The 64,359-nt window shown below is 29.7% G+C and overlaps 2 protein-coding genes across 4 annotated transcripts; one reads left to right on the top strand and one right to left on the bottom strand.

The window, feature by feature from the left end:
• Positions 1–9,996: 9,996 nt before the first annotated feature.
• On the bottom strand, positions 9,997–42,695 carry LOC122270816 (putative defense protein 3). 2 transcript variants are annotated; one of them, XM_087161427.1, is made up of 5 exons: positions 42,542–42,659; positions 25,779–26,093; positions 14,806–15,005; positions 12,376–12,592; positions 9,997–10,209 (listed from the first exon to the last, which is right to left on the bottom strand). In XM_087161427.1, exons 3-5 carry the CDS (start codon positions 14,996–14,998, stop codon positions 10,098–10,100), a joined length of 522 nt encoding a protein of 173 aa, XP_087017553.1. In that variant the 5' UTR covers positions 14,999–15,005; positions 25,779–26,093; positions 42,542–42,659; the 3' UTR covers positions 9,997–10,097. The 2 variants fall into 2 exon arrangements, with proteins under 2 accessions (XP_087017553.1, XP_087017552.1); XM_087161426.1 differs by lacking the exon at positions 25,779–26,093 and having other exon boundaries at positions 42,542–42,695.
• On the top strand, positions 31,512–63,245 carry LOC122272998 (ERI1 exoribonuclease 3-like). Of its 2 annotated transcripts, none has more exons than XM_087161425.1 (7): positions 31,512–32,060; positions 46,989–47,105; positions 49,423–49,482; positions 53,388–53,479; positions 54,282–54,354; positions 58,807–58,906; positions 63,102–63,245. In XM_087161425.1, the coding sequence occupies exons 1-7, from the start codon at positions 32,034–32,036 to the stop codon at positions 63,185–63,187; spliced, it is 555 nt and encodes a 184-aa protein (XP_087017551.1). In that variant the 5' UTR covers positions 31,512–32,033; the 3' UTR covers positions 63,188–63,245. The 2 variants fall into 2 exon arrangements, with proteins under 2 accessions (XP_087017551.1, XP_087017550.1); XM_087161424.1 differs by lacking the exon at positions 31,512–32,060 and adding an exon at positions 45,355–45,839.
• Positions 63,246–64,359: the final 1,114 nt, after the last annotated feature.

The raw sequence follows: 64,359 nt of genomic DNA, 5'->3' as shown, positions 1-64,359 counted from the left end.
ACATTCGCTTTACTGAGAGGGTATTTATAAGTTAAATACATTTAAACATGAAAAACTTCTAATGCATGTTTCAAGATAAACTTTTCTTACTAAACAACATTTATTTATTTTTCCAAAATAGCGAAGAACTACTTTTCAAAGGCGGAGTGTTACACTTCCTACCCTTCCCTGCAGTGCCACAAGTCTAACTCAAGTTATAACCTGAAAAATAGTTCTACATTTGTCATTCACCACATGTGAAAGAACTCCAGGAAAAGAAAGTGGGGAAGAACATAAAGGGTTTGTCTTTTGTTGACATTTTCCTTCCCTAATCATCTTCTCTTATCTTCCCCTTCAAGACATAAAGACTATGCTAAGTATGGAAGTTAGACCCCCGCTGTTCGAATCATAGAGTTTTGAAAGAAGAAAACTCATCAATCTTTATTCTGACAGAGGGAAGATTATTTCAAGTGTTTTCTACAAAGACATATTTTTACCATTCAAAGAGGAGGAAGCATGGCAAATTATTTCAGGAAAAATTGCTTTGACAGACTCTTAAAAAGAAAACATAAACATTATTGATCTATTTATTTTTTCTACATTTTTGTTATAAAATCATTAATTAGCTGTCGAAACTTAACTTAAATGGCTTTGAATTATGTGACAAAACTTGGCACTTTTTACGTTTGGAGAACATGTTTTTGATTTGGTGACATGTATTATTTATTTGAAAGTACAATCGACGCCTGGAAAAAACAATCCATGTCACGGAAGGGGCTGTCCGTAAACGATGTCACGCTTTAGAGGGTGGGGTTACAATTGTTATACAGAATTCGGTTAATATTAAAGCATTTAAAATCAGCAGAATAAATATTTTTATATAGTAGTATATATAATTACGAGTTTAGACAATTTTGAATGCCTATTTATGACTTTTTAAAGATTTCGATTAGAATATTTATATAGAAATCTTTAGTTTGTATTTTTCTTCTATGCTCAAAACTGACCTCTAAAACACTTTGAAAAATGTTTTTTTACTAAATTTTCTGAATTCAACTTTTATTCCGAATTTGAAAGTTTTCCGCGTGCAGTTTTTTGTTGCACTTCTTTTTCTTTTATAAACTAATTTGATTTCTATTTTTAAAGAAAATTTCAAAAGTGAGGGAATTTTAATATTTTACGTAAGCATCGCTCAAACCCTTCCTTCTCTTTGTCAGCAAGAATAAGCTTTTTATAAACCCCTCCTTCTGTTAAATGCTTACGCAATATTTGAAACGCAGGAAATTTTAATGGTACGTAATATTTCAATTCACAATTTTTTTAAAAATATATTTTTTATTTTGCATAAATACTTTTTAAAAGTTTATTTCAATTTCGAGATTTCTCTAGTAATAATTTAGTTAACTATGAAAGTCTTTTTAAAACAAATCCTCTTAGTTAACCCTTGGACGCTGATGGGACAGTTGTGTCCCTTTTATATATATATTTTTTCTGACCCTCTAACAACAAGTAAAAATACATTTTGATATTTTTTAATTTTTAAAAAACAGTTCAATAGTTACTAAAAGAAATTCTGTTAGATTATCGGAATTATATTGGAACTAAAATATAAAATCCAAAAATAAAGTAGTTTGAAAAATTTTTTCGCATTCATTTTTATTAATTTATTGAGAATTGAATTCGTAAATTAAAAAATTTTAATGATGAATAACTGTTTAACTTATACCTAAATAACTGCAAATAAGTGCAAATTTGAAAAATTATCGTTTGGAACAATGGAACAATTAAGGCAGGAAAAAGACACCAGTGTTTCATGCTTTATTTTCATAATTGCAAATTATTACAATGTTAAATATAATATTTCTCCCTTATTTTGACCAAAACTAATACAAAATAATTAAAAAAGTATGAAAAATATGTTTAATAAAAATTTAGTTTCAAAGGAATAACCAGTGGCGTCTGGAGCTCTCTTTTTTCTAAATTTTGCAAACTAGTACTTCATTAAATGTTAAAAAATTGCAAGCATTTTTTAAAATCTGAATTATTGTATTGTGCTTTCACATTCTTAAGATGCCTTCTCTGTTTTTTAACTCAGTAAACCAATGCATAAAACAATAAAATGAAATAACTTATACGCGGAAGCAGGTATATTTACAAAATGGAAACAATTCATTTAAAGGGTTTTTATTTTATTGTTATTATTATTTCTTCACATTCCACAACAGTAAAAGAAGAAGAAAAAATTTCCATCCTAATTTCTTACTGACCTCGTCGTACCTTTGAAATAAATTCTTTTTGTCTGAAAAGAATCAGAATAATGTTCTATAAACTGGAAAGTAACCTTGAAGTTCTTTCAGAGTGGTATACAGCTTACTTTGCTTTGTTCCGAAGTAGTTACCCGTGCAAAATTGTTTCTTTGTTACTTGTCACGTCTTGAAATGACTCTCAGGGCGGCAAAATTCTAGATTTTTACGATTTTTTTCGGACAAAATCAGGATAGATAGTTGCACAATTTATGGCCAAAAACTGAGAAAACTTCCAAGGACGTTAGAAAGTAATAATATGCGTATATTGTGGAATGGAATATGATCTAGTTCAGCGAAGCGGGTCACAAGAACTGTAGAGCCCTCTAGGTCTTTTTGTTTTATCTTCTAAAAGATAGGCGTTAAAAATTTATAATTTTGATTGGTTTCGTCGCCTCAGATAAGTTGAGCTATCTGTGACTGGTATTATTTAGAATGAATGTGGAATTTGAATCATTTTGGGATGACTGTGTACTAATTCATTTTATGTTATTAGTGAGGCAGATCCCTAAGGAGCATTTGTGGTAAGGAATTGGACCTCCTCGCCCAATCCATCTTCCTGGAAAATGGTCATTCAAAGAACTACGAACGATGATACCCCAATGAGGTGGCGCACCATCTTGTTGCAAGAAGACATGTGGCTGAAACTCTTCTAGTTGTTGAAATACGAAGTTTTCATTCGTAGTTCTTTGAATGACCATTTTTCAGGAAGATGGATTGGGCGAGGAGGTCCAATTCCTTGGCCACCCAGATCACCTGATATAACGTCGCTGGACTTTTTTCTTTGGGGATTTATAAAGGACAATGTTTACAGGAGGATCGTGTCGAACATTGATGACCTAAAAGCCAGAATTACAACCGCAATAGCCTCTGTGGATGCCGACATGCTTGCCGCTACCTGGCGTGAAATTGACTATCGTCTTGATATTCTCCGTGCGACGAGTGGAGGGGGGCTCACGTGGAAGTTCATTGACAAGGGTCATGAAACTTTTTGAGTCTATCTAACCATTTATGTCATTAATTTTAATCTACCTTTATTATTTTATGAGTTATTAAACATCAAAATGGGCCCGGGACTTTATAAACACCCTGTATTTATGTTTATTTTTATTTTATTTTCACAAATAAATTGTTGATTAATAATCACTCTAATCGACAGTATCTATTGACGGGCGTTATTCTTGATTTCCTCGAGATTTTATTTTATCACTAAATTATATCATAATATGTATAACGCAACATATAACATTGTAACATGTTAAATGGTAACATAAATATCTTTCAATCAGCATTTTTAGAACAACAATTAAGTATACATGTTTTGTTTTTGCGTAATTAAAAAAGTGGATTACTAGTTATTATTCCGTAGATCATTTACGCCAACGCAGCGACTTATTCAATTCAGTATCTTACAAATTAATTTTTACATAATAATTAATCACAAGGAAATGAAAATTCAATTATTCTACTTTGCAATATTTAAATTTAAACCACTTTAGGTGTGGCGAAAATGGTTGGCAGTAGAGCAGAATTGTAAGTATAAAAAAAATGTTTCGTCTTCATCCAAATACAAATTAGACCAAAACAAAAATAAATTTGAAATAATCTTTAAAAAAAAAAAAAAACTATAGTATTGAATAATCTTTGCGGAAGTATGAACAGCATAAATTTTGTACCTCATTTTTTCTTAAGGTATAGTTTTGTAAAATAATACTCTATCAGCAAAAGCTTGCTGAAAACAATATCAACGAGAAAATAAAAATCTAAAAGTTAACCTAGAATTCAATTTAGCGCGGCATTTTTTTTTTTTTTTTTACTTCAATATACCGTATTTTTCGGCGGAAGCGCCGTGGCGCTTTCGAAAAAAAAGTTGTTTTTTTCCTACATGCGGCGCTTCCGATGCAGCGGCGCTTCCGACGAAATATTTTTTAGTAGCAAAAAATTTTTTCAAGGAAAGTTATTTAAGATGAAATAATTTTCTGAGAGAAAGACTATTAAAAAAAAATTAATAAAAAAATTAATAACGAAGTCGACGAAATATTCGCCCGTATCGCGATCTGCTGCAGAACATCGGCAATAGTAATTTGAGCGAACAGAAAAGGAAGTAATAGGACCCTAAATCCGACACTCACGGGACTGACGAAATGCCGATTTTTGGATCTCTTTCGGAAATTCCAATTTGGCCCCCTAATATTACTATAATTCAATTCCATTGTTAATTTCAGAAAAACCGATAAATTTAGTCAAGTTTCGATCGTAGATTATGATGGGGTGAATTTAAAACTGGCCCATCTTAAGAAATTTTACTAATCAAAATAATAATCTATATAATATAATCAAGAAGAAATATTTCGAATCCTATGAAGAAGAAATAATCGTTTCTTCTTTGGAGCGAGATCATAGTTCTCGTTTTTTCTTTTAGATAACATTTTGTTTTAACAAAAGACGCTTACCTCGCAAGAAAAAAAAAAAAAAGCTAACAAGGAACTACAAAAAAAGAAAAAAAATGTAACAATTAATGCTAAGAAACTAACAATGAATAACAACAAAAAACAAGCGAAAAACTAATAGCGTTAAAAAAAAAAGAAACAAGCAAACAACTATTAACAAGAAAAAAAACAAGCTAACTATTTACAAAAAAAAAATAAAAAACAAATTAGCAGTTAATAGCTAATAAAAAGCGGCAAAATAAAAAATTTATAAATCAAATAAAAAAAACAGCAAAAGGGATAGAATTCATTTTGTTGTCTACATGGTAGTTTCAATGTCAACTGGGTGTGGCCAATTTATGGTCAAACAGAGGAGGGAGATTTGGGGGCGAATCAAGAGCTGTCAAGATTGATTGATCAGTTTTTTCCAACTTGCATTTCTTTATTTTGTTCATTGGAAATGCAGATGTTTTTACTTCTCAATTTATTTTAAACTGCTTAAGAAACAGATGTTTCCTTTGACACAGATTTTTTTTTTTTCAAGCTTCTTTTTTATTTTTAAAAGATAAAATAAAGTAAGTTACTTCAACAGAATAAAATTCCAAATAAAAAGAATATAGCTGATTTTTTTTTATCTTATCAATATAAATTTCTTTAAAAAAAAAGAAAAAAAAATCGATCAGATTAAGTGCTGAATTTTGGAATGCTGGATTAGGGGTCCCATACCCTTTTCTTTTCCCCAACCCCTTTAAAATATAATTGATTGGTTTCTCGTAATCAGCTCCAGTAGAAATGACACGTGGAGGAGGTGGGGTACACCCCTCTTTTAAACATTTTCTTCTCTTTCTAGTTGAGTCACATTGGGTTATTTCCATTGAAGGAGAGGGCATTCTACCCACTAAAATTCCACCCCCTAAGATTGTGAAAGTGAAACTTATTTCCTCTTCTCTCATTCCTTCAGAATTTTTTTGGGGCTTGTTTAGTTATTTATTATTCTTGTTATTTCGTTATTATTAGCTGTTTCGTTATTATGTATTAGTTTTTCCTCAAATTGTTAACGGTAATAAATTTTAAAATCTTTTTATTTTAAAATTTTTCACATAATAAATTTTTATTTTACTTTTCTTATTACATTGTTTTACTGATTTCTGTAATCAGTTCAGCATAGCTACTGCACATATAAAAATTTTTTTTGCTGTTCTTCTGTTTTTTGGCGCGGTGCCAACTGGTAAGAACAGCTTTATTTTATATCGTTTTTTTTTTTTGCTGAAAAAGAAATTTTTTATTTTAATTTAGAAATTAAAACTTTACTTTATGAAATGCATACAAAAATTACATTTTTTATTATACAGATATTCTAAATGGTAATTTAAAGGTCTCTTCTAAAAGGATGCTGATATGCCCGGTTTAGCGCCATTGCGGCGCTTGCGCCGGAGCGGCGCTTACAATAAATTTTTTTTTAAAAATTTCAATTTTATCGATGTGCGGCGCTTGCGACGAAGCGGCGCTTTCGCCGAAAAATACGGTAATAGATAGGAAATATTTTAATATTGAATGCTTTTTCTCCACAAGAGTTAGTAAATGAGACCGTGAAACCTGATTTGAATACCAGATGTATAAATCAAGATTTATTTTAAATTTATAGAACCAGATTACGAAAGTGGAAAAACTACCTACGCAATTATTAAGGTGAATTAAGAGTTGTGACAAAATTACCATATGAATTTTCAAATTCAATAGATTTCTTTTTTCGAAAATTTTCATTTATTTTTCTAGTATAATTTTGTTAAGACACAATTTAAATTCAAATAGTTTCGAGTTTCTTTGTTTCTCAATTTGAAGTAAATATAATTTTAGGCAAGCGAATTTTATAAATGTGTGTAAAATGTTTTCGATTCAAACAATCAAAGAGACATAGTGAATTAGTTCTTTTATTTTGAGGGTCAATAATTCAAATCTATCAGGAGGTAGCATACATGTATAGTAATTTCACATTCTCTTAAATTAATCATATGTTTTAGGCATAGACACCATCCAGATATTTATGTTATTGTTATTATTTAATTAATTTTTTATGGCCGTAGATTATTCTTAATATGAATTTTTTTAAGAAATATAATTTAAACCAAGAGGAAAAAAAGTTTGCAAAAAGTGGCCATTAAATGAAAAGAACTTATCGATACCGGTCACTGAGTGATTAGGCTTGAGGAAAAAGTTATGAGAGTCTACCGGCCACTAACTACTATCTGAAAAATCAAATTTTCAAGTCTATTCTACTACTAATCACGGTAAAACGGTAAACAAATAATCTGTTTCTCTTTTAAAGTAATCAGTAATCCCGCCATGAATTGTTTGCTCTCTGATTTATTATTATTATTATTTGAAGTTTTATTTCTTACAAACTAAATTCCTCTTTTGTCTGGTCGAACTAAATTTCCCTTTTTTGTATATTTCAAATTTTAAATTACAAACGTTGGTGAAGCAGAATTAATTCACCATGAAGGGTTTCTCCAGCGGTATAGTGTTCTTTCAATCCTCTGTCGCAGAATCTTTATGAAACATTTTTTATACTTTTTTCAATATTTTGTAATAATTTAGGTCAAAATTAGTGAAAAATATTATATTTAGCATTTTAATAACTATTTATGAAATATGGAACTCTGGTGCTTTTTCTACGTTAAAAGTAAAATATTCCAAGCAATAGTTTTCTAAAATTTGCACACATTTGCAGTTATTTAGATTTAAGAGAAACATTTATTCATAAGTAAAATTTCTTTAATTTACAAAATTAATTATTTATGAATTATTGAATATAAATGAGAAAAAAAAATCAAACTACTTTTTTTGAATTTTATATTTTAGTTATACTTAGCACAAATACAATTCCAATAATTTAGCAGATCTTTTTTCAGTAACTATCAGACTGTTTTTTATAATTAAAAAAATACCTAAATATAATTTTGCTTGTAATTAGAGCACCAGAAAAAAATGCATAAAAAGGACACCTTTGTCCCATCTGCTTCAGAGGGTTAAGAGGTACACACTTAGGGCAATATAACTTATAGCAACCTAATACACCTTTTTATTGGTTTAAAAGTTATTAAGGGTGATTCTTTAATTTATTTCTTTTGCATTATCATATAAGCTGGAGACAATAGGAAAACATATATATTCAATACCAATAACTCTAAAATTAATTGTGGGCTTTAAACTTTAATCTCTCACATCCTTAAAGCGCTTGTGTATTAAATCTCAAAATGCTATTCAAAGAACGAGGAAATAAAGAATAGAATAGCTCAATAAAATACTTCACACTGACATTCAATAGCCCGGTGCAATTATGATGTTTTAAAGCCGAAGTTACCGGGCGATAAAGAAAATTACATTTCTAACTGTAAATAGCATAAAATGGGCGATTTTTTTTATTTGTGTGGAAAATGAAAGAGCAGGAAATATCTAAGATACCGAACAGGAAACCTCATCATTGTCGTGTTGTGTTATTTTTGTGCAAATCCCATTTGGATACATGGATTCGTCATCTTTCCGTTCTTCGCTCTACTGTGTGGAAGAACAAAAAAATTTTTAAGATGGCATCTATATTTAACTTTTCAGTTTTTTCAATTGTGATACAGTTATTTTTTTATTACTTATTCTTAAATGTGAGTGCATTTTTGCTTGAATGTTTTTACGCCTTTTTTTGTGTAATAATGTTAGATTTAACCCTTTAATGGGCCATTTATTTCTAGTAAAGGTAAATTAAAGTATTTTTGGAATTGAAATTGTTTAAGAATTGTAAGGAAAAAAAAACTCATTTAGTTTAGAAAAATGTTGTTTGTTTGGTGGTAAATATATTTAACACGACCTATTAGATACTTATAGACTTTTTTTTTTTTTTTTAATTATAAAATAAATTTTACAAATGCTACAAACTTCAAAAAGAATTATGTATTTTGTAACTTTTATACGTTTTTTTAAACTAACAAATGGTCACCAATTTTATTCAAACGCACTTCAAGAAAGCTGTAGTTATTAACAAATGGAAACCTAAATTAAAAGTGGTGATAAGTATACTTCCCACGGCCATCGAAAGGGTTAAGTGGGGGCACTATTCTGCAACTGGTTCTAATAAACTCGTGTATTCTGCGTAATTCAAGGGCTCGAAGATCTGATGATGATGATTGATTCCAAGTCACATTTTAACACTAAATTGTGGTTTAAATGATTAACAATATTAGTTATTATTATTATTATTATTTTAGTATTTTATGCATATTTTTGTTTTCTGCAAATCCACTGGGTACTCAAATTGTAATAAACTACAAGCTTAAAAAACTCATAAAAAGTTTTTAAGAAAAAAACTAATATTCGATGCTTATGTGAAACGATTCATTGATAATGTTCATACTAATTTTTAGTACTTTGAAACGGTATCAAATTCTCTAGCCATAGTCATAAAAAAGGTATCTAGGTAGCAAAACGGCCAGAAGTTTAGTTCTGAACATTAGTTTGCTTATTAGGCCTAATTCAAATAATTAGGCTTAATATACCTCTAATGTCATGCATTATTATATATGATTTTTATTCTATTTATGTGGTGTTATTTTATATTCCACCACCTTTTCACCATTTGTTAATCCACTGATTTTTCTCACTTTGCATACCTATTTTTTAATATATTTTGCACAATAACGAATATTTAATTAACAATGCTAATTTTAAAATAGATAGGTCTCGAGACTACCGTGACAGTTGATTTTGTTTAGAGTCATTAAAAATTTTGGAACTCTTGCTTACAGCCGTTTTGCTGCTTACTTTTTTACCTTGCTTATACCATAAGCATAAGCAAGGTACCTTAGTACCTTGCTTATACCATTAGCATTTTAAAAAAGGGAACTAATTTTTAATTACAACAACTTTGGACTCACCATTTTAACTAAGACAATTTGTTGGTGAAATTTATTTTGGGTCTTAAAATTTATAATTATATGTCAATATAAGTTATAATTTCCCCGTGATGGAGTCCATTACGCGAAATTCTAAAAAAAAAAAAAAAAACCTAAATCATCAAAAATCATAAACACGTTCATAAGCCAAATGACCTCTCCGCAAATTGAGGAACTAGTACAATATTTTAAGGTGCAGTATCCTTATTTATAATGCTCCAACTCTTATATGTATATTAATACAAGCGAAATGTTGAAAGGTTTGGTTTAGCTTTGAAGCTGAATGTAGGAGATATATTGCATCAGAAAAGTAATAGTTTTTATTTACTGAAACCAAAACTGTTTGGAAAATAAAGCATATTTATTTTTATTTACGAGAAAGTCGTATAAACCTTTATTGATAAGTACTAAATAAAAGCTTTATTTTCTGTTTTTATGTATGTTCACGAACTGTCAACTTTGTCAACTGAAGTTTGATCAGCAGAAAACGGGAGTGGTTCAACTTTGGCCAACATTCTCACCCAAAACATGTTGAATTCCTTGACAACAGTGGTTCTGAAATGGAATTAAATTATTTTTGAGTAACATAAATCTTGTAAAATACTTTTACTCATTATTTTTTTTTTTAAAATTTGCTTATTTTATATTCAGAACTTAATTATCTAGTTACCCCTCAAATAGCAGATGTTCAATCCGGAGGTTGAACTAAGCTACTTGACTAGCATAATTCAATCAATTGCCATAATCTTGACGTTGTGAATGGTAAGCCTAATCCCATTGGACGATTCTTAAATCTATTCCAGAAGAAACGTTTTCGTATTTGTTGCTACTAGTGTGGGGATAGTAGTTATCGACAATGTCAACCTTCATCTATGAAAAGATCCATACCTGCCAACTTTTACGCATTTGGCATAAAATTTTATTTCTATATTTAAAGTGGTAGTAAAATATATGCTTTCTATATATTCTTTGCTGTTATAAACTTAATTTATAACATTTTTAATCCACCACTATTCTTAGAAAAATTATGCATATATATTAATATGCAATACTACTGAAGAAATCCGCATAAGCTTGTTCAAATTACAGCGATTGTTACTGCATAAAATTGCATTTTAAATTTAAATTTACTACCACTGGGGAAAATCATCCTTGAAAGTATTAAAAGTTGGCAGGTATGGGTATGGGTACCCCACCATAGAATCAAGTTAACATGTCTTATATACTAGTGAATAGGGATTGTATTTTTGTAGTGTTAGATACACTGCAGTACTCCCCCACTAGAATTATATCTGTGATAGAATTCGATGAACGAATACCCCTAGTTGATTCATTGCAGTTTTGTGAGAAGCCGGGAGAGCTGTATTAAGATCACCGTACTTTTTGAGTGCTAATCGTGAGAGCTGTATTAAGTTCACGGTCATGGTCGCTCCTGTCCTGCCTTTAGCAGTCGAGTGTATACGTTGTACGTTATGTAAGATCGAAACTGAGTAGTAACAGCGCGAGGAGGTGGATAATGTTGCAGTCACAGGTAGCAAGTCAACTGTTCAATGTGGACCATCCATCGAAGTAGGCGTGTTCAAATCGTTGTGGGCGTTTCTGCCAAGGTAGGCGTGTTCGTATCAGAATGGGAGTTTCTTTCCCAAGGTGGACGTGTTCACATCACTTTCGGGTCACCAATGTGGGGGTGAGTTGGTATCGAAAATGCCAACCTTCATCTGTGAAAAGGTACCCCGACATAGAGTCGGATTAACATGTCTTACATACTAGTGAATAGCGATTGTATTTTTGTAGTGGTACATACACTGCACTAGGAACTGATTGATTAATTTTCAATTGCCAGGTAAGTGAAGTGACGTAAGTTAAAATGTCTCAATATTTAACTTAATCTGTTGTTAACAAAATTAACCGAGTTTTAATAAAATTATAGGGTAAAAGTTGATTTGTAAAACGCAAGAGAAATAACAAAGAGAGTGAGGATTTTTCAACTTTTTCAATACTATCTTAATAAATATTCATCCACCATTACTTACACCGCCACTGCCCGAATTGCGCCATCTTTTGATAATCAGTCATTTGTAGCAATATGCGAATCGCAAATATACAAATGACGAGTTTTCTTCGTGTGAAACGGAGAAAATATTAAAAACTACTTTGCTCTGATGATTAATTTCTAGAATTATTTTGGGGGTGTCCATACTGACGTGAATTAAATGTACTTTACTTTCAACCGTACATCAATTAGATACATACATGTGAAGTCCCGTGTATATGAAACGTGAAGTCCTATTAGGTAAATTGTGGCATTTGTTGATTCAGAAGCCAATCGGGTTCAACATACACGCGTAATGTCATTTACAGTTATCCATTTAAATCAGATTTGAACCACATGGTTGGGCATAACCAGAATCACTTCTAGTGTTTCAAGTACCTAATTAATTGTTGTAAACCACAAAATTGAAAAGGAAAACGAATTTAGCGCACAAGAAAGTGCATACAAATTATTGTCTGCTGAAAGTCAACTGATCTAGTTTCACCCGTAGGGTTGGTGCTAGGCGTCTCTACCTGAACTTGCATTGAAGTTGGGAAAGTTGTTATTTTAGTGCTCTTTTAATCTAACACAAAGAGATACTTAAAATTTCCTATTTTTTTCCATCAAAATATAGCATTTTAATTCTTCTGCATTTATGCGTAACTTTTAGTGAAACGATTATGCCTTACCTGAAATTTACTTTACCAGATTTGTCATCTGGTGCAATCCAGATAAGAGTAGCTGATTTTTTGTCGCTTGGATCAGAATGAGTCATACTGGAACATTTCTCGATGTCATGTAGACCATTTCCTTCCATGAATTTTCCGATTGTGTCGCCAGTATCAGGATCAAAAGCTTGTACCATTAAACCTTTAAACGGTGTATCATCCGGAGAATTTACATATACTACAAAAAAAAAAAAAAAAAAATATTATTTGGAATACATACCCTACCAGCAAAATAACTTGGGCTCTTATTGTACCAATATTTACGAATCCTGGCTCAGTAAGCAAAGTGCCGTTATTTTCTGATATTGGCCCTATATAGAATAGTTTGATTCACCCGTACATTTTATATTCATAATTCAGCCAATAGAGGGCCTTTATAAATTGTATATAGGCCAATATTGGCCCTATATAGGACCAATACTTAAGAAAAATCTAGACATCTCAATATTGGTTTCTCGGTACATGTTCATATAGGACCAATATTGAGCCAAACTGGGGCTAATATCGGACCAATATTGAAGAAAAATCTAGACATCTCAATATTGGTTCCTCGGTTCATGTTCACGTGGGACCAATATTCAGCCAAACTGGGGCTAATATAAGACCAATATTGAAGAAAAATCTAGAGATCTCAATATTGGTTCCTCGGTACATGTTCACGTAGGACTAATATTGAGCCCAACTGAGGCCGATGTAAAATGGTTGCTAGGGTAGTTAAAAACAATATTGGTCGACTGCATTCTATTCAACACATGAAAGAAACTGAATGATGAGAATAAAGTAGGACAAAACTAAGGTGGTCAGATTTTTAAACCACGATTTAGAACTAATTAGAGGAGCATCATCGAAATATTTTGGGATTTAAGGACACCCATATATTTATAGAAAACATTAATTTGTATGTACAACAAAGTTTTTTTTAAAAATTTATGACTAATATCAAATGCAGAACAAAACATCAAACTAACTTCATTATTAATTAGCAGTTTGGACAGTTCTGTCATATAATACACGTTTAATAACTGTGTGTGTCAAACTATTAGTTTATTTTTTTATGAAATTATATTCAGACGAGTATGGAGTTTCCATATGTTAGTTTTAGCGTAGAACTTTTTTATTTTTCGCTTGTACTCGTTGTCAGACAAAATTATATCTTGTTTAAAAAAACAAGCGCATTTCAAATTTTTTTAGATATTCGAGTACATATATTAAGATTTGATAACGTTTTGTGTCCTCAAAGAGTTTGAAAGTTTTTGAGGACAACTAATGGAAATACGAGTTCCGTTCTCAAGATTTGAGGACATCTGGTCACCTTGGACAAAACCTAAAATTCGATTAAAAAAATAAGTTGTAAGTTAATTTTTTCCTTCTCTCTCAGAAAATTTGGCTTCCAGTAAAATATCACTTACATGCATTTTTTCTTATAAATGAATGAAAATAAAGATAAGAATAAGGTATGAATAAACCTAAAATTTGATTATTAAAACAACTTGTTAAATGATTTCATTCACACACTCTCAAAAAAAATGTTTTTCAACGTTGCAAAATAATACCAATACCTTAAATCTTAACACCGTTCATGTTTTTAACTTCAATAAGATTTATTACTGTAAAAAATAATAACTAGTCGTTGAGTCAATTTTACTCAACACGTGAAGAAAAATTAAAGATACGAATAAAATGTAAATTAACTTAGAATTTAATAAACAAAATAGCTTGATTGATTTTGTTTATACACTCAGAAAATTTGATTCTTAGTTTAATCATAATATCTTGCACAATTTCCGCAGCCTTGTTTAGATGTTAAAATAAATTAAGTTTCCGTTCTAGTCAAATCATATGACGATAGTATTGCGCGGCCGGGATAGTCTGGTCGGTAGGGCGCTGGGCCCATGTCCGAGAGTTCGTGGGTTCGAACCCCGCCTGCCAAAGACTCCCCGTGTAGTAAAGAGACTGATGCACGTTAAATCTGTCGAGTCGCAAAAGTCCTCCATGTTCCCAAAACAAATCAATACCTCTGGGGATACTGGACTGGAGATCGATCGTTCTCTGATTCAGGTCAAAATTACGATCTGTGGATGAATGAATGGTCCGCCCTATAAACGGGTGCAACGTATGGTGTGGCAGAAATCGAACTCTTGGTCATAGATGGCGCCACTGGAAAACAAGAAAAATCGCACCCCTTCTGCCTAAACAGGCATACGTCAACAACATAGTATTGCGCAATAATAATGTGAATCTTCTTGGCACCTTTTTAGGTTGCAGGAGATGTGCACGGTATTGCAGTTCAATGTGATCTAAACTTTATAACGTTCCAAAATACATTTTTATTTTATTTTATTTACTTAAAATTGATTTTGAATTTAATCTAAAACTCAGAAAAACGTTAACCTGCAATGTGGTCTCCAGGATTATAGCTGTCTGTCTCTTGAATAATCTGGTAAGGTGATGTATCATTTGGTTGTGGTTTGTTACTTCCATGTCCCGGTACCATGTTGTCACAAGCTGATGGTGGGGCCCCGCTTGGATACCCGTACACCAGCGGTAAACAGAAGAGGACTGTTAAAATCAACTTTCTTAGCATGATGAATCTGAAAAATAAATTTCAGAATTTTACATGTTAGCGCTAAATTGAAGAAATCAGTTATTCTGCAGATAATCAAGGTAATGTGCAGAAAGCAGTTATTCTGCAGATTATCAAGGTAATGTGCAGAAATCAGTTGTTCTGCAGATTATCAAGGTAATGTGCAGAAATAAGTTATTCCGCAGATTATCAAGGTAATGAGCAGGAATCAGTTATTCTGCAGATTATGAAGGTAATGTGCAGAAATCAGTTATTCCGCAGATTATCAAGGGAATGTACAGAAATCAGTTATTCCGCAGATTATCAAGGTAATGTGCAGAAATCAGTTATTCTGCAGATTATCAAGGTAATGTGTAGTTTAATTAGAGTGATCCATTAAGGAATAAATAAAGGAAAACGTTATTAACGTAGATTTTTTTCCTCTTTTTATTGCTGAATTCATTATAAGAGAGATAGGAATAAATAGTAAATAAAAATATAACAAAAACTCTTTACTTATAGTATTAAAAAGACAAATAAAAGATATAAAGTTGATTTGAAAATTTTGTTTCTATATAAATGCACAATATGAAAAAAATTCAAAACACGATCACGCAATCCAATCTTAATTCAATAATTTTGAAGCGTAAGAACTCAACTATAAAAAAATAAATCACAAAAAATTATTATTCATTTATTCGTGTTACAAATGTAATCGTAATGAAGAAAATAAAAAAGCAGAGACACTACATAATATACCATAGAATGTCATCTATTCACATCTATTGAATCAACTCACTGTTTCTGTTAAGTATTGCTAGAGGGCACTGTAGGCAGTTGGGCTAGGAGAAACTCCAAGAAACGCATCACAATGACGTCAGAGAAGATCGTCCATCATTATTATAGTTCATATTAAAAATCTTCTTAATAGTAAAACATAATTAATCTAGTGCTGCCATTTAAGAATGTTATCAGGTGATAATCGTGATACTGGTTTCGTTAACAGCAATGTCCAAAATTTCACATTTTCATAAGGATAACATTTTAAGGTGTACATTAAAAGCTTTTGCTATAGTTTATGTTGATTCCTGTCACTATACTAAATTATAAATTTAGTCTAAAATTTTTACTGTGAATCAAATTTAAATTGACAATACTTAACCAGTGCCGTTCCTGGGGTGGCGAACGCTTGCGTGCAAGAATAATTTTGTGCCCCCCTATATACTATGCTTAAATTTTGATGAAAAGGCCAATTTTCATAATCATTTTTAGTTTGAGGTTTAAACTGAATAGTTTCCTTATAGACTAAAGTCACTTTAGTGTAAGTGTTTGATTATGAAAATGGGCGTAATAAAATAAAACAAGGAAAAAATATGAAAAAAAAACTTATTTTCGACATCAAATAAAATAGACTATTAACGTACAATATAAGTCATAAATAAAACACGCCCATTCGGAAATTAACAAAAAATCTAATATAACTCAATTCACTCAACTGAGTGAATTGAGTTAAAACTCTCAAACGGCGCTCAACGCAAACAAATCCGTTAACTTGAAAATGTGCAAGATCTCTCTATTACCTAAGTACCTAATTATCAAATAACAAGGTAGTTTTAGAACACAACACGTCTTGCTTTTGCAGATGCAAGCTCATTGATCATTTCATTGTGATCGATGGCTTCACATATTAGTTTACTGTTTCTTCCTGTAATCAAAGTTTACAGCTTTGCTATAATTTGATTTTTAATAATTTGCTATAATTTGATTTTTTTCGAATAGTTGAATTTGGCGCCCCTTAAATTGGGCGCCTGCGTGCGGGGCATTCGCTGCATACCCGCCAGGAACGGCACTGTACTTAACAGAACATAGCTTCAACTTTAGCTCTATGTTATGCTTTAACTTTTTTAAAACTGCTCAATACACTAGTTGCACTTATGTCAATGCAACTCATTGACATAATGTTGAGATTTTTTTTTTCTCTCAGGAAATTTTTTTGCATGGATTTATTGTGAGGGTTTTTTATGAAGCACTAGTTGAACTAAAATGCCCAACACGTTTTCTACAGCCTGTTATCAAGTTGAGTGATATTTTCTTTTATAGTTTACTGGATATTTAATTTTTTTTGACGCTGTTAGTTCTGTGTTTGAATACATTATCATCCATGAACATCAGTTTTACTTTAAAGCAAACCCTTCTCAGAATATACTTGAAAACTTTCTAGAGTTTCTTGTATAAATTATTCAATCATTCTAGAAAGGATGCTCTTTTCGATCTATGTCTAAAGTGTATTGAACTCTTCTTATAATAATGGGTCATGGTTGCTTGAATCATTAATAATATACTAATTACAGTTTGGTTAAAACAGTTACTACGCAAAGTAAAACTACTGAATTTAATTCTGATAAAATTTAGTCTCAGATCAAGTAAAATTGACATTCAGTTCCATATTCTTTCTCATTTCATTTGCATTAGATTTAAGATTCAATTTAAAGCTTCAAAACTCTCATTTTACAACGTGTGTATTGTACGTACAGTCCGCAAAAAAAAAAAGATATCACCCTGAATAACTTTTGTTCTAATGATCGGATTTTCACGATCTAAGCGTCGATCTTAATGGTTCCCGGGGGTGACCTCAAATATGCTAATTAATTAGTGCTAACTATTAATTAAGTTACGAAATCAGACACAAAAACGTACTTTCTCTGAATAAACATGTATTTTTTTTACATATTTGGATTTCTAAGCTTCAAAATATAGGGGGTAGCCGCAATCTGGGAAATATGGTCCCCATAGTTTGGTTAGGAGAGCGATCCAAAGTTCGTACCCGTTAATGTTAATTTCACTTTTTACGTTTTTAGTCATATTTTCAAAACTAATGAAGCAATTTGAAGAAAATTGCGCCCACTCATAAAACTCATTTACCCAAAGATAATTTCATGAAAAAAATAATTTTTAGTAATTATTAATTATTTTTTATTATTTAATTAAATTGAGGATGAAAAAATTTTGAATTATAAGGTATGAATTTTTTTATACCATAATAATCTACATATTTTTCAATACAAAAATCTAAAGTTTCAACTGTTTTTATTTATTAGAAGCTGAAAAAAATTAAAATTAATTATTTTTGAAAAAATAATTTGGCGACAATAAAAAAATGATTAAATGGGGCGATTAATATTAAAATGTGATAAACTTGCGAGGAACTTGACTTCTCGCGCGTAGTGTAAAATTTCATTCATATTTTTTTAGCTAATAATCGTTTGCTAATCCTTTTATTTTTATTTCTTTCAAACTATAAAATACGATGTTTCTTTTTAGTCATTTAATAATTTATTTGTAATTTAGTAAAGAAATTATAAATAAAGCATTTTGAATAAAAAACACTTTATTCAACGAATGTCTAGTTTTATAAAGGCGTGCTTCTGATAGAATATGATTATGCACCAGATTGTGCTTACTTAATGTGATTATTTTTTAATTTTTGATTTTCTTTTTCAATAACTGATACAATTTCAATAATATACACACGTATGCATAGATTTGGAATAATATATTTATCAATTTCTTGAATATATATTTTATAATTATTAATACGAATGCGTAGTCAACATTTTTAATCATCTTAAAACTTCGCCCGGTGGCTGAGCGGTAGCGCTTCGCGCTGTCGTTCCTCGGGCCGGGCAAGGCTGACTCAGTCTTTCATCCCTTCAGTGGGTCGATAAATAAGTACCAAGCATGATTGGGAACTAAACACTGGGGGTTCCGCGTTCGGCTGACCACCTGAACGGAACATCTGCTCCTGCACCCCAGAGCCCTAGGTCCAGAAAACTGAGATGGGCACAGTAGGCCTTGGCCCTCCATGGGCTGTCGTGCAGCTGAGTTTAGAGTAGAGTTTTTTAAAACTTCTTTACATCTTATATATCGCCTTAATCTTAAAATAAATTTGTAAATTACCTGTCAGTGCGTGTTTCGCAGAATTATTTTTCTAACTTTTTTATTGAATTTTAATGCAATTTTTTTAAAATTCTATTATGTATATTTTTGTCCAATAATATATTAATCAATCGTTTAAGTACTTTAATTTATGTTTTTCTTTAAAATAAAATTACTTTTTAAATTATTGCTAAGTTCTTATTGAAAGAAAACTTAGAATTATTGCCAGCTATCTGAGAATTAAATCTTGTTAAGAAATTAAAAATATTCTACTGATCACACACAATATCATTCGAAGCAGAACAGCTGACTATTTACTAAAAATACTATTGTTTACGAAAAATGAAGATAAATTATTAATTTTATTTTTTTTATTGCTTCTTATTTATTCGAGTAATGAAAAGTAAATGCGTATGTGCGCACAGGGGAAAAATTTAACAGATTGTTTTGTTTTTTAAATGAACAAAAAAACTATGGGCATGCAATTTTAATTCAACATTCAAAGGAAATCTTGTGCGCTAACCCTTTTGTCTTAAAAAGTTGAAAATATTTGCTTTAAAAGTTGTTTGTATGATTTCTCAACTTTTGCACAGTTCAAAAAAATATTGCTATATCAGGAAAATGTTTGATATGCCTTGTTTTGTTAAAGAACTACTAAAATAAAAAATTGTAAAAAGATTAGAAAAACGTGCTATTTTTAGAATCATCATCTCAAAAATTGTTCTTTTACTCCATTTGACTTTCTTCTTCTTAAATAACTTATAATCATAGTTTTAACACACGTTTTGAAGAAATTATGTAAACAAATTCCTAATATTTCGTAATAAAAAAACAAGAATATTAATGATTTATTTATACAGTGAAACCTGCCAAGTTGACCACACTTGTAAGTTTTACATCTGAATAAGTTGACCTCAATTATCAAGAACGGAAATTTTCCTACATAATAAAGAAGCAAAACCTTTGTAACTTGACCACCTGTCTATCTTGTATGTTGACCACTGAAATAAGTTAATTTTGTCTAGGAGTATTATGAAATTCTATTCTAAAACCCTCATAAGTTGACCAAAAAAAAAAATTCAGAAAAGTTTCTGTCATTTTGCAATGTATGTTAATATTTCACTTGTTTGGTGAAATAGTGTAAAAAGCTAATCTAAACCCTTTTGTGAGTTGACCATCTGGGGAAACTGTAGGGACTCAGCTTTTGACCATTCATTGAAAACAGGTGTGTTAGTTGAAAAGTTGCTCTTCCAGTTGCAATAGTGAGCAAATAGGCTTATATGTGTAGTAATAACAGAATAAATTTTGAAGTGTTAAAATAATTTTGTTTTGTTAAAGTTTTCAATGTTTTCGTGTTCTGATATTTTAAGAAATTATTTTTATTAAACACTTCACATGCATAACTAACAAAATAATTTTTTTTAAAAAGTTAGTTAAATATTAAAATTATTTCTGTGTAACAAATTGAAGTTCGTTTAGGTTTAAACACATTTCTTGAGATATTCATTTGGCCATTTGCTAAATCAAATTTTTAAGTCAAGTAAAAAAAAAAATTAAATGTATAGCAACATGTAGGAAACGAAAAAGTAAACAATGTCCCACCCCTTCTATAAGTTGACCACTTGTCTACGTTGGCCACTAAAACAATGCACATGAAGTGATCAACTTACACAAGTTTTACTGTAATTGTTTCATTGAACCAGAGTAGTTAATTGTTTTCGTAATAATCGGCCTTACAACTATTTAACTTAGATTCTTTGGACTAGGCGTCACTTCATGCATGTCTTTCGAGATTGAAATTTCAAAGATAAAATGTAAAAATTACAAGAATGCGTAAGCTGGTTTCAATTAACAAAAAAAAAAGGGACAAAATCGTTGGCAAAACAAGTTATCTCATGAAAAGAGTGTCAGAGTTGAAAAAGTATTGTAAAAACTGTAACAATTGTTACTCTTGTTTAATTAAGGGTATTATAAACCTAATTTTCTTTTAATCATGTTTTTAAAGAACTAACGAAAGGAGTGTGTAAATAACATCAACTCGTAATTTTCTTCGTGTTTTTTTCGTTTTTATTTATTATAATATTGATATATATATATATATATATATACACTGGTTATCATAAATTAAGGAAAATTCACAAAAATCGCGATAACTCAAGAAATTACGCATGGAATTTTATGAAACTTACCCACAATATACAACACATAGTAAGGTATTAAACAACATAAAAAGAAATTATCAGACATTAATAGTAGTATAGAAATTAGCACATGTATAAAATAAACAAATTGGAAGTATCGGTTTGCAATAGAAAAAGTACCTTTAATATGGAATATGATTGCCTCTAGAAGCAATACAGCACAAACAGCGATGTGTGATGCTTTCAATTATGCGGTCTATCAGTTCAATAGGAAGTGAGAGCCATTGCTCTTGTAAAGCAGTTGCAAGCGTGGCAAGGGTCTGAGGGGGCGGATTGATGGCAGATACACGCCTCCCTAGAGCATCCCAAACGTGCTCGATAGGATTCAAGTCCGGGGATCGAGCTGGCCACTCCATGCCAGTAATTGTTTCCTGTTGAAGATAATCATCAACAATGCGAGCTCTGTGTGGTCTTGCATTATCGTCCTGTAACAGGAAGCAATCACCAATTGCCCCGGCATATGGGCGCACATAAGCATCAAGGATGTTGTCTCGATAAACCTGAGCATTCACGGTTCCCCTTGGAAAGACATGGAGGTATGTGCGCCCTCCTAAGGATATGCCTCCCCAAACACAGACACTGCCTCTTCCGTATGCATCTCTTTCACGGATGTTTGATGGATGATAACGGGTCCCAGGTTCTCTCCATATCAAATAACGTCTACTGTCACTTTCTAGACTAAACCTGGACTCATCCGTAAAGAGAACAGGCCTCCATTGATCTGACGTCCAGTGGACATGTTGTCGGGCCCACTGCAAACGGTCTCTCCTATGGCGTGATGTGAGCGGCACGCAAATGGCTGGTCGTCTCGCATACAGACCACCTTCGTGGAGCCTTCTGCGCACAGTTGACGTTGACACCAACCTTCCGGTGGCTGCAGCAAGAGAGGATCTAAGATGTGTCGGAGTAGCGGTTCTATTCCTGCGTGCACTTAATGTCAAATATCGGTCATCGGCACTGGTCGTAACAGTTGGCCGTCCTTGACTGAACCTCCTAGATGCCGAATCTGTGGTTTGAAATTGCCTCCAAAGTCTATGAACCACAGATGGACTCACATTTAGCCATCTGGCCACTTCTGATTGACTCTGCCCTGCCTCTAGTCTCCCGATGGCTCTCCATCGTAGTTCTTCAGGCAAATGATGCCTAGAGGTCATTATTACGAATTGGCTATCTCAGATTTTCAATGTCGCAATCACAGTAAAATTTGTGTGCTTTCTCTCAAACTTGGACTTTTATGCTCCAGGCAGATGACGTAAGCCGAGTGCAGCGCCACTAATTTGCATATTGCAATTTTACTCAGCTACTCTTAGTGGACAACATATGCAAATTTTGCACGGTTTGGCTTACTTTTGAAAGAGTTATCGCTATTTTTGTGATTTTTCCTTAATTTATGATAACCAGTGTATATATATATATATATATATATATATATATATATATATATATATATATATATATATATATATATATATATATATATATATATATATATATATATATATATATATATATATCTCAAAATGCTTTTAAAATGCCATATAAGCTTTATTAAGTTTTACAATTTTATCGAAAATAAATACCGTGATTTCTATAAAATTTTGCGATTATGCATCAGAATAGCTATCTTTTTTCAGGTCCACCTTTGCTTGATCACTTTTTTTTCCTTTCCTAAGAAACTCGAAGTGAGGGGCAAAAGCATTTAACCCTACAACTCTTCATAAATTTATGATAACTTATGAAAATTGGTTTTAATTCAAAACTGTCCTACAAATTACATTAAAACAGCTTTAAAAAAATAAATAATGTCAGATAAAAAGTCAAAGATTCTATAATCTTGGAGAATCAAAAATAATTTATTAATTTATTTAAATTTCCTTTTTAAAGGAGATTTAAAAAAAAAAAAAAAAAGCCCAGAAAGCAACGCGAAAAATTCTTTTGGTTGCTTAGCAACGAGAAGCACTATCTTTTCCCATCTTGTCATTCATTCAGTTTCTTTATGGTTGTTATAAATTATTTCCCCTTCTATGGCGAGGTAATTTGGCATATTTTTAAACCATCGCCAGATATATAAATCCTTATTGCGACCTAATTTACAACCCATTTTTTTCGAAATTTTGTCTACCCCCCCCCCCTATTTTAAGGGTCAGGATTCCAAATATGTAAAAAAAAAATGCATGTTTATTCAGAGAAAGTACGTTTTTGTGTCTGATTTCGTAACTTAATTAATAGTTAGCACTAATTAATTAGCATATTTGAGGTCACCCCCAGGAACCATTAAGATTGACACTTAAATCGTGGAAATCCGATCATTAGAACAAAAGTTATTCAGGGTGATATCTTTTTTTTTTTGCCGACTGTACACGAAATCAAGGATTTTGATGTTATTTGAGCAACTAAACATAGGACGCCTCTGGATAGTTTTAGGTTATAAAACTACTGAATCTCATTCTGATGAATTTTTCTTATTATCATTGTGACTGATAACATACGTTTTAATTAGTCATATTCCGTCTCAGATCAAACAAAATTGACATTCAGTTCCATATTCATTCTCAATATACTTTGCATTAGACTTAAAATTCGATTAAAAGCTCTTATTTTACAATGTGAGTTTTGTTCCAACTTGATATCAAGGATTTTGATACCATTTGAGCAACTAAACATAGGACGTCAATGGAAAGTTTTAGGTTGTAAAACTACTAAATTTCATTCGGAGGAATTTTTCTTATTATTATTAAGACTGATAGGATACATTTTAACTAGTCATATCATATTCCGTCTCAGATCAAGTAAAATTGATATTCATTCTTGATATATTTCCATTGGACTTAAGATCCAATCAAAAGCTCTTATTTGACAATGTGAGTATTGTTCCTACATGATATCAAGGATTTTGGTAGAATTTGAGCAACTAAACACAGGATGTCTATTTAAAGTTTTGAGTTGTAAAACTACTAAAATTCATTCTGATGAATTTTTTTGAATTATTTTTAAGACTAATAGCATACATTTTAATTAGTCATATTCCAGTCTTTTTAACGTTTCAGGTAAATTAGGATCAAGTAAAACTGACATTCTGTTATATATTATTTCTCAATTTATTTCCATTACACTTAAGATTTAATTTAAAAGCTTCCCAATTATCCTTTTACAGTGTGGGTATTGTACTTACACGATATCAAGGATTTCAATGTCATTTGAGCAACTAACTGTTTCAGGAAAGTCTTAGATTGCATTCTGTATTGTTATTTACGATCACTCTTTATGGTTTTTATAATTCTAAGGAACTTTTGCTAAAATTTAAGAAAAAAATTAAATTTTTTTTCCTTAAAATTCAATTAAAATTTCATTTAAAATTTTCCAAAAATTAATTTATTAATTCTCCCGAAACCTCTCATGGCAAATTCTCTCTCACTTACATAGATAATTTAAGATTTAAAATATAGAAGAAGTGGGTTTAGGTAAACCTGGTGTAAACTTTTCTTCAAACATCTTTTCTTCAAAATATCAAATTGCAAACAAATTATAGCAGTATTACTCAGGGTTACGCAGTGTGAAATAATTCTGCAATAATTTGTATAATTTTGCATTCCGATATTTTGCATTTTGGCATTCTCAAAATATTTTTTTTTAACAGTTGAAACTTCATGGTTTACTGTAAGTTTACTGATTCTAGGTTACTAGGTTCTGAACAAAATGTGCCAGAACAACTTTCTCCTTTGAAATAGTCTTCTTAAAACACGCGATTTTTTTTTCTCAATAAAAATCGGGCAGTTTCCATTTTTTCTTTAAATATACATGTGAATGTTCAATTTATAAATTAAGCATAAATACTGTATAATTGTATAAATTACGGTTTAAAACATTTTTTCCCTTGAAATAATATCTCCTTAAAACATGCGATATTTTTTTTTAAAGGGACATTTCCCATTTTTTTAAAATTTTTTATGTGTATGTTTCTTTTATTACTTTGGCATGAATATTATTTAATGTAAAAAATTATGGTTTAAATGTTAAAAATTATGGTTTATTAAATATTTGCTATATTTTTTTTTTTAGTCAAGATGTAGTTTTCTGGGACTTAGAGGTAAAATGAATTAAGTTATTTTTAAGTTGAAGTGGTTTCGGCTTTTTTAAACACAAAATAGTTAGCAGCAGAGAATTCACCTTAATTTCTGTTTTTAATGATAAATATAAGTTCCCTTTAATTACGTAAACTTGCCTTTTATTTTCTTTCGCAATTTAAGTGGTTTCGGCTTTAGACATCGAATTTAATGCGAAATAATTATAGCTACAGAGAATTCGCTTTAATTTCTGCTCTGAATGATAAATAGAAATTTCCTTCAATTAACATAACTGACCTGAAAACGAAAATAAAAGGCAAACGTTGGCTCTAATTTTGTGGAGTTTTATATAAGAGGATAATTTTAGTTATAATTGTAACTGTCACTATTAAGCCGGTTTATTATAACTATCACTTTCCAGTTGGCTTTCTTTGGCAACTATTTAATAATGCTCTTATCGGGTGACAATTTAAGGCATTCGTTAAAATTATTCTTTTAAATATCAAAGGTGAAAATGTTCAATTGATTTTCTGGATTTTCTAGTATTATAGTTAAGAACTTTTAAAATTATCGATTCAGAAATATTTTCATTGTACTCACGTGCAATTTTCCTTGTCTGAGATTTTTTCAGAAGTGGAAGGCGAACAATATGCACTTTCGAGTTGTTTACCAAAGATTTAGCTCGTGGTCCCAATATCTCTTTTTTACGGATCCGGTTTTCTATTTAATACATCTTCCACAGTCATTTAGATCCAATAACTTTCGCGGAAATATTCCCATTGACCAACTTTTACCCCGCAAGTTCTATCTTTTTATTACTTCAGTTTCACTTAATTCAGGTTCTTGCGGTATTGCTAAAACTAAATTGCAGACGATAAAAGAAGTATCATTAGAACAAACATCGGCGATTTTTTGCTGAAAAGAGTAAATAAATAAACAAATAAATAAATAACTTCGTTGAAACATCTCATAAAAAGCAAACTGTTCTTATAATTTATACGTAAAAAGTAATGATTCAAGTTAGGTGTCCCTGAAAGAGGAGTTTAATAGCGGAGAGGTCAAATATAAATTCATATAAATCAATATAAAAATGACACTCAAACACACACACATTAGAAATATATATATAATAATCAAAATCTTAATCGACATTTTAAATTCGTTTTTAAGTAAATTCAAATGGTAATCTAGATAAATTCAATTTATGTAGTTTAAATTTCTTTGTAAATTAAATTTATGGTAAAAATATTATTTCCGGAAGTATTCTTCCTCTGCGGTATTTTAATGCCCTAAAATTTCATTTCTAAATTTGTTTGAAAATCAAATAATATTCATCATAATCCCATCATATTCATCACATTCGTTGAGCCAGATATTTACCTATCAAAAATTTCATATAATAAATTTCATATATTTCGTACCTATCAAAATTGCTCCACAAAATAATAGCTTCGTCTAAATTTCCTTTAATTTAAAAAAAAAAAACTTTTATTTATATTTTCTCCTTAAAAACTATAAATTATACTGTTTTGTACTCTATCTTATTCTATGTGTCTACATTAATCTGTAATAATAAAATGAAATTGTCTGTCTGTGCGTCTCTCTTATAATGAAGAACCGTTTGTTCTATCCTCATGAAATTTGGATAAGGAACAAATTTATCACTCGATCCTAAAATTCATTCAAAATTTTCAATTAGTTCCTTCGTCATAGTCGTATGAAAAATGGAATTTTATCATTGCTTTAGAACTTGATAATACTAATAAAATGAAGTTGTCCGTCTGTGCGTCTCTTATAATGAAAGAACCGTTTGTTCTATCCTCATGAAATTTGGATAAGGAACAAATTTATCACTCGATCCTAAAATTCATTCAAAATTTTCAATTAGTTCCTTCGTCAGAGTAGTATGAAAAATGGAATTTTATCATTGCTTTAGTACTTGATAATACTAATAAAATGAAGTTGTCTGTCTGTGCGTCTCTTATAATGAAAGAACCGTTTGTTCTATCCTCATGAAATTTGGATAAGGAACAAATTTATCACTCGATCCTAAAATTCATTCAAGTTTTGCAATTAGTTCCTTCGTCAGAGTCGTATGAAAAATGGAATTTTATTATTGCTTTAGAACTTGATAATACTAATAAAATGAAGTTGTCTGTCTGTGCGTCTCTTATAATGAAAGAACCGCTTGTTATATCCTCATGAAATTTGGATAAGGAACAAATTTATCACTCGATCCTAAAATTCATTCAAAATTTTCAATTTGTTCCTTCGTCAGAGTCGTATGAAAAATGGAATTTTATCATTGCTTTAGAACTTGATAATACTAATAAAATGAAGTTGTCTGTCTGTGCGTCTCTTATAATGAAAGAACCGTTTGTTCTATCCTCATGAAATTTGGATAAGGAACAAATTTATCACTCGATCCTAAAATTCATTCAAAATTTTCAATTAGTTCCTTCGTCAGAGTCGTATGAAAAATGGAATTTTATCATTGCTTTAGAACTTGATAATACTAATAAAATGGCGTTGTCTGTCTGTGCGTCTCTTATAATGAAAGAACCGTTTGTTCTATCCTCATGAAATTTGGATAAGGAACAAATTTATCACTCGATCCTAAAATTCATTCAATTTCATTGAATTTTCAATTAGTTCGTTCGTCAGAGTCGTATGAAAAATGGAATTCTATCATTGCTTTAGAACTTGCCATTGCTGAAAGAATGAAAGAACCGTTTGTTCTATCCTCATGAAATTTGGATAAGGAACAAATTTATCACTCGATCCTAAAATTCATTCTAAATTTTCAATTAGTTCGTTCGTCAGAGCCGTATGAAAATTGGAATTTTATCATTGCCTTAGAACTTGCCATTAATAATAAAATGAAATTGCTGCAGACGATTTTTTTTTCTGTTTCAAATATTTTGATGATTACATTACAGTGGGTGTTGCTAGCTTATAGCTCTCTTTAAAAAAAGGAGTTATTTGCAAGTTCTTTCATATTTACTTATTTTTTAGATGCCAAGTCAGATAAACTCTACGATCAGCATAAACAAGATAGTACAGTGGATTACATCACCAAATTAATATTTTTAAAGTTATTTGAAACCACTTGTTTATCTTGTTCATAGTTATGCTTTTATTGTTTATAAAACTAAATAATTTAAAATCAACTATATATGAAATAAAAAAAATAAGTTCTGCTTTGAAAAGCAAAATTAATGGAGAAATAGTACTAATTCTTATAGGAGAAACATAAAAAAATCACCATACTATTATTGAAGAATGCGTGATTATATTTGTCGTTAGGTAATAGTTAAATTAAAAAATAAGGTTTATTCCAAAAAGCAAAATTAAGGAAGAGAAAGTACTCTTTTTTTTAGGGGAACCTTAAAAAATCACCACACTATAGTTGACTCTAATGAGGCTTTATTAATTCTGGTAATATGTACAAATTGAAATAAAAAATAAGCTGTGTACTTAAAAAAAAAAAATACCGGAGAAATAAAACAAAATCGTTTAAAAAAACGCAAAAAATCTCCTAACTATAATAAATGCCAATGATGTTTAACCAATTTCGGTAATAAGAATAAATTGAAATAAAAAAAAAATAAGCTGTGTATTATCAAGCAAAATTAATTGAGAAATGACACCAATTTGTTTAGGATTAAAAAAATCGACATATTTTTATTGATGCCAATAGTGCTTTATTAATTTTGGTAACAGGCACTACTGGTATTACGGTAGTTAGTGCAGTTTTAATAGGTGCCAAATCTACAAATATAAATATAATGTCATATATTAGTATATTCGATACTTATTAAATTTGCATCAATAACAGAAAGCTTTAAAAATACTGTGATTTTCTTAACGGTCCCTTTGAAAGGTGATCTAATCACGTGATTCCGGTAAACTTTGATTATAATAAGCTGGCCTCGAGCAACATAATCGTGCCAAATGATTCTGAATACAGTTAATCTTTATTTAGATAGGTTGAACTACTAAAACATGTTTTGCTTATTCTAATAACGTAAAGCCGTCGAGAAGGACAAAATATAATAATAAATTTTAAAAAATGTAATTATTTTGGCTCCATTAATTGTGATGTTATACGTCTTTAAGTGCTGTGCAGGATTTCTCAAAATTGCTTACTTTTTTTCGTTATATTGCTAACCTTTTTTTTTTACCCCTAACGAAGAACAGGGATTAAGTTAATTACGTATAATAACAAAAATAATAAAAGAGTAAAGAAAGGTCATAAAGTTTCTGCCACGAAATTATAGTCATAGAATTTCATTTAATCTACTTTTAAAAAAGATTTAAAAAGTTTAAATGACTCATGTTAATGCTATTCTAATTCTGATGTCACGCAAAAATTTGAATCGACATATTTTTTTTAAATAACTTTGTTGTGGAAATTCTTTAAAAAATTCGATGAACTAAACTGCCCAAAGCATTATCTACGAACAGGAGCTAATATAGAAGATATATCGCTTAAATAAATATGTCTATGGCTTAAAGATGGATTAAGCTATAGGATTAAGTGGTCCATCCCTATAGTTTGAGGCTGATGAGCATTTAAGGGGAGTTGGTAGGGCATATATCAATAATGCTAAAACTTACTTTTTTCGATGTACCTTTTCTAAGAAACTACTTATGATATCGCTTCGATATTTTTTGGGCAAATTTGAGATTATATCAGTTGTATGCCGTGATAATGCTTTAGCGTTAACTGGGATACTTTTTGAGCTAAGAAAGATTTTTGCTGCTCGAAAATGATGAAACTCTTTAGTTCATGATTTATTTAAATATTTCTGCCGAAGGTATGCAGTAACAGTTATCACAGTGTAAATATGTAAATATTTTTTAAAAAAAAACTGAAGCAATGTCTTGTTTAGGTGCTGAGAAGAGGTACATCAAAAAAAGGTCAGTTTTACATTCGACTCCATTGGTGCTGATAATTTTATTTTTTGTTACATTGTTTTCCGTGAATAACAATTATTATTATTATTAATAATATTTCTTTTTGACAAAATCTGTAAAAAAGGTATCTGATAGATATGTGGTGATTAGATTAAATAATATTAAATAAATTGATTCAATAAAATTAATGATCACAGCAGTTTAATAATAATTAAAAAAAGAAGAAATTATATTAAGTTACAACGTAAAAGTCAGACAGGATTAACGACAGCAGCATTTTTAAAAGAGGTGAATGCTCACCGGTCAGCAAGCCCGAATGAACGCTTATATTGAGCTGTTGCCAGATTCTTGAAACTAAAGTTTGAACACAAGAGATGTTGCCATCTTATAAAAAGGTCATTTCCTTGAGGGAAATGTTTTGCACTGCCACCTGGCGAGCAGAGTTCATCGCCATCTGGTGAGAAGGTGGTTCACCACAGATAACTTTATATAAAATTTATAAAGCATACAAAATATATTTTTATTTGCTCTTAAGGGTCAATTTAATACTCCCAATGTTCAATTGCCGTATGACCCACAGCAAATTTGCTTATACGATATAAAGAATTACGATGCATTTTGAACAAATAAACATTGACCCCCATACCGCCATTGAAAAGTTTTAGTTAGCATCTATTGTAAAAGCGTTATTTATGCCTCGTTCTTATTTATTGGTTCTTTAATTATTTGTGAGTATTATACAACAATTTGTTTTAATTTCAGATATCAATATAAATGCACTATAATTAACAATTGAGATTACTCATCGCTTTTTGCTTTAAAAAATTAATCAAAGTTTAGTTCTTTAATTTATATAATTGAACTGAAAACACACACACACAAAAAAAAAAATATTAAAACTATGCATAATTTCTTCGAGAGCTATAATATTGGATTAAAAGTTATAGTGAATAAATTATAGCTTTCGAGCATCCTGCTTTATCGGACAAATTTTTATTTTTATATTTTTTTTTTCTTTATTTATTGCAATCGCTCTATAATTATTGGAAATGTAAGGTGAAGAAAATGGCGTCATTCATTGTCGAACAATAGGTCATGAAATAATCGAAATATATTTCTAAGCCGGTTGATGTATATTTGAAATTATTTTTGTTAAAATCTTTGGTGTTTGAAGTAGGTCAGAAATTAAAATTTTTATAATGATAAATTTCAATATTTTTTGAAAAGTTGTTTTTATGTTAGTCGTATGTTAGATACCCGTTTTGCCTGGATGTCAGACGTTCACCTTCTGCTACATTAATATGGTATTGATGGAAACCAAGAAAGAAAGTTCTAGAATTTTCGAAATTAAATTTTCTTTTTGTGTATTTCTCGCGTGTTGCCGTTGAAGTCCGTGGCTCTAAATGCCTGCAGCGGCTGCTGCTTTTGAGCCAATTTCAAGCTAAACGCCGAAATGTGGCAAACTTACGTCGCCAGTTGGCGATAAGGACAATCACGATTGCAGACCTAACTGCACCTGTTTTTCTTCTCAGTTCGGTCTGTGACGACGCCTGTGTATGTTACTGGGACAACCTGTCCGCCACGATGTTTAATCTAGAATTAACTAACTTGTAACCTTAATTGTTATCCTTTTATTAAATTTATTATTATTTAATTATGGCTGGCATTCTGTTAACTAATCGTGCTAATTGTTTCTATTCTTCAATCAACTTAATTATTCATTATATGTTTTTATTTTAGGAGTCGCGTTAACTTCCACGTGTCTCCTCACTGGTGACCCGGCTTTGAATCTATGCAATCTTTCTAAATTTATGCGAAGACCAGCTTTTATTTTTAATAACTTTTGCTCCTTTAGAACTAAATTTAAAATTTAGCGTTATTTTTTGAATTTTTTTTTTTTATTATTTACAAACTTGTGATCGCACGGAAATATGGATGGATGGACACATGGATATTTTAAGGGTATGTTATCGAATTTCTGCTGTCTTTTTGTGATTGGTCCTTTCAAAATTACTGTTGCTTTAATATGTTTAAATTAATGTATTAATTTAACTTACTGCTAGTATCTTTGATTTAAACTTACTGTCAGTATTGATCTACGGCGTGTACGGAGTCTGCTATCTTACTGCATTATCTTTCGAAATGTTTGAAAATCACTTTCATTTGCAATAATTATTTAAACCTTTTTACCATTTTTAGTAAATGTATTTGCATTATTTTCGAGTTTAATTTGATCTTTGCGCTTATCACTGCATCATACAAGTTGTTTAATTTTATTTGCTGCTAGGACTGGGCTATAAATCGATATATCGCGACATATCGATTTAACGCCTATATCGGCAAACCGATACAGCAACTTTCATTCCAAGCGATGGATCAGAAATCTGATTTAAGCCGTCGAGTGAAGAAGACGATATAACGATATAGCGATACACGCAAGGACTTTCTCTTACGTTCCGATGCCAACTCGCGCAGTGGAAGACGATATTGTTTCGTTTTGTTGAGACGGCCTTGACTGATGAGCGGTAGAATCAGAATCACTTTTGAGACCTTATATCGTTATATCACATATTCGTTTTCGCACCTTCGCGATTTGAAATCGTTTCTTGTAGATTATTTTCAATGGGATTAACTTCGTGATCGCCGTCGTAACCTTGTTCTGAACGCAATCTATTATTGAAAAGAATTTTTAAAGAAAAATTTCTTCATTAATTAGGTAAGTTTCTTATTTATTTTCTGACAAAACTTTTTTTATATTTTTAAATGTGAAAATTATCGGAAATCTAATTTAAGGCATCCATAAGGAATTAAATTACAAAGTAAATAAATTTGTTAGGTTATTTTTTTACTTTCTTTTAATTTATTAAAAACCTTTCGGATAAAACTTCTAATAATTTAATGGGCTTCTATTACTGATTTTAAATTTATAAATCTTGAGTTGTTTTTATTTTTAGAAATAAAGTTAAAACAAAACTTATTTTTTGGACATAAGTCAATAAACTTTATTTGTTCAAAAGAATTTGAAAAGTTTGCGAATTTTATTCATTTCTTTTTTTTTTTTTTATCAATTACTACTTCGTTTTATTAGAGAGTAAAATCATTATTTTTTTTAATTTTCTTTTTATATTATTAGTTAATTAGCTAAATATATTACCGAATATCACAATTCTTTTGTTTTTATTTTTAAGAATTTAATTAAGAAACTTTGCCTTACTTTGTTTTTCGTTCATAATTCGGTCATTATTTAATTTAATTTAATTATTTATATGAAATAATAATAAAAATAGTGTTTAAGAAGCATTTTTTTCCTAAAATTTATTTAGCTCTTTGTTTTAAGCATACAAATAATTTTTTAACGAACTTATTTTTCAAATTTTGTTTCTATGCTGTTAGGTAAATATATTGATAAATTTCACTTTTATTTATTTATTTATTTTTAAACTAAGAAATCTTTTGTTATTTGCGTGATCATTTTTAGAAAACATAACAAAACTTGTGTTTACTTCTTCATTCAGAATTTGAACATTACGATCGAACTTAATAATTCTGTAATTATTTACGCATAATAGTACAAGCAAATATTGATTTGTTAAAAAAAGTTTCTTTTTTTAAAAAAAAAACTATTTTTAACACTTTGTTTTAAGTGTATAATGAATTTCTTAACAAACTTTTTTTTTAATTTTTTAAATTTTCTTTCAATAATTTCAGCTAGATATCTTTATAAAATTCCCTTTTTATTTTTAAACTGAGAAATCTTTCAGAGAACGAATATTTTAAGAAACTATTACAAATCTTATGTTTACGTTTTAGTTTAAAATTCGAACATTTTTAATTTTAAACTTCAGCTTTTAGTCAATCCAACTTTTATTTTAATTAAAATATATTTTGAAATTTTAAAATCAGCTTTTGTTTGATAACAATATTTTTTTTCATTAAGGGTGTTTTAGGGGTTAACTTAAATTACGACTGCTTATACCTTATAAACGATAAAGAAGTGAAAATATTTCATTCTGTATCTACACACATTTTTTCAATAAATATTTTAAGTAAGATTTGTACATCTTAGTCAATTTATTTAATATCTTTCTTTAGCAAAACATATATATTTTCAAATTTATAAATTGATTTAAATCAATATGCGTATGAAGTCTTGATAGAAATCTGACTTTCTGTGCCTTAAAGTAAATGAAATTCAAAAATACTATATCGCGATACATCGCTATATCGCGATGCAAAACTGACGATATATCACGATATATAATTTCTAATATCGCCCAGTCCTATTTGCTGCCCTAACACTTTAAAATAATGCCGAATGTGGTGGAGCAGGTTAATGATGCAGATAATGCTGCACGTTCTTCAAATGCATCTCAGGTCTCCCATCTTTCGGTAAAAATTCCCCCGTTATGGAAATCAAAAATTAAACTATGGTTTATTCAGGTAGAGAGTAATTTTGAGCTAGCTAAAATCACTAATGATTTAACGAAATATAATTACCTCGTTTCATCAATAGATCCTGAAACTTTATCCTCAGTGTCCGATATTTTATTTGCGCCACCTGCTGCGGATAAATACAACACTTTGAAAGACCGGTTAATAGCCGAATTCTCCGCTTCGGAAAACGAGCAAATTCGCCAATTAATTTCTGAATTGCATCTTGGAGACGTTAAGCCGTCCCATTTATTGAGAAAAATGCGCGAATTAGGGGGTAAAAGCGTCAACGATGATTTTTTGAAAACTTTATGGTTTCAGAGACTGCCTTAAGAAATTCAAACAATCTTATCAATTAGCTCTGAATCTTTGGACAATTTAGCCAAAATGGCTGACAAAATTTCAGAAGTCCGTACCACTCCGACAGAAACTGGCGTATTTGCTATTGGGCAACACACTACGGAAAGCTCACAGCGCAATCCTCCGTCTGAAATAAGCGTTTTGCGAAACGAGATAGCTTCGTTAAGTGCAGAAGTTAAGAGATTATCTCGCGAGCGTAGTAGAGATCAGTCTCGATCACGATATAACAAATCTCCCTACCGACATCAAACTCCTTCAAGATCGCGAGGCGACCCAAAATTTTGCTTTTACCATAACAGATTTGGCGCTCGTGCAAAACATTGTAGAGAGCCTTGTGCTTATAATCAAACTAAAAACCCGGAAAACTAGATTCGGCTATCGAAAAACAAGTGTCTGCGACTGCAATCCCGATAGCCAAAAACTCATGTCGCCTTTATGTTTACGACAAACGTTCTCATTTAAAATTTTTAGTTGATTCAGGATCCGATGTATCTTGTATCCCCGCGCCTAAGGTAAAGTTAAGACCTGAGCCTTTGGAATTATACGCTGCAAATAACACGAAAATTAAAACTTTTGGCTCAAAATTAATCAATGTTGATCTGGGTATTCGACGAAATTTTAAATGGCATTTTTTAATTGCAACTATTCCAACACCCATTATAGGTGCTGATTTTTTGGAAAATTTTGGCCTCTTAGTTGATTTAAAACGTCGAAAACTTATTGACAGTGTAACGAAGTTAGAAATACAGGGTATGTTTGGCCAACCTAAACCTATTAGTTCAATTAAACTCATCTCCGGAGAATCAGAGTATCATAAAATGTTAAAAGAATTCCCAGATTTAACTAAATTGTCATTAAAACTAAAAGATTCTAACCATAGTACTGTGCATTATATAGAAACCACCGGACCGCCCGTTCATTGTAAGCCTAGGCGATTAAACCCTAGATTATACGAATCCGTTAAAAAAGAATTCCAATTCATGATGGAGCAGGGAATTTGTCGACCATCCAAGTCACCGTGGTCTTCTCCGCTCCACGTGGTTCCGAAAAGTTCCGGTAGTATTCGTGTTGTAGGAGATTATCGCAGATTAAATGCGTGTACAACTCCGGATCGTTACCCAATCCCGCACATACAGGACTTTTCAAACTCTCTCTATGGTGCGAAAATTTTCTCAAAACTCGATATTGTGAGAGCATATTTTCATATACCAGTGCACCCGGAACATGTACAGAAAACCGCGGTATGTACACCATTTGGCCTTTTTGAGTTTCCCTATCTGAACTTCGGTCTTTGTGGAGCAGCTCAAACGTTCCAACGATTTATGAATGAAATTCTTGGTGACTTTTCCTTTTGCTACGTTTATCTCGACGATATTTTAATTTTTAGTGAAACTGAAGAAAAGCATAGAAAACACGTACGTTTGGTTTTTGATCGTTTGAACAAGTATGGATTAACTATACAAACTTCCAAATGCGTTTTCGGTGTACCTGAAATTTCCTTTTTAGGACACCTTATTTCTCAAGATGGTACAAAACCATTACCCGACAAAATCAAACCAATTTTAAATTATCCTCAACCTCAAACCGTTAATGAACTTCAAAGATTTCTAGGAATTTTAAATTTTTTCCGTAGATTTTTACCGAATATAGCACAAAATCAAATACATTTGACGGCGTATTTAAAAGGAGCCAAAAAGAAAGACAAAACGAAACTTGAATGGACAGATCAAGCTAATAATGATTTTAAACAGTGTAAGGAATTAATTGCAAACGCTGTGCTGTTGTCGCACCCTAAACCGAATGCCAAATTAATTTTACATGTGGATGCGTCGGATTTCGCAATAGGAGGGGCTTTAGCGCAAATAGTTAACAATGATGCACAACCACTTGCTTTTTTCTCTCGAAAACTTTCCCCAGCTGAAAAAATTTATAGCGCATACGATAGAGAATTATTGGCAGCTTATGCGGCAATCAAACATTTCAGACATATGCTTGAAGCGCGAGAATTTTCTCTTTTCACAGATCATAAGCCTCTAACTTTTGCATTCCGAAAGCGCTCTGATAATTGCTCTCCGCGACAAGCGAGACAATTAGATTACATATCTCAGTTTACGACCGATATTCATCATATAAAAGGATCAGATAATGTTCCACCATCCATCAGATAATGTTCCACCATCCAACGGGAATTACTATTGTTTAACTATGATCGACAGATTTACTCGGTGGCCAGAGGCTGTCCCTATTCCTGACATAACTGCACACACAGTTGCAAAGACCTTTTTTACTCATTGGATTTCCAGGTTTGGCTGTCCTGTCCGTGTTACTACTGACCAAGGCAGGCAGTTCGAAAGTTCACTTTTCGTGGCCCTGTCACAACTCCTAGGCATCAAACGCATCAGGACTTCTCCGTATCATCCTCAGGGAAATGGCTTGATCGAGGAGTTTTATCGTCCACTAAAGGCAGCCCTGAAGGCCTATAATACCGAGCAGTGGTCTTCAGCTCTACCTACATTGCTACTAGGTTTCCGTGCAGTCTTTAAAGAGGATCTAGGAGCCACAACTGCCGAATTGGTCTATGGAAGACCTCTCAGACTACCTGGCGAACTCTTCGTTCCGTCACCGACCAGTGCTTCCCAAAATCAACTTATCTTGGACTTGCAATCCCACTTCGAAAATGTGAGACCAGCCCCGATGTCTCGTCATGGACACAGAACAATTTTTGTTCATCCCCATTTAAAGGACTGCTCACATGTATTTGTCAGACACGACGCTGTTAGAAAGCCACTCCAAGCTCCGTACGATGGTCCGTATAGAGTTCTGCAAAGAAGTGACAAACTTTTCGACATCGAACGTAAGGGGGAAAAGCATACCATTTCCATAGACAGGCTTAAACCAGCTTTCCTGCACAAAGAGACTAATCAACATACTTATCCACCTCCAGTCGAATCGATTGAATCAACCGTTCCTGCCAAAAACTCAGAGACAGTGAAACCGATTGATCCAGCCAACACAACTCGTACCGGTAGAACAATTCGTAGACCTCAACGGTATGTCCATTTTTAACCGTTACACTGTGGAGGGAGTATGCAGCGGCTGCTGCTTTTGAGCCAATTTCAAGCTAAACGCCGAAATGTGGCAAACTTACGTCGCCAGTTGGCGATAAGGACAATCACGATTGCAGACCTAACTGCACCTGTTTTTCTTCTCAGTTCGGTCTGTGACGACGCCTGTGTATGTTACTGGGACAACCTGTCCGCCACGATGTTTAATCTAGAATTAACTAACTTGTAACCTTAATTGTTATCCTTTTATTAAATTTATTATTATTTAATTATGGCTGGCATTCTGTTAACTAATCGTGCTAATTGTTTCTATTCTTCAATCAACTTAATTATTCATTATATGTTTTTATTTTAGGAGTCGCGTTAACTTCCACGTGTCTCCTCATGCCTTTCTTCTTTTAAAACGGCATTAAATGATGCGTCAGTTGACCTTTTCAGAAAAAGTAATCAATGTTTCATTATATATGTTCTGACCCTCAAAATATAGGGGGTAGTCAAAATTTCGAAAGAAATTTAATCTAAAATTTTGCTTCTATGAAGATATATAAATATGGCGATAGTCCAAAAAATTTCCAAAGAATCCCGCCGTAGAAAGTGAAGTAATTTTAGATAACCATAAACTAAATGAATGATTGAGAAAAGAGCAATGTCTAGGATTTTTCCGTTGCAGAGCAACCATGACGATTATTTTATGTGACGTTACATTGCATTTTATGTGACGTTAGTTGTACTTTTTTATAATGTTTTAAATTTATTTATGTGAAAACTTTAAGCTGAAACCAAATTTACATTAATTATTAATTTTTAACGAAGTTATATGGTTAAACTATTTTAAGCCTGAGATTGAGTCTTCTATTTAAGAGAAGAAAAACAGAGAAGAGGAAAAAAGAAAATATAATAATTTTTTTAGCAAGAAATATAGTGAGTCTGGAATAGATTATAATTATAATTCACATTCACAAGGTTTCAGATAATTTTTAACAATTGAATGACTTAGTTAAAGTTTAGTAACATTTAAAAAACATTGAAATATGTATATTTAATAATATTGTAAGATTCATTATTTTAAAAAAAATGCTTCATGCTAAAAAATATTCAAGTTACGTGGTTTTCTTTGTAAATAACACCCAGCATGATTTGCAAATAGCACCCTGATCAAAAACATCCTGAAACTGATTAGCGAAATATGAAATAAAACAACACTCAATATGTTCTTCAATTGTAATCTCCTACATTTATTTACCAAAAATCTCAACTAATTATTTGATTCCTTTATTTACTAACTTATTTTGAGATTCTCGTCATCACTATAAACAAATATCAGATTCATAAGTCTCATTTTTAACAGAGTTCGTAAGGTCCTGAAGAAGCTGTGAAGATTGCAGAAATACTAAGAAGATAAGATGTATTCTATTACGCTTATATTTCACAACATTCAATATTTAATTTCAATAGCTCCAATTATCTGATTACAAAATGTAAGGTTACGAAATTTTAATTTCAAAAGTCTCAAAAATATTATTTGATTAAAAATTTCATTTGCTTCAAAAATATACAAGTTGGAAAGAACAGTCGAGATGTTTCAAGCGCTCAAAAATAGGCGCCCGCTTTCAAGACTTGCCTCACGTGAATGAAAAGAAACAGAAATGATTTGAAATAAAAACGTAACGTTGCCAATGAAAAATGAAAAAGTAAAGGTGAGATACAAAACTAGAAAAAAAAAGTGGCTAAGAGACAAAAATGAACATGAAAAACAGAGCAAAATAAACCGCAGTGGACGAGAGAAGCAAATCAGGAAAAAGTAGTCTTCCACGCTGTATGGAATTGTTGTGAGGAACTAATGTCGTTAACGAGGGAATAAGCAATCGCATGAATAAAATAAGACTTCAGGACAGGATTGTTTTATTCATATGAATGATGATGCCCTTGTCAATGATATAAGTTCCTCACGACCCCTCCTTAGGGCTTGGAAATGTATTTTACCCTGATTTGTCTTTCTCTGTCATTGTGGTTTTGTGGATTCTGTCTCTTATCTTTTTTTCTCCCTCTTGGCTACTGTGGTTTTTCTAGTTTTTAATTGGAAACATAATGTTTTATAATTCAAATCACTTTTTTTTCTTTTTATTCATGTCTGGCAAGTCTTGAAAATGGGCATCTGTTTTTGAGAGCTTGAAACGTGCCGACTTTTGTCTCCAAATGGTGTATTTTTGAAGCGATTGAGAGTCAAGGAAAATTTCTTGCCGCTTCAGTTACTTGGGATTATTTACTTAATAAAAATTATTATTAAAAATTAACAAAAATTAGATATACATTATTTTTAATAAAACAAGAGTAGCAATTGGTACAGTTTTCACAATACTTTTGTACTTACTCAATCTTTTCATATTTCATAAGAAAACATTAAAAAAAAAATCCATTCTCGTTTTGTTATTCTCTTATCTTTAATCTCGTTTTTCACTTTCGCTGGAGTCAATTTTTTTTAAAAAATTTTAGTTGTCTCCAATTCGCGCATTCTTATAGTTTTTGGCTCTTTATATTTGAATATAGTCAAACACTCATACATTTTGAATGAAAATACTAAGGCAGTATTTATAAATGATTCAACATTTTAAACTCATACACGTATCAAGTTTTATGCAATTATATAATTGATTATCTTGATTGATTATATTTCTCTATTGAGTGACTGAATAATCAATAAGATATAAAAATCGTGGAGTGACATATATTTACTCTAAAATTTAACTTTAATGTGACATGAAATATGACTTATATAAATATTTGTATTTGCGGTATTTTATATGAACAAGTTATGCTAAATTATTGTAGTCAGTTATCCCCTTAACGATCGGTTAATTTTCAAGAAAACGGTCATAAAAGTGCCTATTTTTTTGGCACTTTTATGACCTATCTACAATATGACCTATCTATATTATTTTTTTGGCACTATCTACAATTACCTTAAAAATATCCTGGTACTGCCATCAGGTGTGTAAAATGAGAAATAAAATGTTTTCCGGGCAAAAGAAATGAATTAGTTATATTCTTATTGGTGCGTTATTACTGGACACTCCAGCCCGTCAATACCACGGGAGCGAGAAATAGCGGGCGGAATCTCACCCCGTCATTTTCACGGGAGCGAGAAGGAAGGGGTTAAGGGATTATTTTAGCATTTAGTAAAATAATTCCTTTTAAAAAATCGTAAATAGTTTATATGTGCAATAGGGACAAATTAATAGATAAAAGTAAATATATTGATTTCCAAACAAAAGGCTAAAAAAAAAAAAAAAAAAAAAAACATTTGATCAGAATTACTTGAAATTAGTATCTAATAATATAAGAAGTAGAAGTTGAAACTAGTATAATATTAAGTATCACAATAAATTAAAATACTTAATGCTTTATTGAAATACGTTTTACATAAGATAGGGGCAAAGAATCTTTAAAAATTCAATAGATTGTAAAAATAATAACTTGTCACAACTTTCAAACGATTTTTTATATAACTGATGCCGTTTTCAACAAAATAGTGGAAAAATTTTAAATAAATAATTGTTAATAATAAGGAAATATTAGCATTAGCAATCGTGTCGCCTTTTGACGAAATACTATAAGTAAATTTTGTATATAATTATTTGGGCAAACAGTATGTTAAAACTCTTTGATGAATATAACTATTACAGTTATAAAATAATTTTCAATTTAAAAATGTCTAAATGTATAACCTAAAATTAGAAAAAGAACAATTTTCTAAAAACAGACTCCGATTATTAGAACAAATGTTATTCAGGGTGTTGATCTCTCCCTCACCCTTAGTTTTTTCTGCTGACTATATCAATTTAAAAGAGCAAGAACAGAATGTTCATAACAGGAAAGCCCTTCTAGCAATCCATCGGTGCAATTTTCGATGCATATGATGTGCCGTACCAACCGTTAAGCTCGTATCAATACTTATGGTAATATTCTGAATAATTTAAATCATTTTTTTATCAAAAAAAAAAAAACTTTTTTTTTTAATGCATTAAAAGCAACAATTTATTTACCAGCAAAAAAAAAAAAAAAGATTTAATTAATTGTTAAAATTTCGAAAGAATACTCTAAAAAATAAATAAATAAATATACTCAGCAGTGGTGCCACAACCAAAGGCCTACTGTGCCCATCTCAGTTTACTTCGAAAGAATAGTGACTTTAAATTCGAATTGTAGCATCAGTTGCACTACCAATACCTAATTACGCTTAATGAAGAACAAATTATTGAAAAATAAATTAATTAAAAGCTAAATAATTAAAAGTTAAATAAAAATTATTAATTAAAAATAAATTAATTAAAAGTAAATTAATTAAAACGTCATGTGTTCTTGTTGGAAAAAAAAGTTTTATTCTTTACATTGCTGATTGATTTTTAAATTACACTTTTCAGTACATTTTAAAATGCATATTATGTTTTTAATTTTAACTTTTGATTTATATTCATTGTATTGTATTTTAGAAATAAATATATTTTTTCTTTATTATAATTTTAGAATAAGCTAAATGATTATCGAAATGCTTTTATAATAAACAATGTTTTTTTTCATTTTACTTACTTAAATGGTTCGTTGCTTAAACACACAATGGCTACTAAGATCACACAAACAAGAAATCGATCTGGTGTGTAAATAAAAAGTGCTCAAGTGAACTTAAAAATATTGTTGTGATGCTTTACGTAATTCTTCAATAAAATATCCCTTATCGATAAACCAATGGAGTAAATAATTTTTTAATAGAGTTATAACATATGTTCATGGTGTCACATGGATTAAGTTTCTCCTTGAGTGTCTGAGTCAATAGAGAATTAATATGTTTCAGACTACAAGACTGTTAGAATCTTTTCTGGTATTTTATTGATCGATTTTTTTTTCTTTTGTTCTAGTTGAATATCGGTTCTTCGGAAAGGGTAAAATAAATTATAAATATTAATTGTAGTTCGTTTTTTTCTCTCGCTAAATTTCCCTTAACGACGAAACTTTCACGAGAGTCTACCTTATTGTAATGCAGTGTTTCCCAAAGTGTGATACGCGTACCCCCGGGAGTACGGGAACAGTTTAGCGGGTTTAAGCGTTCTTATACGAAATATCTTGCAACGAAGGAAAATTTCAAAATTTTTTATTTAAAAACAAAGCTAGCCATGAAAATTTATGATTACGTATTTCTCTATTGGTTATTTTCTGCAGAGTTAACAGTTATAATTAGTGGTGTCAACAGCCAGTTGTGATTTTTAACTTTTGTGCAATTTTTTTATAGTAAAAAATTCATTCATTTTTTATTAGTGGTACACAGCGTTACGAAAAATTTAGAAAGGGTACACAAAAGTCATAAGTTTAGGAAACACTGTTGTAATGTAATAACAAAGGGTTGAGCAATTCGAAAGAACCTCCCCTTTAGAGTAAATAGAAATTTACTTATTGTTTATAATATCAAAAAGAAAAAAAAATCACAATAAATCGTGTATTTAACATTTTCGCGTTTAAAGTCAAGGGAAAAGAAATGCACCACTTTTTTTTGTCGGTATTTCAAGTTTAAATAGGTTCTTAAATGTAGTAATTTAAAATCGTGAGAAGTCGTAAAAAATAGGTTTTGAAAGTTATTTAGTCAAAAATTGTCATAAGATAAGATAGGAGTCTTCGTTTCAGAAAAAAAAGGTATGATACTTTACCTTTTCATCTATTGTTTAAAGGAGAAAGACATAATTATAAAATTAATACCACTAAGAAGCATTTACAAATTTGGGTTTGATATTAATACGTATAACGTGTAGCTAAAAGATTTTTTTGATTTTTTTTTATGAAAAAAGATTAAAAAATACTATTTTTGATTATGATGTGGTTATTAAGGAAGAGCCGAATAACACTTACTTCATTACGACATTTTTTACGACTGTTCAAGTTTTCGATGTCAGCGCAAGAATTGAATGTTAAAACGGTAGAATCTTTTCTTTCAACGTTTTCTTTCCTTTGTATTTGGAGACAATAATGTTTTGTTTTTTTTAATCATTAGCGCCTCACAGGCTCCAAAGTTATGCATTCATTGAGGCACAAGTATTAATTCTTATCAAGGGTTCTGTAATCACTGCCCTCAACATGCATTTAAAGAATCTTTGTCAAAAAAATATCAAGTTAAAATTACGACATGGAGTCACAAATTAACATTTCAGTTAAAAAAGAAAAAAGGAAAAGTATATCAAAATCTTACGACTCACTATTGAGGAAGACGAGAGTGAGAATTTAATGACCTGCTAGAACATCATCAAAGCGTTTGAGCTCTCGAATTAAACCAGATAAAAAATGAGGTGATATGGTCTGCCTTCTAAACTGGAATAAAAGGGAAAGAAATAGGGTAATAGGAAGTACGCGTAGGGAAGCTGAAAAACGCAGTCTTTTTACTGCGAGAGAGATTTTTTCAAAAGCTGTTTAGATCACCATATTTTTTTTTTGCTTGCGTTTCCTCATTTTGTTTTCTGTCAGCTGATTTTCATAATTTTCATTAATATTGCTGATGACATGGTACGGAATTTTGATAATGATTTCATGGATATGGACCGGCTGCAATTTCGCAAAATAATGTTGTTGACATAAAACGGAATACGAATGGTTTACACTTGCTTGTGTTAGGACAAAGAGTTTTTATTTTTAATTTAACTTTATTTTTGATTGTTGATAAATTTTCTATACAAGAATTTTAATTTTAATTATCTGTTCACTGGAAATCTATGATCAAGTTATAGATAGCAAACAATAGGAATATGTTTCTGTTGGGATATGAATGTGAATCGTTTAAAAGAGACAAACGACGCTCGATTTATCCTACTCGATGGCATAGTTCTACCTCTTGGCTTGATCATCTCCATATGGCAAGTATAAAACATTGCTCTAACGATGGATATTTGTAAAAATTACTCTTATTTTAAAAGTGTAGAAAATTTTTTGTTAAACGTCTCTTGTAACATAAAAATGGCCACGATACTGATTTTCTACAGCTATTCTGAGAAAACGTAAGGAGCATTCTCATTGCCTGCGAATTAATTTTTTTTTTGCATCTAACAGAAAACATGATCGGGGAAATTTATTCACTTGCGAAAAACTCATGCAAAAAGAGAAGAAAAAAAGATTACAAGCTGGGAAAAAGTTTCCTTAAAACTCGAATACAAAATGTGACACCATGTTAAAGATGGACACACATAAGAAGCTACATATGTTCGAAAAACAATGGTTTTGAGGAGTAAGCATTCTTTTGAAACCAGTTGTTGACATGGATTGAATGCATCGATTCTCATTTTTCAGTTGTTGTTTACATCATTTAATTGAGATTTAAATATTAGTGCATTATGAAAATCCACCTTTAGCTTAGCAGAAATAGGTAGTTAAAGGCGTTTAAAGTTATTAAATAAGTAAACAACACTTTTAGTTCGTTTTCATTTCGAAAATTTTTTGGAAGAAGAAATGAAAGTGTTCAAGTTCTTTTTTAATAAATTTAAGCGTTAAATCAAACGTGTGAAATAGCAACACACTGATTTTTTTATTTTCAGAATCTGGCTGCATTAACAAAGTTTAAACTTTAAAAAAAAATATGTTTTCGCGATTTGGTTTATGTGGAAGATCAAATTGTAGCTATATTATTTATCGTAACATAAATTATCGCTCCAAAGCTCGATTCAAAAAACCATTTCTAAGAAATGAAAATCAAGAATTTAAAATTCACAAACCGAAAAGGACTTTCCCTTTGTTTATTGATCAACAATTGAAACTAGCACCCAAAGTTAAAAGTATGCCGAGGCAAAAATTTGATTTTTTCCTAGTTTTAGATTTCGAAGCAACATGTGACTCTCCATTAAATGTGGAACCGCCCGTTAGTATAATATGTCAATGAATTTGTCTTTTAATTATTTTTGTTTGTAAATACCTTATCTATAAAACTTAGATTCAATCACCTGTTCTATCAATAATTTTTTATCACCTTAACTGTGAAATCGAATATCAAGCTTTAGGTTAGGCACGAAGTAAAATTTTAAAGGGGATATTTCCGGATCATGATCTGTCTCGCCAACTACAATTTCCAAAATGCCAAATAGATTTTAAATTAGCAAATTTTTAAAAAAAAAAAAACATGTAGATGTTTATTGGGGGGTGGTTACTAGTTATACTTTTTGAGTAGGTCCCTTTCTGTGACGGTTTTTTTAGTTTCTCCCTGGCCACTGCCCGGAAGTTACCAAGACTTGGCGATTATTCTGCCACAGATCACGATACGGAAATCTCCCCATTTTAAATTCTTTCGTTATTAAATGACAAACTAGGAAGATCGTCTTGGTTAACTAAACTTTTATAAATGCTCTGAAAACTAATTTTTTTAAAATTATGATCTTTATTCACAAATTTAAATAAACAGAGAAGGTTTAAAAAAAAAAAACAAATTATTTTGTATAACTTGTAAATATAACTTTTTCTGTTTCTGTAGAATTTCTATGTGATGACATGCTGAGAAGATTAACCCTTTAAACATTAAAAATTTACTTAAATTTTTGTGCTATACTATTTTCCCATTGATATACCTGAGAAAACTGATCTTCAGGTGATCAGTTTACTCCAGGATTTTCGGAAAAAACCGAGACTGACGCTCAAAAGATTATGCAGTTTATTTCTGTCTTATATACTTAAACTTACTAATACTTAAAGTTTGAACGGATTGTTTACATTGGTATCTCTTTCATCAACAAAGGGGTTATGTATCTAAATCTAGCTTAGATTTTTATGCTTTAGCCTTAGATTTTTTTTTAAATGTATGCTTTAGTTACTGCAACTTTTATTTTAATTGGCCGTTAACAGATTTATTAGCAACTCTTTTACTTTCCAAAAAGGTTATGTAATTTAATTAAGTTTTTGGAATTTTTCCCTAGTTAATAAAACATTGAAGTTTAAATCATGCCTATCTTCATGTAATCTTTAAAATATTTTTTTGTAGAAAAATAATTGATGATTGAGTTGTTCAAATTCTTTTCAGGAAATTATTGAATTTCCAGTTTTAAAAGTAAATGGAATTACTTTCAACATAGAATCAACTTTTCATTCCTATGTCAAACCAGAAATAAATCCTGACTTATCCTCTTTCTGTACTGAAGTAAGTTGTATAATTTATTTGTATATTAAGTTATATATGAGATTTATGTTACATTGTATTTGTTTGTCACTTATTAGTTCAGTTGTGTAATTTTTTGTATGTTGTAGAAGTAATGTATTTTTATATAATTTATATCAATCAAGTTGTATAATTTACTTAAATATTTCTTGCCAAAGTAAATATTTTGTTTCTAAAATTATAATTTAGAAGGATACTCGAATCAAAAGATGTGATATTATTTTTCGGCAAAAACTATGGAGTATGTTAGTTATTCTGACAATATTAGTGATATTTAACTTTTATAAACAAAATTAGGCAGTATCATTTGTATGTTGGAGATAATCACAGATATAGTTTGTCTACGATAAGAACTCCCCCCCGCCACAAAGTCTGAAGCTGTCTACTGCTATGGAAACGAGAATAGCGCATTTCAGGGAGGGTAGCTTCTCTTCCTTCTAAGGCTAACACAATTGACTGAAGAAAATATTCCCTTTCTCTCGCCAACCTGAGCCAAAACCTGTCCGAAACAGTGACCCCACACCCCTACTTGAAATAGTTACACCTTGTTACCATAGTCACTGTCATGAGTCCTGATGAATGGCTAGGGGTGTTCTTACTTTAGACCAGGGCTCGTGATTTTTAAAAAAAAAATCAGAAGAATAAAGATTTTTTTAAAATTTAAATCAAATTTTTTTTATTTTTATTCTAATACACTGTAAGAACTTTGATTTATGATTAAAAAAGCTTTATAAATGTTTAAACGAAATGAAATTAATATTAAAACTATATTATAACAGTATTTTAGAAGCTCTAACTACTTATAAAAAATTTTCATTATAATATATAGCTTTGAATGCATTGCAACCATTTTGAAACAAATGCATGATTCAAATTTAAAGACTAGATGAAAAAGAGAATTTAAACCCTATTTTGGCATATTAGGGTAATTTCTTTTTAAGATAACCTCAAGCTTTAAAAATATACCTTTTCCATCAATAAAATATAATATAGATTTTAATTCCATGCTTTTTCAATCAAAAGGTAGAATGTTATTAAATTTTTTTTGTTTGTTTTCTGAAAACAGTTCATGTTTATTAATTACTTTCTACAGCTATGCAAGTCTATAATCTTTAATCTGTACTTTCAATCTCAAGAATCAAAAGATTTTTAAAAATATAATTTCAAATGTGTTGGAATTTAGCACACATCAAGAAGGAAAGTAATTTTGTTAACTAAAATTAATTAATGCAGCAATTTATTTAAAATAAATTTTAAAACTAAGAAAAGAAAATAATAAAAGTATCAATAATTTAAAACACTGTTTTTTGACTTTTTAAATTAATGTATATATATAAAAATCAGTTGATCAATCAATGATTTTAAAAAAAAAAATCATTTGATTTAAATCGTGATTTAAATCAAACGTATTTTTATCAACAAACTCTGCTTCAGACTAACTATAGTAGCAGTCTTTTATTGGCAATCACATGTTAACATTAAAATAAGGTTGAAGCGAATCTTGCTCAATCATACAGGACTAACTTTGCTGGCTGTTTCTACCCTTCACTTCGTCTTTGCCGCAGATCTCTGAGCGCAAAATTATGTTCAAGAGGTTCCCAATGCAACATAACTAAAATAACCGTAGAAAATTTATTTTAAATTTTAAGAGTGCAATTTATTAAATGTCAAAATGTCCGGTATCCCTATTGCAGTCTATGAATTAAATATCTGGTGACATATCCGACCATGACCATCAAAGGTAAATAAAGATAATCTTTAATGTAAAGAAAGTGAAATTTGGTAAGTAGCATCACTTGTTTGGCATATTTTTAAAACTACTTATCACCTCAGCTTGCTGCAAAGTCTTTGAAATATTTTCTTATTTATCAAAGTGTCTTTAAACATTTAGAAACAAAGCATCATGTTCTTATTTGAATTTTGGAGAAAAAAATGATTTTATTTAATCATAATTTTGTTCTTATCTTGGAAACTAAAAAATTGGGGCAAATTTTGATAAGGCACACTTTTTCCAAAAGTGTAATTTTTACACCAATCTGTTCCTTAGTATAGTAGTTTTTTGGGAACAGTTTACACTAGAGGACAACACAATACATAGAGACATTATATTACATACATTTAATTCATGGTCTTTTCATCAAAAATGTTCTCATAAACAATTTAAGAAATGTAGCTTTATCATATTACCCCAAGCACTTTGAATATGTTTCCAAATAATATTTAGCTATTTCTTTTTAATATAATTTCTCTATTTCTTCTTACTAATATCTTTAACCCATTTTTTCATTGTCCTTTGTAGTTAACAGGCATAATTCAAGGTATGATTGATGACCAACCTTCATTCAATGTTGTTTTTGAAGTATGTATTAATTGAAAATGTATTTACTATAATAAATGAAATTTTTTTTAAGAATGATTTAATTGTAATTTTACTCATTAAATTGTTTAACTTTGCTTAAAATATTGTAATTGATTTGAAACTACAGTAGAGAACCATTTATCCGGTATCCAGATAACCGGGAAACCAGAAAACCGGGAAAAATTTTGCTCGATTTTCCCGCCATTTTGAAGTAGAAGGAAAAAAGCGGAAATTGAACTCATCCTTGAAGTTGAAGAGAGGAAAATGTAAGGAAGGGGAAAAAAATTTTCCCCGTTTATCCAGAGAAACGTCATTTCCTCCGTGACCTTGAAGGCAGGGAAGGGAGGATTGCTTTATTTTTTCCTTTAGGCCGTCAATCAAACTCAAGGGTGTGGCATGCTGATTTCGTTTTCTGCTTGATTTACGAGGGGGGTGGGGAAAATGCATTGCATGCATATCAGTGAGCAGAAAAAGAAAAGAGAAAAATATATTTATTTGACATCGACTAATAAAAATAAAATCTTTTTCTTTTGAATAAATTCTCATTCTTTGGAAGTGCGGTATCAATTGCAAGTTTTTCTTGGTGTGGAATCACATCTGCTGTAATAAAAAATCTTGTTTTTATCAACAAAAAAATAAAATAAAAGGAGAATTGTTTATTAATCTAAACATAGGATTATTTTATGAAGCATTATTTTTGTTTTTCTGATTCCACTACGTTTGATTTTTTTTCTTTTCATTTTTTTTCTTTTCGCGATAAACTTCGCACTCAATAAATTAATTCTTTTTATTCATAAATTTTATCATTAGGTTTTTTTTTTTTTTTTTTTTTTTTTTTTTGAATTCCGTTGATCTTGCCTTGTTCCGGGTTTTAATATTTATGCTAGTGCCTTTTTTAACTATCGTTTTGGTTCGATAATATTCAAGTGTTTTTTTTGATTAATAAGTTTTCCTCTTATTTTATCGTTTCCTCCCGTATAATTAGGTATGATATATATTGCGTTATTTAATCATTGGTTTTGTTTACATTATTTAATTTAGGAATTGTAATTATTTTTAAAAAATAAATATGAGAATTTTGTATTTTTTAAACTTGATTTTCTTGTCTAAACTTGCAATTTTTTTTTATTCTTTTAAATGTTATATATCTACCATTTTTTTTTTCTTTTTAAAGTTAGTAGTACCTTTCTTTTTTCTCTTACTTTACGCATTACACTTTTTCCTTGTACTTCGGGTTCGATAAAACATCGATTAACGACACTTTTTGGTCGATCCAGAAAACCGGGAAATTCAGATATCCGGGATAGCGATGGTCCCGAGCATCCCGGATAATTGGTTCTCTACTGTACTTTCATATGTTTGTATAAGTCACCACATTTTAAAAGTTTTTTTTTTTTTGAAGTTTATGTGTGTTTAGTTAATAACTGTTTTTAAATCATATTTTAATTATTGACTTAAAGTATTATAATTTTAAGTATTGAGTTAAAGTACAATTTAAACTCAAACGTTTTTGTAATTTGAGTTACAGTGTGTTCTTAATGTTAATATAGCTTTTTGTTTTAATTTTTTAGTTCATTGGTTTGTAATTTTTTTTCCCATTTTAGAAAAGGGTATCAAATCTACTTAAATAAATTATTTTCTGTAATGTTGATATAGTTTCGAATCTGCAAACTAATAATTTTCATTCAAAATTTGTGATACGCAATGTTTTCCATAATTAATTAGGGACTTGATGTTGTTATTTTGTTATTAATATCTTTTACAGTTTTATTATATGACATAAGTTGCACCTAGAATTCATTTAAGTAGAAAAAGGTACAAAATTATTCTAAGCCATTACTTTACCTTTTTCATATTCAAAAATATAAGCTGTAATTATGCATTTTTATAAGCATATTTACTTATATACTTTACTGACTTTTGAAATGTACTAATTCACTTCTGAAGAAGTTATTAATTCTTTTTCGTTCGTTGATTTCAATGAATGATCATTTATAAGTTAGAGCAAAATGTTCTTGAAATTTAAGCAAATATCAGCATTTTAAAATTATTTCTAAAATTTTGAAAACAAATTTTTTTAATTTACTTTTATGAGTTTTTAAATTTAAAGAAATTGGTGTATTAAACTGTGGTTTAATTTAATGTAAACAGTGAATAAATGACTTTCATTTAAAATATGCTGTGTTTTAGAGTATGACTGCAACTAAAAATACTAAAATTAAGAAAAAGTTACAACTGTATTAAAACCTTTCGTTTTTATTTACATTAAAATGCAACAGAAGTTTTCCTTCTTCTTCTTCTTGGGCACTTCAGCCTATGACAGGCCAAGGCCATCCCAATAAGTTTTTGTTATCTTGATCTATTCTGCGCCATGGCCTTCCAGTTAGTTATTCCTATTATCTTTAGGTCCCTCTCAACTGCGCCCAGTCACCTAGTCAGTAGACAACCCCTTTTTTTTGTACCTTCTGGTTTAAAAAAAGTTACTTTTTTTTGCTGGGTTTTGATCTTCACATCTATAAAGGTGTCCCAGCCATGGAATGCGATTGACTTTAATAACATGAACTATGTCTGGTTGTTTATACTTTTTATGTAATTCATGATTGTAAAGTGTGCACCATTTGTTATTCTCATAGACAGCACCAAAAATTCTGTTAAGTATCCCTCTCTCAAAAATCAGCAATTTGCTCTCCTCTTTATTGTTAAGAAACCAGAGTCTTTCTTTCTTTTTTATAAAAAAATTCAGTTTGGTTGTTACAATTAATGAGATCAATTTGAGTTAAACTCTTATTAGTTTATAGAGTTTTCTGAGTAATTTCATAATCAATCTATTTTAAAAAGTGTTTTTATCTGGCCTTTGCATGAGTTCTTGTTGTTTTGTACCTTCTGTTTAAAAAGCCAAAATAATTTTATATGTTTTTAAACAATGAGCTCTTATGTGTGTAGATAATAAGGACCATGACCTTTTTCAAAATTTTGAATTAGTTTTGAAATTATAAAACTTTAAAGCTTCCATTCCTCAAATGTTAAAATTTTATTATAGCATAATAACATATAAGCTTTCCTCTTTCAAACTCAATAAGCCATTTTCAAAGACAATACAAATTAAATATTTTATGCTGTGTTATTTTTTGGTTTGTTATGGTATGTTTGGTTTGTCTATGTTAAGTTTTCGTTATCAACAGAAAAATATAATTAAAATTTTATGTCGATGTATTTTGTAAACTAGACCACCTCTTAAAAAAGATGTGAAAACCTTTTTATTTCATTTCTTTATAATGGCATGTTGAGAAAGGGCGAAGGGGACAATGACCCAAGTCATGAAGCCTAAGGTGCAAAGGCCCTTGTCATCCTGTCTAAGGGGGCATCCATTCAATGACTATATAAATATTTAACTAGATTATTAATATTAATTTTGTTTAAAAATTAAATTTTTATTAGGTTACTACCTTAGGTTGAAGTATTTTATGAAAAATAATATGCGATTTTCAAGCAAAATAACTAGTGAGGTTTTAGGTAATTAAAATTTAATTCTTACATTTGAGAATATTTTGTTGGAATTAATATTTCTAAAGAATTTCATTTATGCATTTATAAAGTTTTTGTGCATGTGTATCCAGAAGTATAATTATTAATTTTCTCTCGTCTTCAAGGAATTTTCTGTAGACATTCAAATACTTTGTCATTCCACTATTTCTTAACAATGCTCTCAACCATAAAGTTGTTATTTTCAGAGGCAATTTTTGTTATCTATAATATGAACATTTTTAAGAATGATTTAATATTTATATTAATTCGTTTCCAATTTTATTATCTAAATTTTTATTTTATTTTTTATTGCATTGTAATTTGATTTTTTTAAAACCATCACTAATAAAAAATTGAACTATTTTATTTATTTTTTTCAGAAATTTTTAGATTGGATGAAGAAAGAAAATCTTTTAATGCCTGATGTTAAATTTGCTTTCGTAACGTGTGGTGATCCTGATCTTGATTACCTGTAATTTTTTATTATTTAAAGCATTTATTTATAATCATAACAGTATATCATTGAAACGTTTTTTAAGAAAAATGTTAAATTATTTAGTATAATGTTAAATTGGTATAAATGTTAAATTATTTAGTATAGTGTTAAATTGGTATAAATGTTAAATTATTTAGTATAATGTTAAATTGGTATAAATGTTAAATTATTTACTAATATTTTCATCTTTGCAGATTTTTTAAAACTGTTATGGAAAAAATATATTAGAAATTGACTTTTTATATTAAATTACCAGATTTTATATTAAATTATTTTCTATTGAAAATCCTTAATAACTAGTTTAATTTTTAAAAAAAAGTAGAAAATAAGCAAAATATTTAGCTGAAAAAGTGGTTTAACTTAAATTTTCAAGTGTTTTAAAACTAACATAAACACATTAAGCTGGTGTCTAGAAATTAAAAACTTCTTTGCACAAGACATAAAAATAAAGGTATGCTTAACTTTTGTACTTATAACAAAATTTTTGGACCTAATGTACTTGTTAATTAGCTTGTTATTTTACTTTAACTTAAATATTAAGCAGTACAGTAAAAAAGTATTTTTAAGGAGGAGATAAATTCTTGAATCAACAAAAGTGCTCAGAGTAAATTTTTAATTGAGTTTTCAAACAATTTTGAAATTTCAATTAAAGTAATGTCTAAAAAAATATTTTACTGAATTAAACCTGAGTTTAAAACACAATAATTCAGTTCAATTCAATTTAAAATACATTTCTTTTTTGAAATTCTGATAATCTAAAATTACTCTTATGTTTCAGCTTACCAGTACAGAGCAATATATCAGAATTCGAAGTGCCAGATTACATGCAACGATGGATTAATATAAAAAGAGTGAGTTTTTATTTGAGCATAAAAACTTATTAATTGCTAGGAATCTTGTGTGAGATTTGTATGCTTTAAAATTTTCATAGCATATTTTGATGAAATATTTTTTAAATGTTTTCCATTCATAACATGTGTAGATTTTTGATCTTAATATATTATTTTACATTTCATTTTCCTAATATATTTTAATTTTATATAAAAAATTAGGCATTTTGGATGATAACTAATTTTCAAATAAAGCTATTAAAGATTATATAAAAGGATTTAAACTTATGACTGATGCATTAATTGCCATTGTAAAAGTAGCTGAATATTTTTTTAAGAAGTCAGAGCTGTTTAGATTGTTTTTAAAAGTTAAGCTTATTCATACTGTTATTAAAATAGTTGTTGCTGTATTTATATGATTTATGCTATTTGTTAGTAAATACACTTTTATTTAGAAATAGAATTGTATTGTACTCTAATATCCATTATTTTTGTGTACTTCTGCCCAATGTCCTTTCTCGTTAAGTAGATGTCTGACTCTTGCAAATTCATTTTGAGGACTCTGAAGAAATATTTACCATGTGAAACTTTTGTCCGGCTTACCACCTTTTATTTTATCTCACTTTGATTTCAGCATATGCTCAAATACTACAATCAGGGGTCTGTCCAGGCCAAATTTACTACCGTTTAGAAATATTTTTTCATAAATTTTATTTTTGTATCCCATAAGAAACGATAAATCCATATTTTTACCATGTTTTTGTGTTGATTTTTAATATAATTTTTAATTTTCACAAATTATGTCTAAATTTTCACAAAATAAGTACCTCTCAGAAAAACCTAGACAGACCCCTGAGAATAAACTTGTACCATGATTTGACCAAATGTCTTCTAACGGTGTACATACAGTATTTTTCCAAATCGATTAATTATCATTGAACAACTGATTAAAATACATTATACAATTATAATAAGACTGCAAGAGTATGTAAAAACTTTGCTTGGTAAGAACAGTGTTTGATTATTAGAGTGGAAGGATTTAAAAAATTTTTTTTTATCATCAGCTAATAATATAAGTTTATTTAACTAGTAAGTTGATTCACTCATTTTTCCAAGCATTTACTATTTTTGCAGAATCGTTGATGGGCGTTTGCGAAAATTCTTTATATTAACACTCATTTAATAATTCCAATGAATTAAAGAGCACTTTAAATTGTTATGTTGATGTATGAGGTTTTGTTCAAAGTAAAAAAAAAAATAATAAGCTTTTTATTTTCATTAATGTAATTTATATTAAAAAGTGAAAATGCAAAATTGGCCTTTTGATTTGGTTAAATTTATTAATTTATTTTCTTATTAATTTACTTATTAGAAATGTATTAGCTTAATGATAATTAACAGTTCTGTTCATAATTCTTGACTGTTAGAATATTCCCAAAATCTTAATTGCTTAATTATTTTTTGTTTTGTTTCAAGCATGGTATAATTAAGAGAGTGGCATGCAAAAGTGTGTTGAAGCTCGGAGCAAACTCGTACATTACGAGTGTTCCTGAGAAGAGGATTTTAGCTACAAGTAAAAAATATCAATTTAATTAAAGAAAACAAAAACAAGAGAATTAAGTATATATGTACCAGGGGAGGTGGGCAAAATAATGGTAACACTTCTATACTAATAAATTTTTTCATATTTCTCCAGAAATATGTAACGAATAATTTTATAACTTTAAAGGTGTTTAGATCATGCAATTTCTCATACTTATCAATGTTAGTTTAAGGCTTTTAGATGAGTGAGGGACCGACAATAAATTATGAACAGAAAATAGTGTTAGTGAACACCCTATATCAAAAATTGTATCAATAAATTTGTAACTGGTAGTAATTATTTCAGTTATTATATGCAATAATTGCACAAAATTTCATAAGCATAGCTTAAATATTTATGGAAATATGGACATTTTCATAAAAACAAAATTTTTTGTTTGACGTTTTTTCCTCTAACTTTAAAAATATTGTATGAAATTTAACAAAATTTTTAGAGCAATTTAAGATTAGTTACAAAATTATTGCTTTAAAATTTGTGAAAAATACGTTTAAAACTGCACAGGATATGAGTATATTCTTTTACACATGCGCATGAGCAGGAAAAACTGGAAAAATTTAGATAATCGTATTTGGTAACTAGTAAAAAAAGTCCAATTTGTTTATTTTAAAAATTTAAAATGTTTCAAGCAAATTTCTAAGTAGTTTTTGAACTTTTAAAAAGAAATTCAAAATTATAAGGGTTTTTCTACAAATATTATTTTGTGTCATGAGACAAATTTGAATAAAAAATAATAATGCCTTACAATAAACATCCGTACACCAAAATAAGATTGTATAAGGAGAGAAAATGGGTAAAAGAAACGATACTTTTATGTGGATGATCCCCAAAAATGCTAGTGTCATTTTTAATAAATCTTATTTAATAATACAGAAGGAAATGTGTGGAAAACCCCTTATCATTTTGAGTTTCTTTCAAAAAGTACAAAAACTACTTAGCAAACTCTCAAATCTTTTTTCTTCTTTAAGATATTCAAATCAGACTTTTTTTTAATTTATTGCCAAATACGATTATCTGCAAAATTAAGAAGAAAAAATCTTTTACTTTTCCTGTGCATGCACAGTATTCATAAAATACTTTAGATGCTCATATCTTACGCAGTTTCAAACAAATTTTTCGCAAATTTTGAAGAATAATTTTGTAACTAACTTTAATTTGCTCTAAAAATTAAGTTTAATTTTATTGAATATTTTTAAAGCTATAGCAAAATGGGTTTTGCGTTTTGTAAAACAAAAAAATAGCTTTTTTTAATTAAAAATATCAATATCGCCATGAATATTTCAGCTAGGCTTACGGAATTTCGCTCAATTATTACATAGAATAACCAAAATGATTGCTACAATTTACAAATTTGTTGCTACAATTTTTGGCTTAGAGTGCTCAAAAACACTATTTTTTGTTTGCAATTTATTATCAGTCCTTCGAACCTCTAAAAGTAATAAACTTCATTGTATGAGATATGTATGAGAAATCGCATGATCACTTCTAAAGTTATAAAGGGATTCTCTTAGTATTTCTTGAGAAATATGAAAAAAATGTATTAGTATTGAAAAGTTTCTATTATTTTGTCCACCCCTCCTATGTGTACGCATGCAGTAAAACCCAAATTTTACGTTTTCTGTCAAACGAGCTCTAAGAAGTGCACAAAGCGGGATAATATAAAATTGGAGTAAAAAAAAACAATAGCATATTTTTTAAAGATTAACTACTGGAAGATGAACTTACAAATGAACTACTGGAAAAAATGTGTAATGTTCCTTTTGTTTTTGGATTTCACTTCAACAATGTCCTTCTCAATACTTACTGTTGTTTGCAAATTGCTTTATGGTTTGCATTCATAAATGTTTCATAATTTTATCATCTTCATCATTTTCATCCCTATCATCAGGCGTAGGCATTGAATCAAATATTGAAGGAATTCAAAAGTAATGATACGTGTTTTGTAGTCAACGTATGTGTTATCAACTTCAAAACATTTTTATTCCGCAGGTTCAATTTTCTCTTTGGATACTGAGAACTAATTAACCTCAACAAGCGTTATTAAACCTATTTGTAATACATTTTAGTCAACACCAAAAAGTAAAAACCAAATTTAGGAGTTTTCAGAACATTTATTTTTGCTTCAGATGCATTTTGCAGATCACTGAAATCACAAAGAAAAAAAATCTAGCCAGCTGTTTAGTGTAATGGTCTTTAAATGATTGGGTAATTCCAAGGTTCAAAGGTACAGGTTTGTTGGAAAAAATTCCACTCACAAATTTTACAATTTAAGTTCCTTTAATCACACTCTTCTGATTTCGCCTCAAGGGAGAAATCTCCTCTCACAGACAAAAGGACAATAATATAGAAAAGAAAGAGTGTCAGAAAAACTATGAACAGATAATAAACTAGTCTATCTCCTTTTTTTATTTTTTAGAAAGAGAAAAAAAAAACAGGAAAAGTTTGTGCAAGCTTTGTAGAGAAAAAATTATTTTGTTCTAATAGAAAAACATATTAAGGAGGATTTTTTCGAAAAGGGTAATGTAAAATCCGGGATAATTTAATAATATCGGTATAGGCAACTCTATCCATGTTTTAAACTATGTATGTTTTAAATTCATTTCTATGAGGATGCCTTCAAATATTATTTCATTCACAATTCCATCAAAATATTTTTAATTTTTCATAGATGTAAAAAATATTCTAATTTTAGTGACATTATTTATTATTTAATTTGTTGATAAGCCATATTTTCTGTTTCAAAGTAAAACAATATTCTTTTAACTTTTTTGTTGTAAAATTTAATATGAAGTTTAAGATTTACTTAAAGATAAACTTTTTAGTGGTACAGTTAGTAAATATTTATTTCTTTATTTTTTTTTTACATGTACCAGAGCTTTTGTGAAATTGAACCTTATACATGGCCTGATAATTTATCTAAAATGCTGCAATATTGTGAATTAGAGCCTCAAGGAGAACTTCATTCTGGTCTTGGTAAGTGATTTTGCAAACAGATTCAGATCATATTTACAAAATAGTTTTTTAATTCATATAAGGCAGATAAATTGGGTAATATTTGTAAAACATAGTGAATAAAGTGAATAATACATAGTGGAAAACTTACGTTTTTTTAAAAATATATATAAGGTTTCTTAACTTAGTCTTATTTAACTGAGTCTTATTTTGCTAAGTCATTTAATTCTGATGATCTCAGCTGATGAAGGTTTCAAATTACAGTATATTTGTGTTTTTGGAGTAGAAGAATGATCTAAGTGCATTTGAGAATAAACAATCAGGAAGTAAACTGAAAAAAAAATCTATCTTTTGGTTGCAAATTTAAGAACCTTAAAGCTTGCAGCTTAAGTGACTATTAGATATTTATAGATTAGACAATTGGAAGACTGGGAACAATAAATAAAGACTAAGCATTTACTTCTTTTCCTACTGTCAACCTTAACCCTTAAAGGATCGTTGCCACCATATAACAGTATAACACTTTAACTTACTGAGCCAATGCCTTGTACTGGCAATTAATAATATATGTTTATAAGTTCATATATAGTTGATAGTTTCTTTAGACTCGATGTTTAATTTTAAAAATTGTAATAAATGCTTGATTTTTTTAGTTTACAATATCATATTAATTAATATTATTATATTTATTTAACGTGGATTAATTCTTTTTTTTCATTTTCTGATTATTATTTTTTTTTTTAAAGTACTAAGGAAATTTTTCTCAAATTGTGTACTTCAAAAGATGATTGGCTATTAATTTTTCATTTCTGCTATTAGTTTGTGTTACACATGAAAAGTCTTCTTTGGAATTCAGAGTTATCTACAAAATTTTACATATTGAAAGAATGTACACATTGATTCATTGGTCAAATATGATCTAATATGTTGGATGTTAGTAAATTTCAACATAGCTTGCCCATTTGCAATCCCATTTATTTCATTTGCTGACCCATTTGATTTCTAATATTCATAATATTTTCTTACAATTAGTATTTCGAACAATTTATCTAATTGTTAGTTCTTCACTGGATTTATGTTGAGAATAGTTAAGAGCAAGTCTATTTTACAATATATCAATGCACTTTAGTTAGTGGAGGATTGTTTTGATAGAATCCCCTTTATTACAATATTTAGTTTAGATTTATTTATGGTAGTGATTTGATTTGTTAATTACATTTTGCCTAAATTAAAATTCACTAAATTAATTTTATGATGTTAGGCTTGCCATTGTATTAAGTGATAATGATGATTTTGGTTCAAAAGTTTGTGCCTTAAAATGTGTTTTTCATAATGTTTTTTTAAATTTTAATTACGTCAAAAGTTATCTTAATTAAAATTTAGTAAAAATTGTCGAAATAATTTTGTTTTTGTGGTACTATTCATTCCATAAAAGTACAGCACTCAGTAGAAAGAGTTTTTTTTCCTTTGAAAACTTGAAGGATCTTAAACATTGTTGCAGAATTTTAAAAAGTGTTTAGAGATCACTTTTAGAAATTCTGTTATAGTTTAAGTAATTAAGCACATTTATATTCTTTACATTTGAAATATTGTCTTTTTAATTTTGATAAGAATGAAAATAAGTGTTATGATTTTACTTTTGCTATGTTATTATTTAAAAGCAATGGGGTAAGATAAATGGTTTAGTTATAACTGAAATTAGGTTAGAAAATGTCTTTGTTTCATTTTTTATTTGCAGAATAACTTTTTATTAGAATAATTTTATGGTTCAGAAGCGTTTGGGGCAATTTCATAATTTTTTTTAAACATGAAATAAAAGATGGTGGTAGGCATATCTTCTGTTTGGTAGGTTCTTTATTTACGTCACATTAGAGTTGCATAGGTTGCGTCACATTAGCGTTGCTATTGGTGCCGGTCTGTTCTTCTGGACTGATTAAAATATGAATATTAATTAATAAAGTATGGTTCTGTTATTTTTGGAGGAATTGGCAAGACTAAACATCAAATTAAATGAAAAGTTCATTTGTAGATCACATATCATAACTGCTTCAATTCTTCTTAAGGTTTAGGAGCTTTTATTAATTTCTATAAAAAATAAAAACAAAGATATTTTGTGTGTTATTAGGTTGAAGTGTACTTCAGTTGAAGTGTTGCTAGTTTGATGTAAAAGATTAAAATTTACTCTAGCATGACAGCAAAATATATACAGTAGAGTCTCGAAAATCCGAGGTAATTAGGGCTGACACTACCTCGGATTACTGAAAACTCGGATTTTCCGAAAAAGTAGAAAATTTTTAACAACTACAAATGAAATTAAATAAAATGAACATATTACCTTAAAATCCTTTATTCTTTAGTATAATGATGTAAAAGATTCTTTACAATTTAAAAAAATTGTCAATTTTTTGTTGCGCCAGTATATTACTTCTCTTTGTTGATGCGATAGTCAGCCAACGCTTCAAAAGCAAAACATCTGCTGGGGTGGCTTCAGTTTGCTGTTCTACATATTTTAAGGCTAGTTGTAAGGCTGCAGAACCTTCACTATGAGATATTTTTTTTCTGATAACGGAGAGTCGTTTTCTTCTGTTTCATATTCTTCCTCATCTTCCATCATTTCTATAATACTTGAGTCTGTTATTTCCACCTTGTCGTCACTATTTAGCCATTCATTTAGATCAACTGCATTAGAGTTTTCGCAGCCTGATAATTCCTTCACCAAATCTTTCAAAACAATTGTTCCACTATCATCATCATTAATTTTCTCAATAGGCGTAACCAATTCAGGTAGAAACTTAGTCCACGATTTAATTACTGTGGTAGGTTGAACTTCTTCCCAAGAATCTGCTATCCAGTAGACAACATCTCTCAGACTTACATTCCTCAAAACATCCGCAACACTTTCATCATCAGACTGAACTAAATGTTGTAACAAACGGTGTCGATATTTTTTCTTTAAATTTTCCAATACGCCCTGATCCATTGGCTGAATCAAACTTGTAAAATTGGCGGGAAAAAATATAGCACGGATTTCACCTCAACGTAGCTCATCATCGTCCGGATGAGATGGAGCGTTATATAAAAACAAAATTGCCTTGCAAGGCAATTTTTTTTTTCTCAATGCCTTCCGTGTTTCTGGAACAAAATGTTCTAGAAACCATTGTTTGAAAATTTCTCGATTCATCCATGCACTTTTCTGATTTTTTTTTCTGATTTTTGCACTTTTCTGATCAAATTTGGCACCTCGAATTAAGCGGAACCTCGGACTTCTGAGACTCGAACTTCCGAGACTCTACTGTATTCAGAAATTTTTTCAATTGTAAAAAACGTATCATTTAAAAACAAATGAACAGTAATTCATAATCTTTACACATAGTAATGAATATTTCCCATTTCCCTCAGAAATGCCAGAATTGCTACTCCCTTATCGTTACCCAGTGAGCACCTGTGGCTAAACCATGGCGGTGGAGTAGTGTTGCCCACGTCATACAACCTACAAACCTGTTTATAAGGAAGGTTACTTTCAGACAATCGCACAGAAGAAAGAACATAGAACACACAGAGAGAAAATTACATCCATTCCTACGGTGGGATTCGAACTCACAACCACTGTTCCCATAGTCCAGTTCAGTAATCACTAGACCATTGATCGATATCTTATCGTTACCAGTGCTTTACATTAATTGTTTAATAATAAAAACAAAGATATTTTGTGCATTCTAGGGCAAAAGTGTACATGTGTTATAAGCAGAGATTGCTAGTTTGATGTAAAATATTAAAATTTACTCAAGCATGGCAACAAAATATATACTCAGAAATGTTTTTCAAATTGTAAAAAACTTGTCCTTAAAAAACATATGAACAGTTTTTCATATTCTTTACACAAAGTAATGAATATGAATAACTGATTTACATTAATTGTTTCTATAAAAATTAAAAACAAACATATTTTGTATGTTCTAAGGTTAAAGTGTACATATGTGATATTAAAACTGAAAATTGCTAGTTATGTGTAAAAGATTAAAAAAATTTACAGCCTGATAGCAAAATATGTACTCAGAAATTTTTTCCAATTGTAAAATCTTATCATTAAGAAACATATGAACAGTAATTCATATTTTTTACACATAGTAATAAACTATATTCTTATATTTAGAGATTATCATTGAGAGTGTAGTTTCATTATAAAATTTCTAATCAACTCTTTTTAATATTTCAGATGATTCCAAAAATGTTGCAAGGGTACTGAAAGACTTAGCTGAAAGGGGACTTGTTTTTAATTTTAATGGTTGTAAGAAGACATGATTGTATATGTAGTGTTAGAAAAAAAATATAAACATTGATAAAATTTATTTCTGTACTATGTGTATATATGTTCCAAAATCATTATCACTAAATATTTATTTTTAGAACCCTGGTCAAAAATAAAATGAAAAAACACATTAGGGGTTGCTAATTAATTTCTTAAGAAAAAAATAAAAACATTTTTAAAATCTGCTGGAATCCTGTTCAGGAAGACAGGATTAGAAGCATCAAAATAAATTTGATTGCCAATGAAACCTGAAAGTGTTTTATTATTAGCCTTTCAGATCGTTAGAACTTTTACTACCACTCAAACGGGCTTTGACTTTTTTTTAACCTTGTTTTTCTCATTAATGATTCATTATGTTTTATAACAGACTCCATAAATATTAAGGCTGATGATTATGAACAGTCCTGAGTTGTATTTAGTAATTACGATTATTTAGATATTTCTATTATCACTCATCTTAGTGATGGTGATTAAATTTACATTGTTTGGATATCTCTTTTGAGTTAAAGTAATTATCAAAACACTAATTTAATTAAGCATAAATTTAAACTGTTTGGATAGTTCAATTATTTTTGCATTTCAAAAAGTTACTCAAAAAATATATATTTAATTACATAAAAATTTACATTGTTTGGATCCAAAAAGTTTAAAATTAGTTATGTATAACTTAAATTGTTTAAATAAGGCTATAACTACTGAATTATAGTAGTAATCTAAATAAGATAAATTTATTATGTCAATTTATATTGCATGAATAACTCTTAAATGAGTTTTTGTAGCTATCCAAACATTATACAATTAACCTATATAAATGTATTGAACTAAGTTCCTAGCTCTATAATTGCATGCTCTCTTCCATCAATTGAATCCAATTACAAAATTAATCTATAATACTGTAGAACTTTAATTGCTGTGCCAAATATAAGAATATTTATTGTTCTTTTATTTTAAATTACAGAAAACATATTAACAGGTTATGCTATGGGGTTCATTTCTGGTCACAAAACTTGAAAAAAAAAAACATTTGAAAGATTTTTTACTAAAAAAAAATAAATAAATAAATAAAAAATCACTGATCAAAATGAGTAAGATGTAAAATAATGCAAAAATGTAATTTTTAGGCTGAACATTTAGCTATTGTTTCCAATGCTTTGTTTTAGGTAGA

Source organism: Parasteatoda tepidariorum, chromosome 4, assembly GCF_982258835.1.
Source record: "Parasteatoda tepidariorum strain Cologne lab strain chromosome 4, Ptep-v5.0, whole genome shotgun sequence".
Lineage (NCBI taxonomy): Eukaryota > Metazoa > Arthropoda > Arachnida > Araneae > Theridiidae > Parasteatoda > Parasteatoda tepidariorum.
The sequence above is the reverse complement of the archived record's forward strand: the minus strand, read 5'-3'. Positions and strand labels throughout refer to the sequence as shown.

Coding starts and splice junctions, on each gene's coding strand:
- LOC122270816 (XM_087161426.1), bottom strand. CDS start 14,998: ATGCTAAGAAAGTTGATTTTAACAGTCCTCTTCTGTTTACCGCTGGTG. Junction 12,593..14,805: donor TCCTGGAGACCACATTGCAG/GTTAACGTTTTT, acceptor TTTTTTTTGTAG/TATATGTAAATTCTCCGGAT. Junction 10,210..12,375: donor TCTGGTAAAGTAAATTTCAG/GTAAGGCATAAT, acceptor ATTCCATTTCAG/AACCACTGTTGTCAAGGAAT.
- LOC122272998 (XM_087161424.1), top strand. CDS start 45,561: ATGTTTTCGCGATTTGGTTTATGTGGAAGATCAAATTGTAGCTATATT. Junction 47,106..49,422: donor TATCCTCTTTCTGTACTGAA/GTAAGTTGTATA, acceptor TGTCCTTTGTAG/TTAACAGGCATAATTCAAGG. Junction 58,907..63,101: donor AGAACTTCATTCTGGTCTTG/GTAAGTGATTTT, acceptor TTAATATTTCAG/ATGATTCCAAAAATGTTGCA.